Below are 72,089 nucleotides of genomic sequence, written 5' to 3' on the forward strand. Positions count from 1 at the left end.
AAATGACGAGTTAATGGGTACAGCACACCAACATGGCACATGTATACATATGTAACAAACCTGCACATTGTGCACATGTACCCTAGAACTTAAAGTATATTTAAAAAAAAAAAAAAAATCCTGGGCTAGTACTGCAGGTGACAGTAACTGTTACAAGTGTTAATCCTCTCATTTGCCTCTGCCAGTTTTAGAATGTCATAGAGGTGAATTTGAGTTCTTCCCAAGCCATATCCCCTGAGGTGGACAGTAAAGCCTCCAAATATCCATTGCTGAGTTTATTAATCCTGGTTCAACAGGGCAGGGAGATCCTCCAAGTCATTCAACAAGCAATTCCCTTACTGTCAGATACCACTTGTCTATAGATACAGCCCATGCTGTTGATGCTATTGGCACAGCCACCTAAACTTGAGTGGGATCCAGAGAAATGACTCCTGGCCTGTGAAGGAAAAAGCAAAAGAAAACAACCACTTGTTTAACAACGATTTAATTCCCTTCCTAATAGGAAAGACTGGCTTATAAATCTAGGACTTAAACTGTCAGACAAGGAGAGGTAAGTCTGTTCACCTCAGGTAGGTGGTTATTTCCATCTTCCACCTAAAGAATGTGGATGGAAATGTCAGGGGAGGAAAAGAAGCCAGGGTTTGCAGGTTGGATTAGATCACTCTGAAAACCATTTTCTGGGTTTATAGGTGATCATGCATTGTGGTTTTATTTATAGGCAAGTGGTAGCTTACCAAGAGTGACGCTAGGCACATTGCATACCCTGCCTACTTTTCCTTCCCTGACTTTTCCATCTAAACTCGCAGAGGCCTTTGAGAGGATTAACACTTGTAACTGCTACTGTCACCTGGTATACCAGCCCAGGATTTTTTTTTTAAGACAGAGAGAGAGAGAGAGAGAGAGAGAGAGAGAGCGCCGAGAGCATTCTTTTGGTTCCAATTACTCATGATTAGGGGCCAGACTCTGTAAAATCAGATGCTAACTTGAGAATATTGCTACATTGCAAATGACTCTTGTTCAGTAGAAAGGCAAATGAATTCTGTCAAATAGAAAACACAACCCCAAAGGGTCTGATCTTACTGCTATGTAGGACATGAAGCAGTTTTGCCTAGCTTTGCAGACCCACACCTACATTCTTACTTTCAATGATCATAGAAAACAGCCTCTTGCATTCTCCTTTGATTTGGATTTGTCTTCCTACTGGTTCCCTCACTAATGAGTTAGATCAATCTTCGACTATATCTGTATGAGAATCATGTTTTTAAAATTGAATAGCAACCCCCTTTTCCAAACTTCTCCGTGGGCTTCTCTGTTTATAATTATCCATCTTATTCTCTATGCATCATAATGAATTGGACTCATCTGGCTTTCATTTCTTAGCTGGCAGATTAGACAAAGTCTCTTTGTTTTACTTTTTTTAAAAAAAGAAAGTTCCTTTCATGTCTACTTTAAGCCTATTCCCTTCAGCAAGTCGCTTAGTGATCTTTTGGGCCCAGCATTGTGCTGGTTACTCCATAAATCATAGAAGAAAGGTCTTAGCCCCTGTCCTTGAGTATCTTACAGACCAAATGGAGAGATGCATCATGTCATCTTTCCATAATTTTTTAATAATAGTCATCTGTTTTGAGACATTGCCATGGCATGTGCAGAACAGTTAACTACCTTGAGCGCTAAGGCTAATCTGATTTTATTCCAGGATCCAGAAAAAAAAAAAGTAGCAAGAAGGATGACTGTAGCTGTAACAAGTTTCAGCCTCTGTTGGCTCCCACCCAAACTAATCGGCCTGGGAGATTGATTTCCCCTCCAGCCAGCATCTTGTTCAGCATTTCTGCTCATCATGCTTCTGGCATTGCTTCCTCAGAGGACTGTCCATCATTCCTAAACGATCTCTGGTCCTCTTGATAAATCAGCAGACAGATGCTGGGGATGCAGAATGGAAATTCAAAAATATACCTGATTTGCAGACTCATTCCCTCCTCCTTGTTACCCTGGCTTCTCTCACCAGAGAGAACCATCAGGCAGTCTGGCAGTGAATTGGGAAGGGTGTGTGTGTGTGGTGTTGAGGGTGGGAGTGGGAGTAAAAGGGAGAAGATTCCTGGGATGAGTTTGAGGGGAGAAAGCTTCTAAGCAGGGGTTCTCTAAACTCTCTGAATTCCTATAGGCCCATCTTTGAGGGATATTTTGGAGAATGATGTTGATTTTACTGCCTTTTCAAGGTCAGAAACAAAGGCCAGTGTGTTCAGTGTTTATACAAAGATAGAAGGAGGAAAGAGTAGGCTTTGGTGCCCACATGTTCATTTGGATACAAGGCTAAGAACTTGGGAGTGGGAGTGGACTGGGGAGGGGATGGCCATACTTGTGCTAAAGTACTTTATAAATGAAACCCAGCTGAGGGTCTCCCAGGCCCTTCAGATCCAGATAAGGTTTCTTTGAACTGTCTGGACTGTAGAAAAGCTACAGCCCTCTCCCGTATTTCTGTGAATTATTAAGGGATCTATATGATCTTATTAGCTCTGGCTCCAACTTTCTGCCCCAGCTGAGTTCTTGGTCCCTGCTCTATTGCTTGTGGCTGTTCCTTTATTTTCACTCTGGCTTTAACCCAAACATTAAAGAACTTGGCCCTCTTTCCTTGCTTTCCACAAAATAACCATTCACACATGGAAATGAAGGAGATTTCTATGCAGCAACATAAGCTATTTTAAATGGCACAGCAGATATTCCTCTTCTTAAAAGTCCTTTGGCCGCCCTGCCTTCTTGCTCTGCCATCCCCCAAATCTTCTTGTTCTTTTGTGCAAAGGCAGTGTGTTCTAACAGGAGCATGAAGGTTGCCTGCTAGAGTTCCTATCCTAGTCTAACCCTCACTCGCTGTATACCTTAGGTAAGCCACTTCACCTCTCCATGCCTCATTCTTCTCATCTGTAAAATGGATTTAATAGTCCACCTATCTCATAAAGTAGTTATGAGAATAAAAGGAGATAGATATTGCCAATAAGCTAATTGAAAGATGCTTGCCACCATTAGTTAACAGGGAAACAGAAATCAAAATCGTAGTGAGATACCACCACCATGAAGATGGCCAGAATAAAAAATTCAGATAATAACAAGTGTTGGTGAGAATGTGAAGAAATCAGAACCCTTATATGTGGTTGATGGAAATGTAAAATGGTGCAGCTGCTTTGAAAAGCAGTTTGGCAAGTTCTCAAATAGTTCAACACAGAGTTACTGTAGAACTCAGCGATTCCACTCTTAGTTGTATACCAAAGAGAAATGAAAACAATGTCCACAAAAACGTGTGCCTGAATGTTTAGAGCAGCATTATTCATTATAGCCAAAAGGTGGAAACAACCCAATGTCCATCAACTGACAAATGGATAAATAAAATGTGTTAAATTCATACAGTGGAATATTGTTCAACTACAAAAAAGACCAAAGTGCTGACATAAGCTGTAACAACATGGAAGAATCCTGAAAACATTGTGCTATGTAAAAGAAGTAACAGACCACATACTATATCACAGTCGTAACAGACCACATACTGTATCATTCTATTCATGTGAAAAAGAAAGAGAGAAATCTACAGAAAGTAGATGAGCGGTTGCTCAGGACTGAGGGGTGGGGTGTGGGGAAGAGGAGGGTAGTAGCTAAGGGACAGGGGGTTTCCTTTTGAGGTGATGAAAATGTTCTAAAATTAACTGTGGTATTGTTTGTATATATCTGCAAATACTCTGAAAGCCATCGACTGTACCCTTTACATGGGTACATTGTATGATATGTGAATTATATCTCAACAAACTGCTTTTTTAAAAGAAGAAATGTATATTGATATTGATATTGATATTGATAACAGTACCTAGCACATAGAAAAGCTCAGGGACCTGAGAGGAAACAGATGGCACATTGACATGAGTTATTAAGGAGAGATTATGAAGTATCTATTCACAGAGGTGTGGGCAGGGTCAGGGGAAACTAGCAGGAGATGCTGGAGTGTCCCAGGGCAAGGGGAGGAATCTGGAGGCTGGGCGGTAGTAGAGCAGGTGACCCAGCAGGAGCTGTGGCTTTCATAGAGACAGCAGCCACCACCCACCTGCAGCCCAGCAGGGAGAGCCAGGGGAACCAAGGCCTCCACATGATCAGACATCATTTGGTGGGGCTCCTCTTGGCTGGACCTATCTGAGAGTTTGAAGAGCCATTGAGGAGCCCACAGATGTCTCCTGGGGCGGAAGCTGTTATTATTATGTGCACCAGCTTAGCCTTCACTTGTTTTGTCACATCTTAACAGCTCCACCTTAGGGCCAATCTTCTAGGTCCATGCTTTTCCCATCAAATGGTCCAATAAGGTAGGTTCTTAACTAAGAGGTTTGCTTACTAAGAGGTTTGGGTACTTTTCCATCGGGGGAACCTGCCCCCAGTATTTCAATGTAGGTTCTTTCTATTTTCCCTAAGTGCCAGCCAGTCTGAGAAATAAAGAGAAAGAGTACAAAGAGAGGAATTTTACAGCTGGGACACCAGGGGTGACATCACGTATCAGTAGGTCTGTGATGCCCACCTGAGCCGCAAAACCAGCAGGTTTTTATTAAGGACTTCAAAAGGGGAGGGGGTGTACGAACAGGGAGTAGGTCACAAAGATCACATGCTTCAAAGGGTAAAAAGGAGAACAAAGATCACACGCTTCTGAGGCCAATAAAGATCACAAGGCAAAGGGCAAAGCAAAGATCAAAAGGCAAAAGCAAAATCAAAAACTCCTGAGAAGGGTCTATGTTCAGTTGTGCACGTATTGTCTTAATAAGCATCTTAAACAACAGAAAACAGGGTTCAAGAGCAGAAAACTGGTCTGACCACAAACTTACCAGGGAGCAGTTTTCTCCCCACCCTAACAAGCCTGAGGGTACTGCAGGAGACCAGGGCGTATTTCAGTCCTTATCTCAACTGCATGAAACAGACACTCCCAGAGCGGCCATTTATAGACCTCTCCCCAGGAATGCATTCCTTCCCCGGGGTATTAATTATTAATATTCCTTGCTGGGAAAAGAATTCAGGGTTATCTTCCCTACTTGCACGTCCATTTATAAGCTCTCTGCAAGAAGAAAAATATGGCTCTATTCTGCCCAACCCCACAGGCAGTCAGACCTTATGGTTGTCTTCCCTCATTCCAGACAATTGCTGTTATTCTGTTCATTTTCAAGGTGCACTGATTTCATATGGTTCAAACACACATGTTCTACAATCAATTTGTACAGTTAACGCATTAGTGGTCCTGAGGTGATGTACATCCTCAGCTTACAAAGATAACAGGATTAAGAGATTAAAGACAGGCATAAAAAATAATTATATAAAAGTATTAATTTTGGGAACTGATAAATGTCCGTATTAAAATGAAATCTTCACAATTTATGTTCCTCTGCCATGGCTGCAGTCGGTCCCTCCATTCGGGGTCCCTGACTTCCCGCAACACTTTTCTGTAGCAAAATATTTGCAGGCTTCTGCAAAGACACCCTACAGACTTTATCCTAGACTGGTTAGAGAAAGAAAACTAAAACATCAGAATGCTTTCTTCAGGCTATACACAGAGGGTGGGAATGGGTGAAAGGGAACAAACAGGGCTGAAGTGTGGGGTACCATCCTTTTGCAGCCCATGTGGAGGAAGTACAAAGAGTGTAGGCAGATAAGAAACAGATTTTCAGCTTCCCCTTCTAGTAACCACACCTCCACAGGCTTGTATTTATTCCTCCCTGATGTAATTTCTTCCTGGAAGTGTGGCCTCCTTTCTCAGTGGCCTTTTTTTGACAGATTGGTGAATCTATATTTGCATTAAAGTCTGGGCAGAAAGGGGACCTGAATACATGTTATGGGCTGGATTGTGTTTCCCCAAAATCCCTATCTTGAGGTCCTAACCCCCAGTAGTTCACAATGTGACTATATTTGGAGACAGGGTCTTTAAAAAGGTAATTAAGTTGGGCCAGGCACGGTGGCTTATGCCTGTAATCTCAGCACTTTGGGAGGCCAAGACAGGCAGATCACCTGAGGTCAGGAGTTCAAGACCAGCCTGGGCAACATGGTGAAATCCCCATCTCTACTAAAAATACAAAAATTAGCCAGGCATGGTGGCAGACACCTGTAATCCCAGCTACTCAGGAGACTGAGGCAAGAGAATCCCTTGATCCCAGGAAGAGGGGCTTGCAGTGAGCCGAGATCACACTATTGCACTCCAGCCTGAGCAACAGAGTGAGATTCAGTCTCAAAAAAAGAAAAAAATATATTTTATAAAAAAGGTAAATTAAGGTAAAAGGAGGTCATTAGGGTGGGCCCTAATCCAATCTGATATGCATCCTTGTAAGAAGAGAAGGAGACAGACAGACAGACAGAGGGAAGACCATGTGAAGACACAAGGAAGCCTCAGAAGAAACCACCCCAGCTAACACCTTGATCTTTGGCTTTTAGCCTCCAGAATTAAAAACTGATTTTGGTTATTTACTTATTTATTGTTTTTTTGAGACGGGGGCTCACTCTATCAACCAGGCTGGAGTACAGCCTCCATCTCCCAGGCTCACTGTAGCTTCAATCTCCCAGGCTCAAGCAATCCTCCTGCCTCAGCCTCCCACATACCTGGGACTACAGGCATGCACCACCATGCCCAACTAATTTTATAAAATTATTTTTTTGGAGAGACAGGATCTCACTGTGTTGTCCAGGCTGGTCTCAAATTCCTAGGCTCAAGTGATCCTCCTGCCTCAGCCTCCCAAAGTGCTGGGATTACAGGCATGAGCCACCATGCCCAGCCGAATTTTGGTTTTTGGAGCCACTCAGTCTGTGGTACCTTGTTATGGCAACCCCAGCAAACTAACACACTACTCCTTGCAGGATGTCAGTTGCCCACCTTTCTCCTGCAACTCGTGACTTTACAAGGTTGAGAGCAAAGTCCCTTGAATTAGGGGTTTTGCTTCCCAGCTCTGCCCTACTGTTTACTCATAAGAAGAGCATTTGGGATGCTTTGCTAATGTTTTGTTCCAAGTATATAATCTGTTTCATAAAACTTAGGGGTATAAGCAGTATTAGCTTTTCTTTGTTTCTTTCTCTCTCTCTCTCTTTCTCTCTCTCCCTTCCTTCCTTCCTTCCTTTCTCTTTTTCTTCTTCTTTCTTTCTTTTCTTTTTTTTCTTTGTTTCTTTCTTTCTTTTTTTCTTTCTCTTTCTTTCATTCTCTTTCTTTCTTTCTTAATTTTCTTTTTTTTGATGGAGTTTCACCCTTTGTTGCCCAGGCTGGAGTGTAGTGGCACGATCTCAGCCCACTGCAATTTCCACCTCCTGGGTCCAAGCGATTCTCTTGTCTCAGCCTCCTGAGTAACTGGGATTACAGGCACTCGCCAACATGCCCGGCTAATTTTTGTATTTTTAGTAGAGATGGGGTTTCACCATGTTGGCCAGGCTGGTCTCGAACTCATGATGTCAGGTGATCCACTCACCTTGATCTCCCAAAGTGCTGGGATTACAGGCATGAGTCACCATGCCTGGCCTCATTTATATCTTTAAAACAGATGCAATCTGCTCTAAACCTCATCCCTCCTAATTGACCAGAGAGTCAATTTAGTCATACTTGGGGCTCCTCCTTTCAGATTTGTGCAAAAATCCTGGAGGTCTTATAGAGGCTACAGCATTTAGGGAAGGCCTTCTGACCTGGCCTTCAGTTACTCTGGTCTCTTTTTGTTACAGTAGGTAACAAAAGGTAGGTAGCTCATGTCTGCTAGTCAGACATGAGCAGGGCAGGATAAGCACCCCTCCACCCCCACTCCCACCACCCCCACACACACCAGGAATGTTAGGCGACTATTAGGTGATGGTCAGGTGACTGTTAAATATCTCATTAAAATAATAATTGGTTTTAGCCAGAGCTAGGGGAAGGCGGTCTCCCAATAAACAGAAACACCTGAAACTGGTGATCAGCAGCTTCCTGATCCCAGGAGCTGGGTGAGTGGGTTCAAGTATGCACACTACAAGGCAAAATGGCAAAGCTTAACTGGTATATGACCTTTAGAGACATTTGACTGGCAAGGGAAGAATGTCTCAAGTGAACATGCATACAGCTCCAGTAAACAGTGTGCATGCTCCCTGCCCCAGTGCCAGCAGGCCACTGTGCATGTGGACAGCTCACTCCAAGGGAAGAATCAGGGGATTAGGGACGCAAAGCCCCAGAAGTACGCCAGCGTCTAAAACCCCAAGTCAAAAGGTCAAAACTGCACACTTGATCTCTCAAGTCGCCCTCTTGTTCCTCTTCCAAGTGTACTTTCCTTCCTTTCATTCCTGCTCTAAAGCTTTTTAATAAACTTTCACTCCTGCCCTAAAGCTTGCCTTGGTCTCCTTTTCTGCTTGATGCCCCTCAGTCGAATTCTTTCCTCTGAGGAGGCAAGAATTGAGGTTGCTGCGGATCACTATGGATTCACCGCCATCAACGTGTTTACTCGTTTATTTTCCAAACTTCTGTGAGTGCTTCAAGGGAGCAATGTCATGGCTTTTGTGCCATGCTTGGACAGGAAGGTCTTGTCAATATCCTTCCCTCCTGTTCTAGGAGAACCCTCAAAACTCTTTTCCTTTGGCTGCTTCTGTCTCCCCCTCCTCCACCCTAGCTTCAATGTCCTCTACTTACATGACACGCCAGCGAAGTTCTCTTGGCCTGGAAAATGCTGTTCACCTCTCTCCCAAAGCTCCCCCAGGCAAGGAACACAAGACCTGGTTAACTTTTTGGTGGCAATTTGCACATACATTTACAGCAATAAAAATGGAGCCAAAATTAGTATCTTCACACGTCACCCTGCTTTGTTTTGATGGAGTATAGGGAAGCCACTACACTCTCTAAGCCAGACTGCTATCGTGGAACAGCTGGAATTCTGTCACAGATGGGGCAAGAAGAACTCAGCTGGCATTTCCTCTGAGTTCAGGTTCCTGTGGGGAACAAACGCAGCTCTACAAATGATGGCTGCTGGCTTGGATTCCTTTCTGTGCCCAAGACTCTCAAGCAGCTTTTCTCGACCCGGGAGTTCAGTCAGTACCGCCAGATTTAGCTTTCTCCTCAGGTTTCATAACAGACAGAACAAAACCGGGATATCTCCCTGCCCACCCACAGGGGCTGGGAAGAACTCTGTGACAGGTGTTCCACAGCCATTCTCCTCCCATCGACACCTCCTCACCCAGCTGTGGCTGGAGTTGGAAAGGGAAACAAATCAAAAACTTGAATTCCAGGGTGCAGGGCAGCCACTGTCTGAGAAATGATTAGGACCCCAGGGAGGAGGAGTGCTCAGACTCTGAGTATCTCATTAAAAACGATGAATCTGCTACTGTGGTGCTGGAGCTGGGGTGATGTGGGTGGCCGACGGCTCACTGCAGGCAGTGAGGGGCAGGTGACCATATTCAGACTCTACATGTCTTTCATGTGCAAAATGCCTTCATTTAAGTGGCTCCCAGAAATCCAGCCTTTTGCAGGAAGGCTTCTTAAGCCTTTTGGGAAAAAACAAAAAGAACTAGTATCCCTCCTGCTAGAAAATGTAGATTTTCCCTCCTATCAGCCTTCATCCCTGCCTCTATGACAGACAGGTACACACACTACACACAGTCATGAGCACATGGGTGTGTGCACACACAAACACACACACACATCCCAGGGGAATCGTTCATTTTGTTTGGAAGTTTGTTCCTTTGTCCCCATCTACAGGGACCAGGATGCCTGTCCCCTTTCTCCCCACTCTCGGATTTGCCACTCGCAAACCAAGGTATCAGGTAGTTGTTTGGGGTTACAGTGTCTGTTTTCCTCTTCAGTATATTCAAGGAGCTTTGCTTGAGGGTGGGACAAAGGTGCGCAGAATGGAACAATGAGTAAGATATGAGCGAATGTTCTCAGCCTTGCAGGTGGATTTAGACAACCAGTGGGGAAGTCTAGAGGAGGGCACGATTAAAGTTCATAGTGAGCTGTGATGATTTCACAGAGATTATCATTTGAAGGGGGCCTTGAGAGAGGAGTAAGTTCAGCAGAGGAGGAGGAGTGATTGGGCATTCTGGGCAAAGGAAACAGGATGGTCAAAGATCTCTATTATCTGACCCTGTTTTACTCTCTTCCAACATTTAGCACCATCTGAAATTATACTTTTATCTAGCCTCTAATTCTTTTCTGTCTAAATCATGCACTCTAACTCTATGAGTGCAGGAAATATGTGTCCCTCATTCATTGCTGTGTCCTAAGTGCCTAAAATAATTCCTGGCACATCGTGGGTGCTCAGTACATTCACAGAATGGATACATCAACGCTCAGACCAAGGAAAAGGGAGAGAAGGAGACTCTTTTTCTTTTTTAATGTATGTGGTTTCATTTCATCCTTACAATACCACTCAAGAAAGACATAATCATCTCTACCTTACAAATAAGGAAACTGAGGTAAGCAAAGGTAAGTAACTTACCAAAGGTCACACTCCCAGTAAAAGGTAAAGCTGGGATTAAAAGCCTAGTTTATCAGTTTGTAAAGTGTAGATTATGCCATGAAGTCTAATGAAGGTCTGAACTAAGCAAAGCTGTGGGAAGGAAGTTAGAGAAGTGAGCTCATGTTTGAGGCAGTGGGTTGATAAAACTGACAAAACTCGGGCACAGATGGAAAGGGAGAAATCCCTTTGCAGACTCATCACCATCTGAGTGGCTGGTCCTGACCTCCCTCTCCACTGGATTCAATCACATGGGGATTCAGAAAAAACATGTGGCATTGGCCACTAGCCAGTTGTTTAACTTTGGGAGACCTGCCCAATTTCTCTGAGCATGGTTTTCCCCTGCTATATGGTGATAAGCAATCAGCTGGCTTTTGAGGGTTGTTGTGAGATGACTGATGTACATAAAGCACCCAGGACAGTGCCTGGCCCACAGTAGGTGTTCCATAAATATTAATTCACTTATCTTTCCCCACGGTTTCCTGATGTCTTTTGGCTTGGGAAGTATTGTTCCCAAGAGGAGGACCAAAGGGCAAGTGTGAGGACATCCACCCTGGCCTAGGTACGGGAGTGGATAGTCTCAAGAAGGAAGGAAGTGACAACCTAGGCCTGGGAGCAGTGGATGGAAAAGAAGTTAGGGAGGTACCCAGTAGAGAAAATCTCCCTCTCTCTGAGAGAAACTCTAACCCCTCTGGAAAAAGGTTAGACAAGAAACCACACTTCTAAAGGGATTATAGTCAATCTCTTCTCTGCAGAAAGGTGTAGCCAGAGTGTGGTTATGGGAAGCCAGGGGGCTGTTGGGCTTGGGCCTCATATATGTAAATTTGGTTCTGAATTGGGTTATGAATAACCAAATGAGGCTACTCATAGTTATTATAATTTAGGGTTTGTTAAGTCAGTTTTTAAGAAATTATTTGTGAGTTTAAATATGCAATAGCACCTATTGGAGATTTTCCATTTCTTAAAAGGTAATGTTCACTACTCCATAAAATTATTTCCTGAAATAAATACACTATTGTGAAATCATTTTAATAAGGTGTTAACTTATAAACAAATTCTACCACAGTTTTTTGTAACTCTTTCAATTTCTCAACTTCCTATGTATTGAAGTTGTAAAAAAAAAAAAAAAGAGGCCTAGGTCTCTGTCTTCTCTAGCTCTGAGAGCTGCCAGGCACAAGCAGCACAACCCAAGGCCGGCACCCGAGGGGGAAGTGCAGCTATCCTTACTGTACTTGTTTACAGCGCCACCTGGTGTTCATAACGCATAAGCGTTCCTCACCCCTAAGAGTTGGAATTTGCCAAGTAAAAAAGATCCCTACAGCTGTTTTTCTGAATTATTCTCTCTCAAAATCTCTTTTCTTTCACTTGAAGAGTATGAGGCATGTAAGTAAGAATAATCCAAAATAAGAATTAATTCTCTAAAACTTTAGTAAGCTTTGTAACGTGGAAAAGAAGGTCTAGTCCTGTTATAAGTGCCCTGCATGGATTAAGTAACTTAGTTATTATAACTCTCAAGACAGGTGTTATGATGACCATCCCCATTTTACAGATAGCAACTGAGGTACAGAGAGTTTAAGGAATTTGCCAAAAGTTACGCAGCTAGAAAATAGGAAAGATTTGAACCTAGGCAGCTTGACTTCAGTGCTCACACATTCTTATGCTGCTTCTCTGTGCATGAGTGTGTTTCAAGAAACAAAAATTTTAATTTTTATTTGAACTGATATTAAGAATTTAGTCTCTCTGGGTAAAGCTCAATGGACCAAGGATAAACGGGGCAGCAAAGGAGTGAAAAATATGCCTTAAATAATCCTGACATATGAGACGTTATGCTTTTCAGGTGCTTGAATTCTCCTTCAGAATGTCACTTGGTGGTGGCCAGTCATGGTGGCTCACGCCTGTAATCCCAATATTTTGGGAGGCCGAGGCGGGCGGATCACGAGGTCAGGAGATCGAGACCATCCTGGCTAACACAGTGAAACCCCATCTCTACAAAAAATACAAAAAAACCCCACAACAATTAGCTGGGCACGCTGGCAGGCGCCTGTAGTCTCAGCTACTCAGGAGGCTGAAGCAGGAGAATGGCATGAGCCTGGGAGGTGGGGCTTGCAGTGAGCCGAGGTCGCGCCACTGCACTCCAACCTGGGCAACAGAGCGAGACTCTGTCTCAAAAAAAAAAAAAAAAAAAAAAGAATGTCACTTGGTGGCATCCAGAAGGATGGCACACAAACATCTCAATTAATGTTTATAACAACCGTCCCCAAGAAAATATTATCATCTCCCTTCGTCTTTTTTTTTTTTTTTTTTTTTTTTTGAGACACAGTCTCCCTCTGTTGCTCAGGCTGGAGTGCAGTGGCACGGTCTCGGCTCACTGCAAATTTTGCCTCCTGGGTTCAAGAGATTCTTGTGCCTCAACCACCCGAGAAGCTGGGATTACAGGCACCTGCCACCATGCCCAGCTAATTTCAGTATTTTTAGTAGAGATGGGTTTTTGCCATGTTGGCCAGGCTGGTCTTGAGCTCCTGACCTCAAGGAATCCACCCACCTCGGCCTCCCAATGTCCTGGGATTACAGGTTTGAGCCATCCCTTAGTCCTTCTTTTAAGAGTTCAACAATTAAGAAGATTGCTCCCTTAAAAAGGGTAATAATAGGTACTATTTATTGAGGGCTTTTTTGTTTTGTTTTTAGAAAAGTAATTATCTAGTGAACAACAATGTAGGTTTCCAGGGTCATGCTACCTGTGTTCAAATGCTGGCAGTCCTGCTAAGAAAGTTATTTCATACCTCTAAATGTCAGATTCCTTCTCTATAGAATGGGGAAAAATAAGGATGCTTACCTCAAATGGGTGGGGGGATTAACTGATTTAATACATGCAAAGAGCTTGGAAGAGTTGCTGGCACTTAATAAGTACTCCAAAAAGTGTTACCTTTAAAACCACCTTTTAATGCAAATACATATATACACACACACACACATATATATACACACACACACATATATATACACACACACACATATATATACACACACACATATATATATACACATACACACACACATTGTTGGCTATTATTATCATTCATGCAGAAAAGAATCTGTGAGGAAACATAAGATATTAATAATGATCACCAAATGTAGTTTTGATTTTTGTTTTTCACCATTTTACTTGTCTTTGCTGAATGGACATAGGTTGCTTTTTAAATAAATAAGACTAAAAGAATAACCTTTCAGGAAAAAAAAAATAAGAGTTGAAGGAAGTAAGGATGATTGGCCTGGAGAAGTCTCATAGAAGACATGGTAGATGTCTTCAAATAGTTGAGGCTTAACAAGTGGGAAAAAAAAAAAAACAGATTTGTACTGTAGAACTTCAGAAACAGGACTGATGGATAAAAGTTTCACAGTGTCTCTAACAGTCAGAGATGATTAGAAAAGCCACAGTGAGCACCCCCCATCCTTGAAGGAATTCAAGCAGAAGCTGGAGGCCACCTCTCAAGGATGACGTATAGGTAATTAACGGATCGTGGCAGATTGGATCACAAGACCTGTAAGTTACTACTGAATTGGGGATTCTGACTCATTTCCTATTTGACCTAATTTAGCTTGGACATACACTAGAAGAGATGAAAAACAGGTGGTCATCAGCCTTCAGAGAGCTGAAGTCTGTTCTCTTGCTAAGTATTTTCCTGCAACGATCACTGTTTGCACAAATCCTATGAGAAGACACTTGTGTTCCCTCATTCTATGGATCCAGTGTGGAATGGACACATCAGAATTGCTAGCAGAGACTCCTGAGTGCCACTCCTGACTGCCACCAAATGGCCAGCATCAACCCTGAAGTACAGTCCCCATGTTGGTGCCTACCAAGAGCAGACGAAAGAATAGGCAGTGTCTTTGGAGGTCAGGAGTCTGTGGTGCCATTTTTGTCTTCTGTATCAGTCAGGAACGGCTAATAGAGGCCTGGCTTAGTGGCTTAAACAAATTAGGCGTTTATGTGTTCACATAAGAGTGGCGCACAGGAATACCATGCAGGACTGGTATGGCAGCTCTACAACGTCCTTGGAGAACCAGGCTCCTTCTGTCTTTCTCCACCACTATCCTATGTACGGAGCTTACAGCCTCAGGAGCTTTGGCCATCACTTCTGCGTTCCAGACAGGAAAAAGAGAAGAGCAAAAGGTAAAAGCGGTACTCCTCTGAGTTTCAAAGAACTCCCCTAGAATTCCTGCTCAGTAGTTAGTGCTTCTGTCTCACGGGCCACATCTTACTGCAAGGGGTGGGGGATGGGGGATGGAAAATGATGCAGTGTTTTTACTAGGTGCTTTGTTATCTCATTAAAATCCAGCGTTCTGGAACTAGGGAAGCAGGTGGACATAGGGCAAACAATAGCAGTCTCTTCCCTCCTCGCGCAGTCCCTCTGTAAGGAGAGTGGGGATTACTCCCTGCTTTATAAAGATGAGAAAACTGAGAAGTGGTCGTGAGGACTTGCTTAGAGCCACAGAATGTCGGTGATGATGTTGGTCCCAACACCCAGCTTTGAAAAATGAAAGAACACAAAGACAGAAACCCACGAACATCTGTGGACAAACACCAGCTGTGAGCCCAGGGGCGCCTCTCCCTGCGGAATCAAGCTGGCAGATGAGAGGGGCTGCAGAGGTCAGTGAGGACGAGGGGTGCAGGGCACTGGGGCAGATGTCACAGTGATGGCACTCCGTGCTCTGTGTCATTCCCTAGGTTGGCAAAAGGTAGACATCTTTGGCCTTGGCTCAGCTGGGAGAACAGATGGGCAGGAATTCAGCACAATTCCCAAATCAGCCAAGCGGCAGACTGCCTTTCCTTCTCTATGTCAGCTGAGAATACAGTTTCCACCTGGTCACAGCCAGCTGCAGAGGCCCAAGACTGAAGCCCATGACAGCTTGGCCAGGAGCACCTAGGAATGTGCCATCCCACACCTGACTGTGAGGGGCCATCAGGAGAACAAGCAAGGACAGCTGTTTTTCCCAGCAGAGAGGGGACATCTGCATTGAGCTGCCCAGCAGGAAAAAGATTCGATTTCTCTGTGCAAAGCAAACAGCTCCTTATGGCAGTCACATTTCTGTCCTGACTCCTTTTGAGCATAGGGCTGTAACTATTGAGAAAACCAGTTTGCTTGAAAAAGGCCTGGAGCTCTGTTCTTTTTCATCCCCTTACCTACCATAGGAATAACAGCAACATGACCAGAGGTGTAAGGGAAGCCCAGGACCTACCCTGAAATACACGTAATGCAAGTGGAGGCAACTCCTCCCCACATCTGAGGAGGGGAAGGTCCTCATAGAAGGGAAACAGAAACAAAGCAAACTTGAGTAGACAGGAATAAGTGTTTAGCTTTAGACACAGGACACAAAATGTAGTTTTGCTGCCATTCTGGTGGGAGAATGTGGTATAGGAGGAAGACGGCTGAACATCATGGGGTTCACTTGGGAGGAAACGGCCAGGCCCAGAGGGAAAGAAGCGTTCCCTCTTTCACCTTCCAATGCTTACATCAATTTTGGATTATATGTGTATTTACTCTCCATTCACTGACTCTGTAATTAAAAGTTGACTGAAATCTGTTTAGAATTCTATGTAGCCAGGCTTTCAGAAAAGCTTTTAAAAATAAGTGTGGAGTAGAAATTTGGTAATGAAGATCACCACCATGCTCCTTTGAGAGAAAACATGGGAAAGGGACTGGAAGGAGAGGATGGCTAGAGGGAGGGAGGGCTAGCTGGGGTGGCCCCACCCTCCTCAGAGGCCATGCTCTGAAAAGAGCCACTTCTGAGCATTCCACTGACATTCCTTTTCCATCAAGCTTCTGGCACCTCAGAGCCACCTGCAGTTGGACGATGAGGCTCTTCAGACAACTATAAAGAACTTCCAACTCTTGCTCCCTCACCCCAGGCCTTCTGTAATCTTGAGACCCTAGATCTACTCATGTGGCCTTGGGAAGGCTGATCAGAAGGTGGCCAACAGGGTCTGGCCCCACCTGCCTTTCCCTTTCCTCCTTCAGCAGCCTAGCTCCTGGCCCTCACGAGGGCACCATTAGGGCTGAGAGCCTTCATGAGCCCCCCTTGGTCCTCTGGGGTATGAGGAGTCAGCAGGGACACATTCCCCATCTCCGCCAGGACCATCTGCACTCAATTATAAGCCCTTTGGAAGCCAGCAGAGGGCTGTTTAGCTGCTGCTGGTTCTCTATGATTAGCTTGTTCTTGTTTTTTGAACATTGCACATGGTGCAGCCAGCTGTGAGAAGCATCCAGGATTCAAAGCTTTTTCTCTCTCAAAAAGAAAAGTGCTAAGCTGGTTGTTTTAACTATGGGGAAAGAAAAAAACATTTAAAAGTGTTACTTTCTGGGTAAGTTCCTTTCCTACCTTTCAATTCCACTCTTCCCAGGACTGGGACCACTCCTTTGTCTATATTCCACAGACCCTATATAGGCACTTGCTTCCTGCAAATGAGCCTTGTTAACATCCAGATAGTGTGTAATCCCAGCTCATGTATCTGTATTTCAGTAGCCTCTCCTCTCCCTTATTATGTGTGAGAGAGACCAGATGTTAAGGCATCCTTTTAATAAAACCATTCCAGAGTCTCCACTCTTTGCAATGCACTAAGGAGCCAGAGCCAACTGCACAGGCTTACCTTCTTTCCAGGTGCTGAGCCAGGAACAAAGCAGCACTACTTTGTTCACACTTGAAATCCTCAGTGCTCTCTGCAGGCAAGAAGCAGTTGGCTGGGTTTGGCTCTACGCCAGCAGGAAAATCACTAGGGGTGCTTAATAAAATGGTTATTTGTGGGGCTACATCATGGATTTGAAATCCAGGCTCATATGTGAGTGGAGAGCCAGAGAAGCTGGAGATTTGGGAGTCTTGTGAATAGTGATAATGGAAACCATGAGAACTACAATTCACAGGCAAAAGAATATGGCAGTAGAAAAAGATGCAGGTAATCGGCCAGGCATGGTGGCTCAGGCCTGTAACCCCAGCACTTCGGGAGGCTGAGGCGGGCGGATCAGTTGAGGTCAAGAGTTTGAGACTAGCCTGGCCAGCATGGTGAAACCCCATCTCTACTAAAAATACACAAAATTAGCTGGGCATGGTGGCATGTGCCTGTAGTCCCAGCTACTCGGGAGGCTGAGGCATGAGAATTGCTTGAACTCAGGAGGCACAGATTGCAGTAAGCCTAGATTATGCCACTGTACTCCAGCCTGGGCAACAGAACGAGACTTGATCTAAAAAAAAAAAAGAAAGATCCAGGTAATCCCAGTCCCTTTGTCTCACATTTCTGAACGAGGTAAATAAACTCATTTCTTTTCTCACAATATACCGGATCTATGATAAACAGCAGTACAATTATGCCAATAGCCACAGGACATGCCTACAGATATAAAGTTATTTGTAGCATGGGTTTGGTTGGCTTTTATCTACCAACTAAATTTTCTGAAATTTAGAAAACCATCTAAATATGGAATAAATGGTTTTATTTACCATGCTGGAGAAAAAGACAGAAGTAAAAATGTCTATTTCAATGTTTAGCAGAAATACTACTTCAAAAGTGATTTTACTTTTTTTTTTTTTGATAAGCAGTTTTAAATGTGCCCAAGGATAAAAAGTCTGTACCAATCACGGGTTATTATGTTGAGGATAATGGGAGCCACTGTCTGAGAAAGGAGTTATCAATATGGAAAGAAAATGAGAAGCAACCCTGTGCTGTTGGACTAGAATTGGAGGTACTGGTGTGATTTCATGGTTTTCAATACATGGATATGAAAGTAAATTTAGATACTAATGTGAAGCAAATTTAGATAACATGTGTACATATGTATGTGCATATGTGTACACAATTCCCAAGTTCTGACCACGGCGCCTGGGATGAGTGGCACCACAACAGTAAGCACTCCAATCTAACCTTTTAAACTAATTTCCTACTAAAAGCAAGCAGGGCTGGAGTAGAGAAACCTGCAATGTCTCATTGTCAAAAAATACAGCGGTGCCCAAGTAGAGGGGTGACATGTCAAAAGTACACAGGGGCTAACTTGAAGGTGCTCCTACCGGCCATTTTTGAGACCAGTTACACGTCTAAAGAAATAATGATGTAACAAACTGTAACCCATGAATAAAAGAAGAAACTACAAGTCCATACTAGGATGAGTTGAATATCTCTTATCTGAAACGCTTGGGACCAGATGTGTTTCGAATATTTTTGGATTTTGGAATGTTCACATGATCCTTATTGGTGGGGCATTCCTAGTCACAAACAATACTCTTAATTGTTTACAGGAAATACATACTAAAGTATTTAAAGGTGATAGGCCCATTGGGTTGGCAACTTACTCTCAAATGGTTCAGGTTCTGTACTTGTAATTTTTCTGTTTGAGAATGTTTCAAAATAAAAATGTTGTTAAAAATGTAATTTTCTTTTTATTTGCATCTGTTATGACTCAAAAAATGACCAGCTATTATGAAGACCCTACTGTTGAAGATGGATATTTTAACATGGAGTTTCAACAAAATTACTTCTTGAGACAGAGCAGATATGTTTTTTAAATAACGTGATTTTAAGCATATATTTGAACAAAACTAAAACATTTACTATTATGAACATTAAAAAAGATCAGTGAATCAATGTACTCTTCTAGGCTGAATTAAGGTAGATTATCTAAGGTTTCAAAAAAGTTTGGCTGGGGGAAAGTAAGTTTTACAAAACCCATGCCATCCAAAATTAAGATGACATGTAGCAGCAGGAAGTATTCCAATGTCTCATAACCAGTTCTCACAAGCAATGATGCGTATTCTTACTTTAAGAAAGTGTCAAACAAATAGAAAAATCTGGAAGAATTTACTAAGTGTAATAAATTAGAGGTAAATTGTAATAAAAGAATTTATGTCTCATAAAAATATTCACAAGTGGAAGTTTTCTTCTACCAACTTCTCAGAGTCCTTCTAGCCCCCTCTTCACTTCTGAAAAATGTGATTTACCAAAATCTGGTTTACATTTAACTTTTCAGGGACACATAACCTGAAAAGAAAGAAATGTCAGATAATACTGACATTGACTCATGCACTTTCTTTGTATCAATCCTTCTTCTGTAAGTAATCAGAATTGGGTCCAATTCTGGAGTGGCATAGAATCAAACATTATGTATCATGCCAAATACCACTTCCTGTCCAACAAAATTTCATTTTTCTCCAGTAATGAAGAGGTGGACATTCTTCTTGGATTGTAGCATCTGTGCCGCCCGCTCCACACCAACCACGGCAGCTAACCTCTGGGCATCATACTTGGAGTAGAGAACAGTGCAGGTCCACGTGGCCTCTTCTCCTCTGTTGGTGGCTCTCAGCATATTACAGATTTCACTGTAAAAGTGTGGATATGTCGGCAGTTCATAGAAAATCAGGTTCCTGATGCCTTTTATTGTATACCTGTTAGAATTGGAAAGAGAGAGCTATGTCAACTTGAGAAACAAGTTCTAGAAAAACTACCTAGGAGTTGTACAGAGGCATAGTTCATGCTTGTTGCTTCCTGCTAATGGAGAAAAACAGTGGCACAAATAACAGAACAAAAGTTATTCTGAGGTGGCAGCACTTACTTTTATGACAAAGTCATTTTATGACTTTTATTCAAAGTCCTAATATTTGGCTTAAGATAATGATAAAATAAATACACATTTCTTGATCCTACTCTGGGTAGGCTGAGGTATCATGGGAAAGAATAGATCAGGATTTAAAAATCTGTCACAGAAAACTTAAAAAGCAGGCACTTAAAATGGAACATTAGCCTTATTATAATCAGGCAAAAAAGAATGGAGACCAGTCAGACCCAGTACATAAAATAAGCTGTACAAATTGTAAATACACTCCTGTAAGTCTTTTCTTGCCACTCTGGAGACATGTTAACTCCATGGCAGATGTCAAAACCCTGCGCAAGGACCCACTAGGCATCCTGAGAAAGCAATTAGTTTCAACAGCGTATGCATTGCCACCTCTTTCCCGGCTGCACAGTGCTGCCCTGTGGTGGGGGGTGGTGTAGACCCAAGGGACTGACTCACAGTATGGTTCAGTCAGGCTGAGGTCAACCGTTCCCTGTGGGATTCCGTAACAAAAGATTTTATACGTTGACAAGCTTCTCATTTTTCCTGTTAAGTTTCTCTCATACACTGAAGACGTTAGACTCCCTTGGGGATTGTATTTCTTTCACAGAAGATAAGTTTTCCTTGTCTTTCTCCCTCATGGCTCATCCTGATCTCTCTGGAGATCTTCCTTTCCCAAACCATGACTGTGATCTATTATGTGGTTCACTTTTCAACATCCTTTCCGTAAAGAAGGAATTCTAATGGCTAATAAACTTGAATAAACTGTTCTACCTCACTAGTTCTCAAAATAAAAACAACACTGAGTTCTACTTCTGCTTAGAATGTATAAAACTCAAGACAATATTGCTCCTATACTAATAAGAAAAAGTCAGATAATCTATTATACAAAAATGTTCCTTTTCTTGAGCCCAGAGAGCTACCATCATGAGGCAATCAGGTAACCTGAATTAGGTGGTGAGCTGGTGTATGTTTAATAATTGGTCCTCAGTGGGAGAAAGGGAGGGTGCTAATTTGAAGGATTTGTCAGTTTCAAGCTACCAATGTCACGCTGCTGACACAGAGACGTGCAACCAGGTCTCAAGAGCCAGTGTGAGCCAGCTTCAGCCCACCATGGACTAAGTTCCAAAGAGTATAGCCCTTCTGAGGAAAAACAGGATACAGGAACTACTGCACCTTAGGAGGAGCACAGGAGAAAGACGGCCTCTGCCAAAAAAGTGGGTAGTAAGAAAATAGATACGCTTTTAACAAATTCTTAAAGGGCAAGAATAGGCTTGCCTGACTTCAGAACCCCAAGGATCCCTGGATGCTCCTTTAGTTCACATCCACTCAAGAGCTCATTCCAGAGGCCTGCACTGGGAGCCCTGGAGGAAGCAGAAGACCCGAGGGAGATCCCACTGGTGGTAGGGACATGAAAGCCCACCTACTTCCCAGGCCCATTAGAGTGAAACCCATGGCAAACACCTGAAGCAGATGGGAAAGAGGGAAGGAACCACCCTGTCCCCTACCCCTAGTTGCAAGCAGGGACAGGCAAGCCACTTCATGGCAGGAGGTGGCTGAGGAGAAGCAAAAGTTGTCTGCCCTTAATGGAAGGGCAGTAAACCCCTACCCTTCCATTTTCCCCTACACAAGACTTGCACCCAGTAAAAAGCATTCTGCTCTAGGGGAAGGGGTAAGAAACCTGTTCAGCCCAAGTTCCTGCACTGATACAAACAGAGTTCTGCCACAACTGGGGAAGAAGCTGTATACGCTTCACCACAAAGATCTCTCACAGATAAAAGGTAGAGTCTGGCTGCCACGGAGGTGGCGGGGCAGGAACCCTAAGAAAGCCTCACCCCCAAAGCGTGGAATAAAAAGGGTGGCCAAAAATTGAGCTGGACCAGGAGAACCCCCTCCTCCCGACTTGATGCCTTGCAAGGAGAAACAAGCAAGAGGCCTCCTGTGAGGAGGGGTCCGAGTGTGGAGTGAGACCCTCCTCTGGACTCAGTGTCGAGGCCTTAGTGACAGCTGAGCGATCAGGACACTGAGAAAAACCCGCCAGCACCCGAGAGCCTACACCAAGCCCACTGTTTGCTGGAGGTATTTGAAGTCTGTGGTGTTGGGAAGGTATCTATAAAAATCAAATCCTGACTAGATTGACAGCACCCACACCATTGGCCTACGGAAGGGGTGTGGCCAGACATAAGCATTATTTACCTAAGCCTCTACCTTCCATTGAAAGTTACAGAAGACATAAAAAAGCAAGAAAAAGACATCTAAACAATGAGGTATCATTTTGACTACCACATCAGTAGCAATAATTCAGTCTATGGGGTTTCGGAGAAATAGGTCAATGGAGCATAAATTACTTTGTCTATGAATTCGGGAGAAGATACGGAAAAGATGTGAAGGAGCAAATAAGTGGCAATGCATGACACATTTTTAACTGTGTACAGCCTCTGTGCTAACAAGTTTTCCTTTAAAAATCTATCCCAAGAAAATAACTAGGTAAGTAGTTCATCAAAATATATGCATAAGGATGTTTTGCATATTACTATATACAACAGCAGAAAACAGAAAAAAAAAACACTATATGCCACTAAAAGGAAGCTAGCTTAACTAACCAATGTAATACTACATAGCCATTAAATACAATGTGATGTTTACCTCACACATTACTTTTTAATTACATACGCACACTGACTAAGTGATTTTAGTGATTTGACATCACCAAAATGAGACAAAGTGACATTACGTGCCTCCTGATGAGATGAGGTAGAAAGTAAGTAATATTCCCTAAGTAGGATTCTTATCAAAAGATATTTATTCTAAATCAGTCGTCCCCAAACTGCTGCACATTGAAATCATCTGGCTGGTTTTTTTTTGTTTTTGTTTTTTTTAATTAATACTTAGGTTTTGTCCCCATCCCAGATACTGCGATTTAATTGGTACTGGGATGCCACCTGGGCATTTGGATTTTTAAAAGCTTCTATTCTAACGTACAGCAAAGTTTGGGAACCACTGATCTAAATAATAAGGGAACAATTAGGTGAATCTAGACTGTGAGACATACTACAGGAAACCAGATTGGACTCTTCAAAAAGATGTCAATGTGATGAAAAAGTAAAAAGGCAAGAGAGTTATTCTGGATGAGGGTTTCTCAGTGTTAACACTGCTGACATTCGGAGACAGTTAATTCTTTGTTGTTGGGGGCTGTCCTGTGAACGAAGGTGTTTAGCAGCATCACTGGTCTCAACCCACTAGAACCACCAGAATAATCCTCCAGTTGTCATAACCAAAAATGTCTCCAGATATTGCCAAATGTCCCTGAGGGAGCAAAATTGTCCCCCAATTGAGAACTAAACTAGATTAAAGAAACAAAAGCAATAAGTTAACCAAATGCTATGTATGATCCTTAATGAATCCTTTTTGGCCAGAAGGGAAAGGGCTATAATGGTCATTTCAGTGACAACTAGGAAAATCTGAATATAGACTAGATATCAGATGATATTGTTGTAGTAACATCAAGTAGCATGATAGTGGTGCTATGGTTAGATAAAAGAATGTTTTTAGGAGCTACATGCTAAAATATTTAGGGGTAAAGTGTCACTGAAGATTCATGCTACTTTACTTTCAAGTGGTTCAGGAAGAAAAAATAAGAGATGTGAGTGGGGATAGAGAGAAGATGGGTATGTGCAAATGTGATAAAATGAGAACAGCTGGTGGAATCTGGGGTAAAAGGGTTTATAAATAAACAGATGTTTATTGTTAGTCTCTTAACAATTTTCTTTCACAATGAAATCTTTTCAAATAAAAACCTGGGGGAAGAGAGGATGTGGTAGAGCTATATATAGTAACTTAAAAATATACACAAAAAATCCACGATATACAAATATACAGGCCAAAATGTTAACATCTTTGAATCTTTTTCAGTGAGCACATAAAACATCTCAAAGGAAAAAAATCCCTAAAAGAAAAAAAGATCCCCATTTAAGTTTTTTTTTTTTAAAAAAAACACCTGCGTGTGCATGCGTGCAGGTGCATACATGCACGCACACATTTTTCATATAAAAAAGATGGAAAAAAATACCAAAAAGAGTATTTATATCACGGCAGTGAGATTTTTAACCTAAAATTTCCAAGTTCTCTACAATAACTGTGTAATACCTTCACAATCAGGAAAAGCAAAACAATAAAACCGTTAAGAGTTATATTAAACACACACACACACACACACACACACACACACACACACACACACACACGAAAATCTGTCTCAGTCCCAATGCAACCACAATAGAGACTAAGTATCTCCTGGCAACAGAGAACATGGCCAGGGCCTTTTCCAAGGGGCAGTTAGTGCCAAGTCTCCATAGCCTGAGCACCCCTTCTCCTGCCTTCCTCCTCCCTTACATATGCTTTGTCTTCAGTGACTCCTACAAACACAGCCTAATCACCCTGACAGGACCTTCCAGATGTCTATTTCACCAGCCACTGTTAAAGACAAATGAGGCAACCACAATGAACTTGAAAGGCTGGCTCCTTCCTACGGTCCATAAAGACCAAGTCTACTACTTCTAGAACAGGGATTCTCATGGAGGGGAAGGGAGTACTCAGAAACTCCCAGCAGCCTTTCCAAACTCCACAAATCCCACCTCCAGTTTCTGACTTGCCTCCTGATTGAGATACTCCCTACCGTGGAAACCCACTGATAACACACTGGAAAAGAGCTGTGACCCATCGTTGGGAGGGCTATCACGACTAAATGTTCATCTAATTCTAAGATTCTGCTAGTTTAATCTTCCCCAAATAAAACAAATCTTCAGGTTAAAAAATTTTTGCTAACTCAAAAATGAATTCGAATCTTCCTAACACTGCCAGCTGTCATAGAGAATATAAAAACAGAGTCAGATACTACAATATGAAATACATGTACATTTTCTGGCCGGGCACAGTGGCTCATGCCTATAACCCCAACACTTCGGGAGGCTGAGGTAGACAGATCACATGAAGCCAGGAGTTCAAGACCAGCCTGGCCAACATAGCGAAACCTTGTCTACTAAAAATACAAAAATCAGCCAGGCGTGGTGATGCACTTCTGTAATCCCAGCTACTCGGGAGGCTGAGTCACGAGAATTGCTTGAACCCAGGAGGCAGAGGCTGCAGTGAGCCAAGATCACGCCACTGCGCTCCAGCCTGAACAACAGAGTGAGACTGTCTAAAAAAACAAACAACAAACAAACGCACAACCCAGCCCCCCTCCAAAAAGCGTACCTTTTCCAAGGTCAAATTAAAAAAAAACAAATCACAGAGACACTGTACACGAAAACACCCATCATCACCTTGGTGATCTCTCAAGCAAAAAATTCTATAGTTGGAAACTTTGAGATAATTAGCTGTTACAGAACTCTAAAGCACATTATTTCCATTCATCTTCTGCAAAAGAAACACCAATTAACCTGGCCCAGGGCATAAAGCAAATGGCATATGCTGAGATTTGTCCTTATCGTGACTTTGAGGGCAACACAGCTTGGTAAATAAACAGACAGTATAATACAGGGGACTGTCCTGCTTACAAAGGGCGCCATGCCCTGTCCTTGAAAAGCTGCTGAGATATTTAAGAGCAGTCCTCATCCCAGCTTAATTCACAGTTGCTATAGACAATCACACTGGGAAGTTTTCCAATCCATCCACTTCACTTAAAGGGCTTGCTTTCATTTGTCAAGACGATAGAAAGCTAAGAGCTTTTAAGACCTGATGAGTGCAACTCCCCCAGACACTTTCCAACATGAATGGAAACGACAACTTACTGGAACAGAGCAAATAATGAGGCCAACAAGCAAGCATTCATTAACACTCTTTGGCCAAGCAGCCTTCTCTGGGTAGCCAAGAATGGAGCCTGGGAAACACAAATTTAATCAATCCTCAACTCTCTAAGAGGTCATGCCATGCCAGCTTTGCTATGCCTAGGCAAGCTGCTGGGACTCCTCCCTCCCCATCCTGGTAACAAGAACATTATTTGGGGAGCACCATCCTAATCGTTTTAGCATAAATTAAAAGGTAATGCAATCCAAAGTGCATCGTCTAATGTGCTCCAAACCTTGGGAGATTTCTGGTGTATCTGTTAGGGATTCTCTGAGAAAATGCACCCATTGTAAGTTAATAAAACAGTAAAGTCAGAACTTAAATCCACTGGACATTACTGCGAAATCAGGATGAGGTAACAGAATATAATTTACATATCTCTGCAGGCAAGGGTTAAGAAAAGCCTCTTCCATACTATGTACCTATGAAAATTGAAAATAAAAATCTAAAAATAAAATAAAAAAGCTTTTTCTATTTATCAACAGAGAGAGACTCAGCAAAACAATAAAATACATGAGCTCTAGGGCCAAAAGGGCCGCCACTATCCTAATTAAAGGGTTTTTTTTTCTTTTTCGTTTTCTTTTTTTTTTGAGATGGAGTTTCGCTCTTGTTGCCCAAGCAGGAGTGCAATGGCATCATCTCAGCTAACTGCAACCTCTGTCTCCCAGGTTCAAGCGATTCTCCTGCCTCAGCCTCCCAAGTAGCTGGGATTACAGGCACACGCCACCACGCTCAACTAATTTTTTGCATTTTTAATAGAAATGGGGTTTCACCACGTTAGCCCGGATGGTCTTGAACTCCTGACCACAGGTGATCCGCCTGCCTTGGCCTCCCAAAGTGCTGGGATTATAGGCGTGAGCCACCGCACCTGGCCTGAGTTTTTAAAAAAATAACAAAAAGGCCAATCAACTTATTTTGTCAAAGTCACCTAGTAGGAAAGCTAAGCAAACACTGAAACCCTTCAACATTCAACTTGAAGCCCTTACCCTTTTACCTCCTGCGAATGTCAAGGAGCTCATGGTCCTAGTTCTCCTTGGTAGGGAGTATCTGTGCATACCTCAGGAGCACTGCAAGTGTCTGGAAACTGACATTGTACTCAGCCTCCATCTCCCCAGGAAACACAGCTCTCAATGCTTGTCTGTGCATTGGGGGAAGACAGAGGGAAAAAGTCTAGACAGGGAAAACTCAAGTGAACACGGGGAAGGTCCCTCCCCTTCCTTGTATTCATCGGAGCTGTCCTGTAATGTCCTTCCTGCAGTGTACAACCACAGCTTCACTCCAGGGTTATACACAGGGTATGCTTTGGTTTCTACGTCCTTCTTCAGCAATGCCCATTTTGGGAAAAAACCAACTAATCAACTAAGAAGAGTCTGTCCAGGCCAAAAACTCTCGCTACTTTGTAAGAGTGGGAGAGTGAGGGATGATCTCACAACACCACGAAGCCTGCCATGCATTCAGAGCAGGCCATGATTTGTCCTGCACGTCCCCTGCAGACAGGAAGCTTGAAACCTGGCACCACTTTACCTTTTGTAGAAATGGAAGCGCTCTGTGAAAAGCAGAAACTGTTTCTCTCCTTGAAGGAAGAAGTGTCTGGCCCTGGAGACACCGGACTTCTGCGTGTACTCGCAGATGTGGGTAAAATTCAGTTCCTCCTTCTTGAAGTAATTTCGAAGACGCACGAAGTCAAAGTAGGAGGGGATATAGATGAGCGTGTGAGACATGACTGCATCACGATACTGCGGCAGAATCTTGTTCACAAAAAAGTTAAACCTGATTTGGAATGGCAAAGGGCAAAGTTAATGTCTAGAGCTAAGCTTATGGTGTCTCTTAACTGTGTGGCCCTGGGCAAATCACAATCTCGTGTTAAAAGATTACCTCCCCGGAGGCCAATAGGATTTCCCTCCTCTCAAACAGATTATGTAAGGATAAAACTTGATAAGCACACTAAAAAAGTAAGTGTCAACACTATTCATTGTAAAAAACAGATGTAATACCATTATATCCCAGAGAATTATTCTAGGAAGTACACACCACACTATTCAGTCAGTAGTCAGTCCGTCAGTCAACAAATAATCACTGAACATCTACCATATACTAAGCCCAACTAAGCTTCCTTGGGGTCCCCTAACTAAACACAATGAAGAAAAAGGGGGAAATTTTCTATACAATTAGAAAAATAGTTCTTTCCCTGAGGGGCTTACAATTAACTTGCTGACATGAGACACCTTGTAGCATAAAGCTGTATAATTTTAAAATGGCACCGTCAAGAGTGAAAGAGTCCTGATTTACAGCAATAACCCCACTACTAGTCAGGAGACCTAGGCCAAGTCACTATTTCTCTCTGGGCTTCAGTGTCCTCCTCTGACAAATGACATAATTAAATTAAATTATCTCATCTGATTTGGTAAACAGTAATCAATAAAAGCAAAATGGAATCCAATTCTAGGTTTGTACACCCAAGTCAAATCTCTATGTTGTCCCCGGGGGCCTGCTGGGAGCAGTGGGTTACCTGGCATCAATCACTGAAGCTAGGTTTTCAGCTTCCATCCTCTGGAAGACATGTGGGAGCTGCACCAGGACATGACTGATAGACCCTGTCATTGGGACATTCCTCACAGCCACCTGCCAATAGTCAACGAGAGCGTTAGGTAGACAGCCATCCCCTTCTTGACCAGATGCTATCCCCTCCTTCTACTTTAGGACCCAAATAATAAACAGTGCTCATGAAGACACTGAGGAAACAAGATAAGAACCCACCTGGCCTTGCATGTTGACACAGTACTTGTTGAACACTGAGTTGATCTGGGCATCCTGAAGGGCCCCAAATAGCAGTGTCTGGCGATAGTACTTGGACCAATTATTGAGGCTCCACATCCGCACTCGAGAAAAGTCTACCCCATGTGAGTCCAGGGGTAGCAGGTTCATGTGATTCATCAAATGCTTTGAGTGGAAATAATAATACCATTAGTGTTGATTGAGCATTTACATGTTGGACATTGCTAAACATTTTCCAAGTCTATCAACTCAGTTAAGCCCATGGAGCATGTACTATCATCTCCTAAATTATAACAAGAAAACTGAGGCTCACATGGGTGAGTGACTTGCCCATGGCCAGCCAAACATGCCCAATGAGGAGATAAGCTAAAACTGGCCACCTCCTGGAATTTTAACAAAGGATCAAAATGGTACCTACAGGAATATTCCTTTAAAATGAACCTCTGAAATGCCACACTGGTCTCTCTATGGGTCCCTAAGTCCCAGGCTTGGACAAGAAGGGAAATGACATGGAAAACAAGAGTTGCTGTCCCTCAATGACCTGGTTCTCAAAACATTGGGAAGAGTCGCAGTGTCACCATACCTGCCTTCTCCTCAAATCGAAGAATATAACTCAACTATGCCAAAATGCCTTTTCCATTTTAATTATATTTTCACCTTGTAATATATATTGAAGGGTAATGAGTACAATAAATGTATTTCCTACTTTTGAAGTAAGTCCTACCCTTCATTTGTCCCAAACTTCCTGCAAGCTTCAAGGCATGGGGTTGTAGAAGGGGTGAGTTCCCATATGCCTTAGAAAAATAAACCTATAGTTCCTCAATAAGGATTGTTCCAAAGCAATTTTTCAATCCTAAAACTGATTAACACTGCAGAGTGTATGGAGAAGGAGAAAAAAATAACAGTACAAATTACATCGGGAAATAAAGACATCCTATATTTCTCTACAAAACAAAATCCCACCTTCAAAAGTCTGGAGCGGGGTTTCCCCATCTTCACTAAAGACCAAACAATAGAGCATAAGAAAAAACCACATGTGGGATTATGTTAGGTAAAGATGCTCCCGATGAGGACTCATCCATCCATCAACCCATCCCATCTACCCATTCACCCACCCTAAAGTTAGCAGAAAGAAATTTTAAAGGAAAGAAATCTTTTCTGGAGATTTGAAAATAACTGACAGGAATTATAATCTCTAGATAGTTTAATTACGGACAATCTGTGGGGAGAAAAGGGGACAAAAGACTTTTTCAAATTAGAAAATGTGGAATGTGTCCTTGCTTCCAAACAGAGTTCTAATCTGGACTTAAATAATTCTTTAGGACTTAAACCACTGGGTGTCTTATCCCTCTAAACATGAATACTGTTCCACTGAATGTGAATGGCCAGCATTACCAGGACATGTTCCCAGTTCTGCATCAGGTAAATGTCAGCTTGATCAATGATGAGAAGCTCAATAGAAGACAGAAAGTCAAAATCTCTCTTCTTCTCTCCTTCTCCACCAATGATGGTCCTCAAGCCCAGGGGGGAAGCAATGAGGATATCCGAGGAGTAAAACGGGGCATAGAGTCGGATGCTTCTCTGAAGTATTGCCACTCCTACACAAAACAGCCAAGTACACACCAATTCGTTAGTCACTACCAAGCCATTACCTTCCACCCTCTCAAAGCAGTCCACCACTTCTATTGCTTCCACATCTCTTATGTTCCTCTTAGCATGTAACTGTGCTCAACTGCTTTAATTATTAAAACAGAAGAACAAGAGAAATCTTTCCCTTGCATCTATAGTCCCTTCTAGCTTCTACCTTCTCTTCCTTTCCATCACCATCAAACTGCTCCAGAGAATTGTCTCTACTTTCAAATCTCTCCTTCACTTCTCACTCCACTGCAATCTGGCCTCTGATTCCTCAGGACTCCAGAGAAATGACTCTTGCTAAGGTCCTCACAGTCCTCAGTCACCAACAGGATGAACACTTTTGAGAGCTTCTTATGAGGAATGTACAAATGGCACAGAATGTACAAACAGTTGCCTTGCAATGTTCTTTTCCTTGCTATTCGTTTCCATGACTTCAATGCTCACTTTTGCTTCTATCACTGACCTGGCCCTTGTCTATCCTTCCAGATCCGAAGAACTCTTCTTCCACAAACTGGTGGATTCACTTGTCAGCTCTGCTCTCATGCTGCATAAAGCTTTGGGTAAACTGACTCACTGATCGTGGCTTTAACGTCACCTTCACACAAATGTGTATTTCCAGCCCTTATCTTTTTCCTGAGCTCCAGAACAATATACTAACTGCTTGCTGGACAGTCATATATGTTCCAAACAAAACATGGGCTCTCATCTCCTATGCTTTACATTCCACCACACCAAAGCCTGTGTGAATCACAGGTCATTCCAAGCTTAGTCACCCTGAGGCCTCTGCAACAGGCAGTTTCCTGTCTGAAATGTTTTCTTCCACTCAGTCACCTCCCTTTGAAACTGGCTAAATCCTGCACAGGTTTCCACCTAGTACAGATGACACCTCCACCACGACATCCTCCCTAACCACCCTGCCCCCATTTTGGGTAAGGGGTTTGCTTTAAATGCTCCGAGAACAACCATTGCACATGTATCCTGCACTGCCTGCTCCCTGTCGTAGGCTGGATTTCCTTAGCAATGGGAACTATAACTTTTATTTCTATATTTATTTGTATATTCCCAGCTTCTTAACAGTGCCTGGCACACTGTAAATACTCAGTAAGTATTTGTGAATGAGCATATGCGACTAATGAACATTTTCTCAAGAACTGTACTCTAGAAAGGTATAACCAACCAAAGTCAATGGGAGCTGAATGAGAGACAAGCAAAAACGTGAAAATGTGGGTGGAAGTCATGTGTGGAGATTATTCAGGGTAGGCATTATGTAGCAGACAGGAGAAAGTCCACCTTTATGTAGAGACAGTCAGTTTATTCAGCCTCTCCAGAATGACCCCATCAGCCCCCATCAGCCCCATCACTTCCAACATCCTACAGCACCCCTTGTAGCATCTATCTGCTACCAGCTATGGGTGTGCTTACACACTTCTGTTATACACTTGTTATAAATTTGTTATTAATGTACATGTGCCTTTCATATGTGGCCTCAGAGATCCTCCCCACTCCACTGGCCTAATATCCACCCCATTAGCCAAGAAAAGACTCTCCCAAGGCAAACAACATGTCTCAAAGGCACACTGGTTCTGTTAAGAGGCGCAGTGAGTGATCCACTGGGAAAATGTCTAATTCCAGCTTCTGGTCTCCAGCTATGCAGACCTTCACACTTTAGGTCTCAAAGTTGATAAGGAAGAATTACCAATCCTGAAGTGGTCATCAATATTGCCCACAAACACGGCTTCATAATCCTCAGGCCTCTTCAAGTTGGGTGGTCTCTCCTCGGGATCTGATCCATATTCTCCCTGAAACCTCTTTTTGTTGCTCACAATGATTTTCTTCTTGCTGTCACCCTCGAGGAGGCTGATGAAGAGCTGTACCACCCGCAAAGCAGCTTCCCGGAATGGCACCACTATCAGTACCTGTGCAGAGAGCAACAGCAGCCTTAGTAGGGGCAAGAGGAAGGAACCAGATCTTGAGGTGAACCTGCTGAGGAAGTGGAACTAAAAAGCTCCATGTAGAGCAGTGGCTCCTAGCCAGGAAACATACTTATGTTACCCTCTTTGCACAGGGCCTGGCTCAACACCAGAAACTGAGCACGTTTCATAACCCCAGCACCATGACCTGCGGACTTTAGACCCGTGAATCCATGTGTCTCTGCTTGAGACATTTCTCAAGCAGAATTTGGAAATACCTTTTACAATAAGCCAATACCTCTAACAGATACGTCTACTAGTAAAAACTCAAGGACATAAACACATGAGCTCTTTTAGGGAAAGAAGTGTTACTCCATTTCTGTGTCTCCCACAGCATTTAGTGCAATATTTTTATCCTTAAGACACAGTGAATAAATACATGCCAAATAAATAAATGGAACAAGTAGAGAAGAAATAAAGCAGGTAAGAAAAAGGATTAACACATCATTACATTTTCAGTGCATTCTCTAGTACAGTCTTTCAGAAATGACAATAAAGCATTTCTAAAAAAAAAAATGACCACAATTAATGGGAAAAACAGGACTCAGCTTTCTAAGCATATTCAAAAATATTTAAAGTTACTATTGAGAATAAAAACCAAAGATGCTTAATAAATGATTAATTTCTAATTTCCTATTGTAAACAACATAATGGACATAACCCCAGTTAAACCACATAATTCACCAAATTATAATATGTTTCATAGATAATCTGCCTCTTATTCTTCTATGTAATTCTAAAAGGAAACAAATAACCTTATAACCCTGATGTTCAAGCCCCAAGAAGTGCAGTGGACTTAGCTTGATACAGTACAGAAATGGTGGACCAGGATTTAAGAGGACCGGGTTATTGTTCCAGCGGTGACACTAAGTAAGCATCAGGGCTTTGGTTTCCCCCGCTATTAAACAAGGGAGTTTGACTAAAAAATCTCCAAAAGCCACATTAGTATCAAAATTCTAGGATTCTATTAAACTCAATGAGAAAATTATAAAAAGATGAGGCTCTTCAATACAGAGAGATGCAGTTCAGGGCAGGGGGACAAGTCCTGGTTCTATAACATCATGAATAATGTAGACATAATTGAAAGCCATTTCCTGTTAAGGCCTCAAATCCACTAGAGCTTAGACTTATGAATATAAACTCATCACTTTAAGCAGCAAAAACTTTACAGTGGCAAATACAAATTTTTGTTTTCAAAGGTTGACATATGTATGTGGCTTAATGAAGAGAATCCATGGTTCTTGTCTCATCTCTGCTACTCTTTCCCTGGTTCTCTTTAGCAAGGCCCTCTACGAACTTCTACAAATTTGGGGCTGTCCACACCTGTAATAAGGAGGGATTGGATAAAAGGCTCATTAAGGTCCCATCCAGCTCTGACAATCACAAAGAAGAGATTTATAATGGAGTTTTATTTATATACTCTGGGTTTATCTTTAAGGAAAGTGTCACCAAGTGCCTCCTTCTCACAAGTTTCCAGCTACATCCACTGTCAGAAACAGCCCACTAAACTGCTGCAGTGATGCTCTGACACTACCTGGCCTACTTACTATGCTCACATTTGGGCTCATTCATGATGCCAATTATTAAAACACCCAAGTTCCTGCTAAGTGTCAGGCACCTCTATGGCAGTGCCTTGCAGCCTCCTTCTCGAGAGCAAAGCCTTCCTGCTGCACTCACCTTGGGCCTTGTTAACCCTTGGTCTCTAAAGTCATCATCATCACCCACTCCAAACTTCTGGCTTCGGCGTCTGCTATTGTTGCCAAGCACCTGGGCATTGGCTTTGAGGACGTGATTTATCACATGCAGGCAATACACATGGCGGATCTCTTCCCCGTTCTTCAGGGCAGTGCTTTCTGGGTAGAACAGGTCCCGGTAAGAATTCATAATTAAGAAGAGTTCTTTCTGGAGGGGGGTGAATGGGCTGCTTGATTTTTGGGGACCAGATAGGAACGGGCTGTTGGTCTTAGTCCAGGTGGATTCCAGAGGCTTCTGGAGATGAAGTGACTTTAAGTCAATATCCTTTGGGGGTTTAAATGTTTCCAACTTCTGAAACTTAGAGGAAAAGACAAGCTGGCCCAGGATAGGCCACTAGGGGAGAAACAGATCAAGGGCTAAATTAGAAATGAATAACAGTAAATTACATTCACATAATAATATATTTAGCAAATGTTTTCATTATTTATAGATCATCTCATTTAATCCTCACAACAGCCCTGCAAGGTAGTTACCATGATACTCACGTTATAGTTTAGGAAACGCTGAGGTTTATACAGAGGTTGTATGATACAGACAAAGTTTACACAGAAGAAAAGAAGCTGAGGGCTAGACCCCAAGGTTTCTGACTTCAAATCTGAGCTCTTCACCCTATCAGTTGTCCCACACTGTTCTGTGGAATATATTCTGGGAAGAGTCAACATTCATTCTAGAAACAAAGGGGTTCCATAGTCAAATACCCTTGATAAACATCACAAAACTTAATTCCTCTGAGGGAGATTCACAATGTACATTAGATACTAAAGGTGTTGACAAATTCTATGACAAGAAATCTGTCCATTTTGTTTAAATCCTAAGAAATACTATTTTCTATTTTGTGGGATACAAGTGTAAGAATTTTTGCATTATAGCTAAATTGCTGATCTAAAAATAGGACAATCTCAGCAATAAAAAGAAATAAATTACTGACAGCTGAAATAACTTGGATGAATCTCCAGGGAATTATGCTGAGTGAAAAAAAAACAATCTCAAAAGGTTACATGCTGTATGAGTCATTTAACATTTTTTAAATGACAAAATTATAGAAATGGAGACCAGATTAGCGGTTATCAGGGCTTAGAAATGGGGGTGGGGTAGGGCGCAGAGGGAGGTAGATATGGTTATAAAAGGGCAGCAAGGATCCATATTTTGCGGGAAATGTTCTACATCTTGATGGCAGGGGTAGATACAGGAACCTACGCATGATACAATTGTATATAACTAAATACAGGCACAGGCATACGCAGTTGAACAGGAGTAAAACCAGATCTGAGTAAGACTGGTAGATTGTATCAATGTCAGTTTCCTGGCTGTGACATTATACTACCATTCTACAAGATTTCACCATTGAGGAAAATTGGGCCAAGGGTACAAGATGTCTTTGTATGATTTCTTACAATGGCATGTATATCTATAATTATTTCCTCAATAAAAATTTCAATTAAAAAAGGATGACCAACTCTGATGAATGGTATCAGTGGTGGGAACAAAGAAGTAAAAACTGCCCAATGTCTGGGTAATTTATTTGTGGACCTACCTCCAATAATTTCAAACAAATCAACAATAGTAGTACCTACTGTTTTAATGAACACCGTTTTGCTGAACACTATGTATTAGTAAACTATTCTATTTTTAAATAGGTATTATGATCCCCCTCTAGCAGACTAGAATAGTGAATAGCAAAAAAGCACATTAACTTGCCTTTGGTCAAAATGCGACAGCTCCTTGAAGATGTTGGTCTCCAAATCCACTCTTACCCATCATTATATTATCTGGCACCCACACTCCAGCTTCTTGGTGCTTTTTCTGGCTACACCTATGCCCCACTAGACTCTTCTAGCCTTCCTATGCCCTGCTTCCCTAGCAAGTCATCTACCACAGGTGTATATCATACATTGTGGGAGGCTACTAAAACCCAAGACCACTGTTTTATTTAGAGTTTTCTCTATTTCTGACCAGGATGACCAAGCAACACTTACTTTAAGCTCGTGGGTGGTTTTGGGATTTGTGGCAACAGCCTGAATTTCTTTTTCTTTCAGTTCTTTGTTCACATGTTGAAGAAATGGATCTAATTCAGAAATAAAAAATGTCAGCACACTATGCAACTATAGAGGGGTTTTCTGGTCTTCCCCTGTGAAAGACATGTTGATCTTCATTGTGTTAACTCATCCTTTTCTCCATTGCCTTTCCCCATCCTCTAGCCAAGTCCAGAGCTTAAAAATTTCTGAAAGGTTCATCTTCCTAAAACATTTCTCTAATTATATTACTTCCCAGCTTGAAAACCTTTGAAGAAACTTCTCAGCCCAAAATTCAGAGCACTTTAGGATATACCTCCAACCTGCATCTCCAGTGTCATTTCTGGACTATATGGCCCTCAAATTCTTCTGCCTCTGTGCATTTCCTTCTTTCAACCAAAAGTTCCAGCCTCTCCTTCACTGAGGCTGGATTTGGATAATATCCAAACGTTATCAATTTAATGTTACCCACTGAATCACAATAAATACTTCCCAGGCTTACTGTGTTAGGCACAACATTGGCTCCCTTTGTTCCCTACAGAGTCATCACTTTCTCTAGTCTCCTGCCCTGCCCAGCCCACCCATTCCAACACATATATATATATACATGTCTTATCTAGCAGATTGCAAGGTCTCTAAGAACCTTGTCTGATTGATCTTGCATTGGGACACATAGAAATGATCAATACTCCACAGAACTGAACAAATGATCCACATGATAGCATCTGCACTCCAAGTAATCTTTAGTATTCTGAGCTAGCCACCCAACCTTCTCTCCCAGTCCCACTCACAAGAAACAGAACAAAGTTAAATGATCCATTCAAGCATCCAAACAGTAAAATTTCAAACAAAAAGCATCTTGTATTAAATATCTAAGAGTGAACAACAGGACATAAGAATTCTAGATGCTAATATATCTGTACGGGCAAAACAACCACAGAAATTATGGGACAGTCAAGCTTCCTAATGTTTCCTCCAAAGTTTCTAAGTTTTAATCGTTCAGAAGGGAGTTTGTATTAAAATCTCCAAATTCTACCTGTCACTTCTCCTGCAAAATAACCAACAGAACTAAATGAGTCAAATAAGGATTAAAATTTCTGTTTCATTAAAGGTAAAGCTGGGTTGAAGAATGGCAATGAGATCAACGAAGGCAATCAGGATACAGAACAAGACCAACCTGACTTGCCCACCTAGACACTGGCTGAGAAACTGGACTTGAGACAGCAGGAACCCATCAAACCCTGACATAGGCACGTCTTGTCCACATGACTGCCATTTGGTCACAGGAGTGGTCAAGAGTCTGTGAGAGGCAGGAGACACAGGGTAGGGCTTTTTGGCTTTTGAGGGTCTCCCTGTAATAAAGACCACTCAGATTAGCCACCCCTGGGTCTTGCAAACCTGAAAAATTACTGCTCCAAAACAGAACAGCAAGTGAGGGGTAGAGGAAGTATTTTTCCTCTTTTTCTTTCTCTTTCCCTGCTTGGGGAGAAAATCAGAAATCTTCCCCTGACCCCAATAATGAAAATGTGAGCCCTGGGAAGCTGACCTTCCCTACCATCATTCTTAAGTTGTTTGTTCTCCTAAACATCCCCTCCAACCCCTAAACACTGAGTAACCCTTGAGAAACACAAAATACCTTTTAGAAGTATTTTTCCCAGCTCTAGATATAGCCACCAAACTGTTTTTATTGCTGTTCGTTCCAATAATAGATTCAATGTGTATTAGTACACAAATTCCATACTAAGCACCTGGTGAATTCAAGTAACACACACTGCACTATGACCTTGAGATGCTTTCAAAGAAGAGTTGTCTCCACTTTCCTCTTCCAGAAAATTGGTTTCCAGACTGAACAGTGACTCGTGTTTTGCGTCTGTGAACTCTTCGGGGGATGCTTGTGATGTGCCCGGTGGCCTTTCCCCATCTTCTTTTCCCTCAGGGTCAGCAGATAAAGGTACATCTGCAGTTTTGAGAAACATTTTATCAAATTATTTACTCACAAATTATACTTCTGTTGACAAAATTTATTTCCTTAGGCTATACCAACAATAATGTTCATTGATACTATTTATATTTAGGTAAATTCAGGTAGAAAACATCGATTTCAAAATTAAGCCTAATCATCAATGCATGATGTGGGATGGTGGGTTTTATGTCTCAGTTTGGCTGGGACACAGTGCCCAGATATCTCGCCAAACATTATTTTGGATGTTTCTGCGAGGATGTTTTTGGATGAGCATTTTATTTTTTATTTATATATTGAGACAGGGTCTGGCTCTGTCACCCGGGCTGGAGTGCAGTGGCGTCATCTTGGCTCACTGCAACCTCCAACTCCTGGACTCAAGTGATCGTCCCACCTCAGCCTCCCAAGTAGCTGGAACTACAGGCCCGCACCACCATTCCTGGCTAATTTTTGTATTTTTCCGTAGAGATGGGGTTTCGCTCTGTTGGCCAGGCTTGTCTCGAACTCCTAAGCTTGATCGATCTGCCTGCCTTAGCCTCCCAAAGTGCTGGGATTACAGGCGTGAGCCAGATCTCTTTCTCATATACACACATATCCTATTGGTTCTGTTTCTCTGGAGAATTCTGATTAATATACCCAGCTCTAGTTCTAGGAACTTATTCTAAAATAATAACTAGACATAGTGCACTAAGATGTACATGAGAGGATGTTCAAAGCAGTGCTGATTATGATAAATAACTGGGGGAAAAAAGGTCTATCAATGGGGTACAATCATATTTTTACAATGGAATACTATGTAATTAAGAAGCTAATGTGAATCCACAGTTACAGATATAGGAAGTTACAGAAATGTATAAGGCCATTATACAGATACACATAAATTTGTATACATACTCACATATATAATCATAAAAATATAGTCTGAAAGGTTATATACAATGCTAAAGGTGTTTATCTCTGGGTAGCAGGGATAGTGGGTAACTATGCTACCCTCTTAAATGTTTACAGTAAATATATATTATTTTTATAATGATAAAAAATATTTTCAATTTTAAAAATCCAAAAAAGCAAAGAAAAATAGAAACAAAACAAATTCCTAAGTGTAAGTCAATGAATTTTTATCTCAGTAAAACTGATTAGTTAAAATACTTGGAATGATATATAACACCAGAAGGTATAGAAAAAAATAAGTCTGTAAGAAAAATAGGCATGAAAATAATAAGATGTAAAAAGTCACCCAGATATATTCAGACAATGGAATGCTATTCCAGCAACTAAAAGTAATAAGCAACTAATACATGCACAACACAGATAAATTAGAAAAACATGAGAAGCAAAAATAGCTAGACACAAAAGGAGTCATACTGTATGATTCAATTTATATGAATTTCTAGAACAGGCAAAACTAATCTACAGTGACAGAAGGCAGGTCAGTGGCTACCTGATGCCAAGGGTGGGGAACTGATTGCAAAAGGACAAGAAAAATTTCTGGAGGTAATGGAAATGTTCTGTATCTTGATTTGGATATATACCTTTATCAAAACCCATCAGACTGCATATTTAAATTGGATACATTTTACTGTATGTAAATGATACCTCAATGAAGGTGATTTTGAAGTTGAAGAAAAAAGTCACCTTGAAGTCTGAGTGAGACAGAGTCCCTGAAGCCTTCCCTAGTTTACGCTGGCAGTGTTCAACCACTCTGCGTCTCTTCAACCCCTTACATCTAGCTGTTCCATGCAATCGCAAATCTACTGTTTGAAAATTTTTATATGTTTTTATGTCTATCTTCCATCAAACTTGGTCTCCCTAAGGGAAGAACAGTAACCTCTTCAATAAATTCAGACAGTCACAAAGAGAGAACTGTGTTCTCCTTCCTCTGTATTAGGAGGTCTTTCACTAGTACTGGTGTAGTCCCTGAAATGACAAGCAAAAAAGTTATTTCTGCATAGCTGTGCTAAGAAGGTTCTGTGTTTCCATCAGGTTCTCAAAGATATAATCAAACCTAACAAGGTTAAATCCCTGGTTTGGATTCACATCCTTTCATCCAACTCACACAGTTTACAAGGTACCATGCCCGTGAGGTGAACTGTCTATAGTTCTGGCAAAGATGATGAGCCTATATTAAAGACACTTACTCTCTGGACTTTCAGTAGCCTCTGCAGCCATCTCTTCTTCCACACTGACATCGCTACCACCACCTTCATCGTTCATTTCTGCATCATCTACAATACTGTCTTCCTCTTCCTCCTCTTCATCCTCCTCTTCTTCCTCAGAAACATTTTTTAATGTAGCAAGTAGTTTGTGGTAGCCAGAAACTTGTTCTGGCTCACTCTCTGATTCACTTTCAGAATCTGAAGAATCTGAACTCTCTGACTAAAAAGAAAAGGAGAATTTTAAGAACAAAAACTGTATTGTTCTCATTGTTACCCTAAAACTATCATCAAGCCAACATCTATTCAATGAAGCCCAAATTCAAATTTACTTAAAATTGCTAATCTAGCTATGATTCTAGAAGCTCTTCATATTCTCCAAACTGCTACTGCTCACTTTTAAAACATAAAACTTCAGGTTATGAGATTAATTTATGTCCCAGGCATCAGGCCACAGGTTTAACAGAACAACAGGACAATTACAAAACAACAAAAGAAAACAGGTTTTTCTTCTTTTTTAGTTTATTTTAATATGATAGGCCCTTTGTTCATTTTGCACTGTATTTGTGATTCCTTTATGCTAACCAAAAAAGATATTCCCTCTTAGGATTCACTAAGAACCCTCTGGTAAGCCTCTGTAACAGGGCCTAATAGGCTAGTCTCCTGGGACAATTTCAAACTGTAGCTTCTGTATTAGACATCACAATGGCATTTTTATAGACATCTTCATTTAAAATTAAGTAATATTGCCAAAATAATAGTTTGCATCTGAAATCAAAAGAAACAGAAATGTAATCAAGCTTTATTATTAGATATAATCTTAGTGGCAACAACCCAAAACCAACTATTAAAAAGAAGGTATAAAGCATTACCAGTTGACAAATCTGTGGTTTTGCTTCCTTTCTGGAAACCCTAAAAAGAAACAGGCAATGTTACACTCTAACTACTAGTATGTAGAAATTAGGAAAAGGTCAAATGAGACATTAAATGAAAAAGGCAGAATATAACATTATAAATACATTTTAGATATAGTCATGCAAAAATTACACATGCACTTGGGCAGGGCTTCCAAGAATATGGTTAATAACTGACAAATGAAAAGTTTAACGAGGTCACATGACAAACACTAGCGTTACACATGGCTCTCATCCAAAAGAAGGATACAACTTGGCTAAATAAAAGATCTCGGGGTTCATCTTTTTCTAGCAAATTTCTTAATTAGAATGTCCCTCTAAGCTGGGAGTGGTGGCTCATATCTGGAATCCCAGCACTTTAGGAGGCCAAGGTGGGAGAATCACTTGAGCCCAGGAGTTTGAGACCAACTTGGGTAACATACTGAGACCTCATCTTTACAAAAAATAAGAAAAATTAGCCCGGTGTTGTGCTGTGCACCTTTAGTCTCAGCTACCAGGAAGGCTGAGGCAGGAGGACTGCTTGAGCCCAGGAGGTGGTGGCTGCAGTGAGCCAGGATTGCAGCACTGGATTCCAGCCTAGGCAACGAAGTGAGACCCTGTCTCAAAAAAAAAAAAGGAAAAAAAATAAAAAAAGAATGTCCCTAACTGATAATAAAGCAGCCCAAAGTAGTGGGATGAGCACTGAGATCATACCTGCACCTACACATTTCTAGAGAAACCACAACTACCAATACACTTATTTCCTTATTGTAATTGCATAGATCAATGATGTCCCAACAAATTCTTTAAAAACACAGAAAACATATAATGTGACCATAACAATTTATTGTATATTTTCAAATGGCTAGAAGAGCCGATTTTCAACGTTCCCAAAGCAAAGAAATGATGTTTGAGATGATGAATATGCCAATTACCTGGATTTGATTATTACACATTGGGTACATGTATTGGTATCAAAATATCACACTGTATCCCACAAATATGTACAATCATTTTATGTAAGTTAAAAATAATTATAAAAACAGGCCAAGCGCGGTGGTTCATGCCTGTAATCCCAGCACTTTGGGAGGCCGAGGCGGGCAGATGACCTGAGGTCAATAGTTCGAGACCACCCTGGCCAACATGGTGAAACCCCGTCCGTACTGAAAATACAAAAAATTGATCGGATGTGGTGGCAGGCGCCTGTAATCCCAGCTACACAGGAAGCTGAGGCAGGAGAATCGCTTAAGCCCGGGAGACGGAGGTTGCAGTGAGCTGAGATCGCGCCACTGCACGCCAGCCTGGGCGACAAAGCGAGACTCCGTCTAAAAAAAAAAAAAAAAAAAAAAAATATATATATATATATATGTCTCTCCACAAAAAATTCCTAGAAGATCTCTGACCACACAAAAATCCGGCCTCATAGCCGGGCGCGGTGGCTCACGCCCGTAATCCCAGCACTTTGGGAAGCCGAGGTGGGTGGATCACCTGAGGTCAGGAGTTCAAGATCAGCCTGGCCAACAAGGTGAAACCCCATCCCTACTAAAAATACAAAAAACATTAGCCGGGTGTGGTGGCCGGCGCGTGTAATCCCAGCTACACGGGAGGCTGAGGCAGAAAAATCGCTTGAGCCCGGGAGGCAGAAGTTGCGTGAGCCAAGATCGCGCCACTGCACTCCAGCCTGGGCGACAGAGCGAAACACTGTCTCAAAAAAAAAAAAAAAAAAAAAAAAACATTCCGCCCCCAAACAACGGGCGTGTCTCTTAGCATGAAATTACGGGCTCAACAAAAAGGCCCGTGAAGCACTCCATCTCCCGGCGGGATGGCGCCAGAATCTCCCCGGCCGAGCACGGCGGGAGCCAGGGAAGCGTGGGAAAAGGCCGGAGCAGCACTATCCGGGAGGCCAGAGGACCAAACCCGAGGATACGACCCTGGCGACTGGGGAACCCTGTCACGCCCCTTCAGACCTGTCATAGAAGGGATGCTCCTCGCCGAAATCTCGAAAATGTTTCTTCTGCTTTTTAGTTAGGGTGTTGAGTAGCTGGCTCTGGCTCCGGCTCCCGCGTTTGCCCATAGCGACAACGTCAAGTTTGCCCACTTGGAAGAGTCGCGTTTTTCACCAGGAAGCTGTCCAGTCAACACAAGCACGTGGGCTCCCTGATGGCGCTTTACGGCGAAAGCAAGGTGCCATAAAGCAAATCCGCTTTACGTCGCGCTCGTGCGACAGGCTTAGAACACCCGGTTCCCGATTCTGCCCCCTACCGCAGCACTTTGAAAGTACGGGCGTTGGTTCCCATATGTTCTCAGAGCCCCAGAACGTGGGCAGCTGGGCTTCCCGCGTTGCTTGGGTCGGAGGCATGAGCTTTGTGCTTGTGTTTTGGTTATGGAAATCAGTCTGTGTAAATGTGTAGTACCGGAGATAGCCAAATGCAGTGACTTTACAGTATACTGCAATAAAAATATCAACCCACATTTAAAGGTGCATGAACATCTCACTTCATCACCACAACAGTGTACAGATAGGTCTTGTTAATAAGCCTGGTGTTGCAGATGAGGAAACTGATGCTTAGACAAGATAACACGCTAACGGCCGGGCGCGGTGGCTCAAGCCTGTAATCTCAGCACTTTGGGAGGCTGAGGCGAGTGATCACCTGAGGTCAGGAGTTGGAGACCAGCATGTCCAAACATGGTGAAACCCCGTCTCTACTAAATGTACAAAAATTAGCCGGGTGTGGTAGCGGGTGCATGTAATCCCAGCTACTCAGGAGGCGAGGCAGGAGAATTGCTTGAACCCGAGGCGGAGGTTGCAATGAACCGAGATCACGCCACTGCACTCCAGCCTACTCCAGCCTGGGCGACAAGAGCGAGACTCCTTCTCAAAAAATAAATAAATAAAATAAATAATAACACGCTAGCGAGAGAAGAACCTTAATTGATACAGCCACATGCTTTTACCCATTAGTATCAATCATGGGGCCCACAAGTGTGTGATTCCCACACTCACCCCACTCTCGCGTTTTCTGCAAGTATTGGAAGAGTCCCTGGAAACAAATCTGTTCCAGCATTCCTCATTTAACAGCGGCAGAAACACAGCTAGAGAGGTAAAGCGACTTTGCTGAAATCACCCCAATCAATGCTAGAAAAGGCTGTGAAACCCAATCCAGTGTCTCATAACTGAACTCGGACAAAAGGGGATGGAAAAGCCTTTGAAGGTAAAGGAACCATCTTACATTTTGATCATGCTGGTAGTTACGCCTTGTATACAATAAGAAAAGTTAAACTGTACAGTTAAAGTGAGTGAATTTTAATGTATGTAAATAACACCTAAATAAACAGGAAAAAGCAAAAATATAGAAGTAGACTCAGTATTCTAGGGATCTGCAAAGTGTGCAGGGCTGCTTGAGACCACAGGATAAAGATGGTGAGACCCTTTTCCTAATAGTAACTTATGATACCATGTTCTATAGAAACGGAGTGCTTAAATCATAAGCCGCAGAATTCACTTGAATATTTAAGGTAAAACAGGAGCATCCAACAGCTCTGCTATTGGAGTGCTACTGTGGGAAATTTGGATTTTCCCTGATACTATGTCACACCATAAAAGTTGTAATAAAACTATTAGAATGTGATTCTTGTCAGTTCTAGTGACCATCTACTATTCTTAATTAGATTCGGAGAGGCTGGGGTGCGGAAGGGAGGGCAGGGCCAGAGAATATGAGGAACACATGCAAACAGAGTGGGTGGTGCCCAGCAGCTGGGACAGCCAAGGAACCCATAAATAGCCGTTTGTCTTCTATCTAATTTCAAGATAAAAGGTACAGTCACTTAGGTCAACAAAAGCCTGTTTACAAGATGTCGTCACATATTTTAAGGTGCTGACCACAGTATAACTTGGCTGTAACAATAAAGAGCCATCCTTTTTCCCCCTCCCAATATATCCCAAGTGCCCCAGTTTCCCTCCCCAGAGGCAGCCACTTTCTTGGTGTTCTTCCAGAGATCTTCTATGAAAGCTATATTCTCCAGCAGTTGAAGTGACTCTTAATCTCCTGGTTTCCACACCCTTGTGGTCTTGTGTACAGGTCTAGACGGTTCTCAGGTTCACGCAAAAATTTACCCTAGCCCCACCCAAGCAGTCTCATCATTGGATCACTGGGTAATGCAAAAAGAAGCCCTTTTTGTCCTAAAAATATTTATATTACCCTTTGACAACATAAAAAGGGATCCTTTGTGAAAATTTAACCTAAGAGCCAAGAATGTAAGCATTTCTCTCCCCCCACTCCCCACCCCCCCCGTGAAAGTTCTTTTACTAAAACCCGCACAAAGAAGATGTATATGCCAACAAATGAAGGCCTTTGGAAAACTGTAATGAAGACAAAATTTATTCTTCTTCTTTCATCTTCCCTCCCTCTGCCCTTCTGTTTCCCTCCCCCAAAGTTTTATTTTACCTCTACTCACAGGAACTCCGTATTTTCAGTGTTAAAGGTGGTCTAGGAAATAACCCTCTATATTAGTATACAGATAGCTGTTAATGAATTAACAAGTTACTTTCCTTGGGATATTTGCAATTTCCAGAAGATTCTCTAGGATAATGATCTCAAGGAGTGGGAGAGGGATAGCTGTCCCTTAGGACAAGAATATAGGAATGTTTCGGAATCAGTTAATAATTTAAAAGAAAAAATGTTTTATATGGCACATTTTAAGTGTATGCAAAAGTAGACAAAATGGGAGAATGAACTCCCATATACCTGTTGCTCAGTTTCAACAACTATCAACTCAAGACCATCTTGTCCCACTGCTCTGTCCCTACTCTGCATTATTTTTGAAGCAAATTCCAAACGTCATATTATTTCATCTGTAAATATTTTAGTGTGCATTTCTAAAAGTTAAGGATTTTTTTTTAATGTAACCTCAATGGCATTATCCAACCTAAAAAAAAAAAGTGATAACTATTTAATATAATCATATATACTGCCAGTGTTCAAATTTTTGATTGTCTCATAAATGTTGTCTTTTAAAAATACTTTGTTGGGAGGTTGAGGTGGGTGGATCACAAGGTCAGGAGATTGAGACCATCTGGCTAACACACTGAAACCCCACCTCTACTAAAAATACAAAAAATTAGCTGGGTGTGGTGGCGGGTGCCTGTAGTTCCAGCTACTCGGGAGGCTGAGGCAGGAGAATGGTGTGAACCCAGGAGGCGGAGCTTGCAGTGAGCCAAGATAGCACTACCGCACTCCAGCCTGGGCGACAAAGCGAGACTCCATCTCAAAAAAAAAATAAATAAATAAAAAATTTGTTGGTTTAACATGTCGTTTAACATGTTATGCTGTTATGCTCTTCTCTATATTTCTTATGAATTGATTGTTGGATCAAGCCATGTATATCCAAAGGTATGACTCTCTAATGGTGAAAGTCAGACACCTCAGCTTCTGATTTGGGAAGATTCTAACGAAGGAGTGTGTGTGTGTGTGTGTGTGTGTGTGTGTGTGTGTGTGTCTGTGTGTTTGTGTTTTCCTAGTAGTTTGATCAGACTTTGTTATACTTGGTATTTTATACTTCCATCAGAAGGCATATGATGTCTGGTTGCCTTTCTTTCTGTGATGTTACCAGACATTGATGCTCAATGTGTCAATTCATTAATTCATGAATATGTTATAATTCTGTTTCAGGGAGTGATACTCTGATTCTGTCATTTATTCTTTACTTACTTGCTGAATTCTTGTTGTGAAGATAAATTTCGACCTTAATTACATTTTGGTTACCCAGTGGTACAGTTTATATAGGAAAGAATAAATGCTTGATTCTTTGCCTTCATTTGCCAATTTCAATATAAGAAGTTGATCACTAGATTTAATGGTGGCCAATTACATTTTGGTTTTTATTTTTAGTATCATTTTGAATTCATGGAGTTCTACAAATTGATATGTTTTAATTGTTTGTAAATATTATGATATATATAATTTGAAAGTACTTACTTGACATATAGCTATATATTTTTAAAGACACAAGTTAGTCACTTTCTAATGCAAAATACAGAGAGTAAGCAGAGGTCTGTCTGAGATTCTCAACAGAGCTAGGGGGAGCACTGCTTGAGGATACATCTCAGATGCTGGGGATGTCTGAGATTTAATTTTTTTGTGATAACAAGGTCACATAGTTTCAAGATATGTTGAGAGGAAGCCATGTATATCCAAAGGTATGACTCTCTAATGGTGAAAGTCAGACACCTCAGCTTCTGATTTGGGAAGATTCTAACGAAAGAGTGTGTGTGTGTGTGTGTGTGTGTGTCTGTGTGTTTTCTTAGTAGCCTTAAATTAGACAGTTTCCTACACACAAGACCAGCTCTTCTACAACATATATACACGTATGTCTGTGTACAGACCCAAAGCAATCCAGCCTCTTCCCGAGAGTGCTGGCAGAAATCAGCCTCTCACTAGCCTTATAAAATTATGGAATTAGCTCACTTATTTGTTTAAAAAAATATTTACCTAACACGTACGTGCCAGGTACCATGCTGGCAGCTGAGGCTAGGAGAAAGAATAAGATCATGCCAGTCTCCTCAGGGAGTTCACAGTCTTGTCTGGGTGTAGGTAAGTACACAGACCATTACAATTCACTGTGCTGAATGCTGAACTGAACAATGCTGGATGCTAAGGAATCTGCAAGGACATGTTTACCCAGGTCGGGGGATGCTGGTCTCAGGCTGAGAATGTGTCAGCCAGACACATTCATTGAACACTAGTATTGAACTCAAAATTGATCAGAATTATGGATATGAGGCCGTATGAGTTGTGTCTCCTGACCTCATCAACAGCAAGTGCGTGCGTTCAAGACAGGATATGATGGATATAGAACAATAGGAAATTAGGAAGCTGTGTAGTCATCGGATTCCACAGCGTTTATTATATGTGGAGCAATAAGCTTTCTAGGTGGAGCAGACTTTAGAAATGAGATTATGTCTGTGAAGAGCAAAGCTTTGTGATGCACGCTACATAACATAAAAATACAAAATATTAGTACATATGGCCCCTGCCCTTTCCATTCATCTGTACCGATAAGAAGTATCCACTGTGAAACTCAGAACCTGGAATACAGTGAACTTTTATAAATATGTTTCATCAGGTGTATCAGGGATTGATTTACATTAGGTCTAGTTTAAAATGGAAAATATTTTATCCTATTACTTTAGTTGAGAACAAGCCTTAAATGCTGTTAGAGGGCATCAAGTTTTGCATTGCTCCCCTAATGCAATGTTGGTATAACTAGATACTATTTTTCGTTTGTTCCGGCAAGGGCTCAGCTGTTCATTCATTCATTTTATCAAGCATTTTCTAAACTGTTACTGTGTTCCAGGAATAACAACACTGGGCATCAAGGATTTCAAAAACTCAAACATCAGACTTTTCCCTTGAAGATCTCAGAGTCTAGTTGGGAGACAAAGCAATTAACAAAGAATAACATTGTCATGGGCTAAAAGATGTACAAAAGGTTTAAAGGAACCAAGAAGATAAAGAAACTCATTCTGCCATGGAGAGGAGGGAAAAGTTTGTGGGGAGCTGCACAGAGGATGGACCGAGTCAGGATTTCCTGGGTGAATAAATAGGAAGAGAGAATTCCAGGTAGAGGCAATAGCATGAACAAAAGTGTAGAGACGTGTTTGGATAACTGCAAGTGGTCCACGTCACTGAGGTGGACAGGCAGGACAGGAGGGGTTAGAGACCTGGTAGGTGAGGAGCCAGTCCATGAAAGGCCTTGGATGCCTTATGGAGAGGTTGACATCCAATCCCATAAAATGTGAGGAACTGATAAGGGATTTCAAGCAAGGAAGTTATGTGATCAGATTTGGAGTTTAGAGCAATCACAAGGATGTCTGGTGTGGGTGTCAAGGCTATTAAATCTTCCTTTCTGATGCCTTACCTGAGCAATTAGTTTGCTTTGGATGCTGCCCACCACAACTTTGGAGACTTTTTCAGCTGGGCGCTGTGGCTCATGCCTGTAATCCCAGCACTTTGGGAGGCCAAGGTGGGTGGATTAATTGAGATCAAGAGTTCAAGACCAGCCTGGCTAATATGACGAAACCTCATCTCTACTAAAAATACAAAAATTAGCCGGGCGTGGTGGCATGCGCCTGTAATCCGAGCTACTTGGGAGGCTGAGGCACGAAAATCGCTTGAACCTGGGAGGTGGAGGTTGCAGTGAGCCGAGATTGTGCCACTGCATTCCAGCTGGGGCAACTTTGAAGACGTTTTCCTATGTTTACCAAGTGCTTCCTCCTACTTCTCAGCATTTATTGAAACCAGAATCTCAAGTCTCTCCTGGTATAATTATCATATTTTGAGACTGTAATGAATTCAGTTTACCAGAAACATCCGTGAAATCCACACTCTCCATGCTGGTCACTATGCAAATATGGTTATAATATGATGGAATCACACGGGTGAACCCAAGGGTCCAGCTCTTCACAGCTCTTTTTTTTTTTTTTTTTTTTTTGAGACGGAGTCTCACTCTGTTGCCCAGGCTGGAGCACAGTGGCTGGATCTCGGTTCACTGCAAGCTCCGCCTCCTGGGTTCACACCATTCTCCTGCCTCAGCCTCCCGAGTAGCTGGGACTACAGGGGCCTGTCACCACTCCCAGCTAATTTTTTGTATTTTTAGTAAAGATGGGGTTTCACCATGTTAGCCAGGATGCTCTCGATCTCCTGACTTCGTGATCCGCCCGCCTTGGCCTCCCAAAGTGCTGGGATTACAGGCGTGAGCCACTACACCCGGCCCCAGCTCTCCACAGCTCTTAACTTCTTATGTTCTCCCTTATCCCTGTGGGCTCAGAAACACTGCATCCATCTGCCCAACAAGTGCCCAGATAATTCTTCTTCTTTATTTATTTATTTATTTATTTGAAACAGGGTCTCACTCTCTTGCCCAGGCTGGAGTGCAGTTGTGTGATCTCGGCTCACTGCAGCCTCTGCCTCTCTAGTTCAAATGCTTTTCCCATCCCAGCCTCCCGAGTAGCTGGGATTACAGGCGTGCACCACCATGCCTGGCTAATTTTTTATTATTATTGTTATTTGTGTTTTTAGTAGAGACAGGTTTCACCATGTTGGCCAGGCTGGTCTCGAACTCCTGACATCAAGTGATCCACCCACCTTGGCCTCCCAAAGTGCTGGGATTACAGGCATAAGCCACCATGCCAAGCCAGTGTCCAGATAATTCAATTCACATATTAAGCTATAGATAGATTCCCTTAGACATATAAGTGGAAAGGTCCAGGTATGTGGCACATCTGGAGTTCAGAAGAGAGATCCAGGCTGCCAGAATGACCTGAGAGTGGTCAGTGTATGATTGGGACTGAATGAGATTGCTTAGTATCAATACAGAGAAGACGCCTGAAAACTGAGCCCTGGGGTAGCCGCGAATTTAAGACACAGGACAGATGAAGAAGAATGAGCAAGGTGACTAAGGAGGAGCAGCCACTGGGGGAAGAGGAAAGCTGGTGTTGTCTCCCATTTATGGACTGATTCTTCTCAGGAAAGGCAGGTTTACAAAAGAGTTAAGACTGAGGATGCTGGACTCACATCTACCTGGATTCAAAAACCAGTGACGCATTAGGGACCAAATGACTTTTACACCTCATACAGGGGACTGGGTGCAGTACAGAACCTGGGGCGTGTTTATTTATGGAGTAATCATTGATTCTGTACCACTGCACTCTGGGGATATATTAAGTGCCAAGGGAATTTATGTGAAAGAATAAAACAGTCTTTGGCCTCAGGGAGCTCACAGTCCAGAGAAAGGGAGCAGTCATAGAAGCCGATGATTCCCCACAACATCACAGTATGATAAATTCTTTTATGAAAGTGTGAGCCGTGCACTGAGGGAACAGAGAGGAGGGAGTGATTAATCCAGCCTAGGGTGGCCTGACTTACAAATGATGCATCTTTTTTTCTTTTTCGCCTGTTATGTACCATTTTGCCCAAGAAAATCACGACTCTTCTGAGCACCATGGATTAATTTATGTGATACAAGAATTTTTTCTTTTCTTTTTTCTTTTTTTTTTTTTTGGAGGGGGAGAAATAAGGATAAAAAGATCCCCAGGGTACAGATTGTGGTCCTGCTTTTTAAAACATTAAGTTAGGAATTACAATCTTGAATGAAACTGAGTCTATAATTGCCTATTAGCCCAAATCAATGTTCTCTCCCTTTTGCCTGTTACCAAATCACTCCCTGGTGTAACTTTGACATCCCAGCCTTAACCCCTGAAACTATTACATCTGGTGTGCTAGGCGTCAGCGATTTTAATGTTTTATTTGGAACTAGGGTCAGCCCTAAAGTAACTGCAACTGCAGTTACCTTCCATTTTGGGGGCAGCTTTTCTTCTTTAGATAGTGAAGACCCTAAAACACCAGCTTTTCTCATATTTACTTTAACAACCATATCCACATCTCATGAACAAGATTTTCTACCAATTTCTTGTACATTTTTGTTTCTTCTTACTTTCTTCGTTATGCATTCATTCTGGCTAGAACTAAAAGTTTTAGAAATAAAATTCATAACTAAAAATGTCCTTTCAGCTGGGTGCAGTGGCTCACGCCTATAATCCCAGCACTTTGGGATGCCGAGGCAGTCAGATCACTTAAGGTCAGGAGTTCAAGACCAACCTGGCCAACACGGCAAAACCCTGTCTCTACTAAAAATACAAAAATTAGCTGGGTGTGGTGGTGTGTGCCTGTAATCCCAATCCCAGCTACCCAGGAGGCTGAGGCAGGAGAATCACTTGAACCCAGGAGGCGGAAGTTGCAGTGAGCCACAGTCGTGCCACTGCACTGTAGCCTGGGCAACAGAGTGAGACTCTACCTCAAAAAAAAAAAAAAAAAAAAAAAAAAAGTCCTTTCATGAGTTTATTATAAATTCTTGCACTGGAAATTCCACAAAGGCAGATTGCAAAACTGGTTGTAATTTAGTGCTGAGTGCAGTGGAATAGTACTACCCATATTCTGCTAACTAATAGCTCCTCTAGCTTTGTCCCAAATTCCACAACTAGGAATTTGGGAGCCAGATAAATGTTTGGATAATTTTGTTCTCCAGCCCTAAAGTAACTGTAACTGTAGTTCCTTTGATGGCTAAGGTAGATGACGGTGAATGTATTTGGGACAGGACAGGTTCTAGTGCAAAGAGAGATGAGGGCAGCATGGGCCAGGTCTGGACATTGTCTGCTGGAATACAAAGATAAACTGTTTTCTCAACCACACAGGAATATACCCTTGAACCCATGTTGGCTCTTCAAGAAACAAAAACACTTTAAAAATCATTAAAGGAAAAGAAACCCTGAGAATTCTGTATTCCTGATTTAAAAAATGAAGACACTAGACTTTTTTCCCCAAGAAAAGATAGTTAAGGTTTATTTCCTAAATAGGGTATGCCATTGAAGAATAATCATTCTTAAAATTTGTCCCTGTGCTTCAGTCTTTAATGAAAAGGACTGAGTTTCTTTTGATATGGGATTCTCAGTGAGGCTGAGCTTCTACAGGGTTAGATTAGCAGGAAGTCCATTCTTCCCCTGGTTTGGCCAAGTATCTCAAAAATGCTAACCCAGTCCAAAGGGTCAGTCCTGATTACCCTCATCTTGAGTAGTTGCTGTTAAAATCTGATTGTGTTCTGGGGGCAAAAGCAGACATTCTCCCCCATTCTCCCCTTTCTTCTTTCCCAGCTCCCTGCAACTTGTGATACTCTGCTTCATGTCTGCCAGGCCAGGACTAGCTGTCAATGGCACACCTCTTTAGGGTCCAAACTCCTCAGTTCACAAGTGCTAGCCATTTCCCTAGCAGTCCCATAGGGTCAGGTGAATGGCTTGGGAGGAGGTGTCAGTGTCAGCTGCATGCTGTTTCTGGAACCAGCTCCCCCTCTGATGGGTTCTAGGCCCTCCGTCACCAGTCCAGAGTCTCCTCTCTCATGATGAAGCTATTTCAGAGGGCTTTTCATCACTGTCTGTCATTGAGCCTCTGTCAGAGAATCCCTAGTTCATCTGACATGTGCTGGTAACTCTGAATCTCAAAGAGGCCAGGTCATTTATGCTCAATTAGGGCTATGATTATTGTCATTGAGCACTATTTGCTGTCTAAGCCTTAGTTCCTATTAAGTTAAACTGAATGAAACAGAAGATGGGTGGGGAAGAGCTAGCTCTGCTGTTCCCAGATGAAGGTGTGTGTGCGTGCGGATGCATGGGTGTGTGTGTGTGCGCGCACGCTGTGGGGAGAGGAACAAACTTCAAAGACCAAGCCCTCAGAGTGCTTTCCTCTGCACTCTAGGACTCTTCCCTTTCATGATTTTTCAAGAGAATCTAAAGCACAACCAACATAAAGATATTAAAAAATAGATTCTAAGTGACAGAGAAATTTTATAGCCTTTTGCTAACTTGCTATGATCATAGTCTAGAATTTTTTTTTCTTTTTTTTTTTTTTTTTTTTTTTTTTTTTTTTTTTTTTTTTTTTTTTTGAGACGGAGTCTCGCTCTGTCGCCCAGGCTGGAGTGCAGTGGCCGGATCTCAGCTCACTGCAAGCTCCGCCTCCCGGGTTCCCGCCATTCTCCTGCCTCAGCCTCCCGAGTAGCTGGGACTACAGGCGCCCACAACCGCGCCCGGCTAATTTTTTGTATTTTTAGTAGAGACGAGGTTTCACCGTGGTCTCGATCTCCTGACCTTGTGATCCGCCCGCCTCGGCCTCCCAAAGTGCTGGGATTACAGGCGTGAGCCACCGCGCCCGGCCGAATTTTTTTTTTCTTTTTGAGAGAGAGAGAGTCTCACTGTGTTGCTCAGGCTGCAGTGCAGTGATGCAATCTCAGCTCACTGCAACTTCTGCCTCCTGAGTTCCAGCAATTCTCCTGCCTCAGCCTCCTGAGTAGCTGGGATTACAGGTGCCTGACACTGTGTCTAGTTAATTGTTGTATTTTTAGTAGAGACAGGATTTCACCATGTTGGCCAGGCTGGTCTTGAACTCCGACCTCAAGCGATCCACCTGACTCAGCCTCCCAAAGTGCTGGGATTACAGGCATGAGCCACCATGTCTGGCCCATTTTGACAATCACAACAGGCCAAATTCTAATCACATCGTAGGTATGCCAGGAAACCCCAGAGCTGTCTGGTAAGAACCCTGAAAACTCAGAAAGAGACAGAGATGCTTCTTTGGCCTATCAGGAATAGATTAATTTGGCCCAGCCCAATTAGTAACACAGCATCTTCTCTATGTTGGGCAACTGGGGAATGAAATGCTACGGCTTTTCCTGTGGAAGTTTATCATCTCCTTGGGGAATGCAGAAGGATGCACTCCTAGAAATAATTAAGACAACAGACTCTGTGCAGGGCTTCTGGACATTAACTTTCCTACCGTGGTTACCATTGCATGACCAAGCTGCTTTAGCAGAGTAATGCTTACATGTTCTTTGCCTGGTCACTCTGCACAGCCACAACCTGACTCTTGGAATCAAGGAAGCATTTGCTTCTAGTGGTCAGGGCATGTGGGTTGAGAGGTGAGACCACAGCAGCGGGTATCCTTTCTGTCTGGGTGCAGAACTAGGGTTGAAATGGTAAAGCCTCAGGATTTACCATTCACCAGGTGTTTTCAACCCAGGAAAGCAGACACAAACATGTCCCAGGATAGATGGGGTCCTGTGTCTAGAGATCTGGGTCTCCTGTGTGGATGAGGAATCATCTGAAAAGGTGAAACAAACAAAAAATATGAAACAACCTCTATATCTAAGTCAGAATGGGGTAGGAGCAGGGACCGGGGCTAGGGTTGGGTTAGAAGTGGTGTCCATCTCCTGGGAGAGTGTTGTCAGGATTTCATACAAGAAGGGAAGTCCCCCAGTTTCCTATGGGACTATGAGACAAATTGCTTTTAATTATGTTAATTACAACAACAGAGCACTCCACTTCTCAGGAGAGCTTTTCATCTTCAAAGGGGCTCCAGGATGGAGCATTCACAATTGTCATGAAAGTCTCTGGAGTTTGAGAACTAAAGTCAAAAGATCCCTAGCTGTGTGGGTTGCGGCCCATGTATGCCCTGAAAAGCCAATGTCTAAGGGATTCTCTGGCTTCAAGGTTAGGAGCAGGTCAGGGCAGGGGTATATGTCTGGGAATTAGCTCTACCTCTCTGAAATCAGAGAGGCAAAGGAACGGAGTGCCAGCCTCAGTCCAGTTCCCTCAAGCCCCGACTCCCTTTATTGGGATTGCCAGTAAAATCAAGGATCCCCAGTTAAATGTGAATTTCAGATAAACAACAAATAATTGTTTAGTGTATTCATGTATTAATTGTTTATCTGAGATTCACATTTAACTGGGCATCTTGTATTTTTATTTGCTAAATCTGGCCATCCTATCCTATATGTTTCTCTCCACCAGTATACACATACACACACACACACACACACACACTCTCTCTCTCTCTCTCTCACACACACACACACACACACACACACACACACACACACACACAGTGAGAGGCCCAGCTTCCTACCTGACAGACTCCTGCTTAAGAGGTCAGCAAGCCTAGGCGTGTTCCCCCTGGGGCAGGGGAACAGAACTCTCTAGACCTGCCCAGGCCCAGCCTCTTTCCCTCCTGCATGTGGGAATGTGAGAAAACTCCTCTCAGCTCTCTAGGGGGAGGATCTCAAGGGCTGGGCAGCTGGACATATAGTACATCCTTCCCAACACCTTTATTTACCTCGGAATTTAAGGGTGAAGCAGCCTCAGGAATGGACTCTCTAAAGCTTCCTGATCCTTCCCTCCCATCCTTCCTCCTCCATATGCTTATCTTACCTACACTCCATGGCTCTTGTGGCTTCAGGGGGAAACCTGTGGCCACCCATCCCCATTGCCCCACACTGCTGGCATGGAAATTCCTCTGTGACAAAAAACAGAGAGAAAGGGTCACTGGGCTGAGATGAGCTTCCTGCCTAGGCAGTGGAATCCAGGCTGCCAGGACGGGTCTGGGCCTGAACTAGAAATGCCGCCGGTTTCCCGGGCTGGGTGGGGAAGAGAGGACAAGCTGGCACTTGCCACAGCACAGAATAGTAACTGGGAGATTGTGATGCCTGCTCTGAGCCTGAGCGAAACTCTCAGGGCCTCCAGACATTGACACAGTAGAGAGGTTCCCAGGCCCCAAAGCTCCAGATTCAGCCCCTGGGCTCAATCAGGGTCAAGGATAGAGCATGCTGCCTTCTTCCCACCCCCAGGATAGGCAGATGGTCACACATGTTCATATCCTGGGATATTACTTCAGGCCTCTGGGTACGATTAACATTCCAAAGCTCCAATCCTCAGGTTCCCCTTCATGACCTAATGGAAAGGGCATGGAGTCAGACAGATTAGGCAGAATCAACTTCCTACTCACCATTTAGCAGCTTTGAGACCTTGGATAAAACTCTTAAAAATTAAATTTAAAAAAATCCCCTGATGAACCAAGCTGAGTAGCTGGCAGAGCTGTGCAGGGGATTTCCAAACAGAGAGGGGCAGAATATGCAGCCACAACTTTTCCTTCAAAGTGCAAGATTCTGGAACAATTCCAGAAAAGCTAACATAGGTAAATTACTCTTAGATTTGTACTGGGGAACAAGAACAATAACGACATTCCCCCCGTGAATAGCCATAGTTGGTAAAACATGGAAGTGTTTCCTTCCCTCCTTATCCTTTCTTAATAAATCAGAAGTGCATGAATTAAGTATAATACACTCAGCTCATGGGCACCATTTAAATCATTACCTGGTAGTAATAAAGAATGTGGAACACTGAAGTTCTTTATTAAATGTATATTGAATAACTGGCTAACTAGAGGAAGAGAGAAAGGAAAGGGGGAAGAAAGGAAGAATCTATTTTATTTCAGCTGAGTAGGACTTAGTAGAAATTACGACTCTTATTTTACTTTTAAAAATATTTATGTATTTATTTACTTTGACCATTTTCATTCAAAGGATTGACTCTTATTTTAGAAGCCTCCAGTGCTGGTATTATATTTTCTCAAATACCCCTTTGCTAGGTCTACTATTTCCCTACCACCTTCCATTTCTGTTCTGCAGCAGCTGTGCCCAGCTCTTCTCATAGTGTTTTGTAAATAGTGAACTAGAGCAGACAGAGCTTTGAAACTTCCTGGCTACCCCAGGGGATTAAGCTGGCAAGGCACCTGGCCAGCGTAGGCTTGGTGGGTCCTTCTTTGGATTCGAAAGGCCCAGGAGAAACTGCTACTGCTAGCAGCAGCTCCACAGTATGCAGATGTCATTGTGCTGGGGAGGGACAGGTGGTGTGTAGGCAGCCTTTTCTCTGATTCTTGGGCCCGAACAAAATAAGAGGGATAAAACAGTCTCAGGGGGATCGAAAGTTTCCCAGGGGATTTAAAACCGGGTGGAGTCATGCACAGGACATTGGTAACATGTGAGAACAGCCCTGGGATGGGGGGGATAGAAGGGTCTGATGAAGTGCTCTTTCTACTCTTATTCTATGTCTCTTGCAAGTCCACTTGCCTGTTTCAAAGTTCAGGGATTTGGACTTGAACTTGAGCTTGGCCACTTCTCATGTGATCCTGGGGATTATCCTTTATGGGCCTTAGTTTCCTCAAGAATAAAATAGAAATGCTATTCACTAACCCACACACATGCATTTAGCAAAGATGTGTTGAACACCTACTGTGTGAGAGGCCCTGAGAACACAGTAGCACACAAGATAGATAAAGCCTCTGTCCTCTTGGAGCTTATTCATACTCCAGGGAAGAAGCCCCCAAATAGCAGCTCCTGTGAGGTGTTTTATATGGCTCATGTAATTAAAAGTTTAAAAAAAATTGTAAATGTATAAAAAATTAGTAGATTTTACATGAAAATCTAGATTTCCCAGTGGTAACATTGGGCCTGTATTTCTGTCTGGCAGCCATCAGCCAGAGCTTAGTGGCTGCTGCTTTTAGGAAGAAATCACACTTTCCAGGTAGCCATGGTTCTCACCATTTCTAGACACTCTTACCTTGCTCAACCTAAACAATATTTTTGTGTGGTTTTTTTTACCCAAAACCTTTCAATGCCCCTCACTGTAAACAGGAGAAAGTCCAACTCTTTCATGTCACATTCCAGGCCTTCCTTCCAGTTCTGTTTCCTGCCTAATTCATCCCTGCAAATGCTACACTTCAGCAAATTGCAGTTTCCTGACTATCCCATGAGGTACTGCTGAACTATTCTAATGTTATTCTCTTTGCCTGAAATGTTTTTTTGCTTCTCCTCTTCTATCTAGAAAATGGTTACTGAACTTTAAGGACCATCTTAAACATTCCTCTCTCCCTTTGTGAAGACTTCTGCTGAGAAAATACCCAGAGGGTCTTGTGGCCTGAAGACCCTCAAAGATGGAAATGGTCCACCTGAGACCAAAAGGCCATCAATGGCTCTACATCCTATGTTTGATTGGGCACAGGGCCCTCCAGCTGGTCACAATTTGTAAAAACGCTCAGCTTTCTCAATGAATGGGGACAAAATATGAACACTAAAAAGAGTCTGTAAATGAACTTAGCTAATCATGAAAAGTGTTTGAATGGTCGTTAATGCTTATTACACAGTAGCTCTTATTCCAGCTGTTGTTATTAATATTCCAAATGGAGGCAACTTCATTAAAGATGGTAGATCAGCAGGTGAAAAGTATATCAAGGAAGACAAATTTATTATGGTTGAAGGGTAGCGAAATGGTAGAAGATATGGTTGGAAAAGTAGGCTAGGGCCAGAGAGGGGCCTTCTAACTGGTCTCTCTCTGCCTGACCTTTTTCTCCCTTCTAGCTTAAGCACAGCAGCCAGAGTAATTGTGCAAAACAAGTTACCTCTGTCACTCCTCTGCTCAAAAGCCTCCAGTGGCTCCCCCTCACTCTGAGTAAAAGTTGTTACCTCTCAAACCTCAACTCTTCAACTCTCCCCTTGCCCTGGCCACACTGGCCTCCCTGCTGGTCCTTTAGTGGGGCAAGTATACTCCTGCCCTGGGGCCTTTTACTTGCCGGGCCCTCTTTCTGGAATAATCTTCCCTCTGATACCCACTTGATGCCATCACATTCTTAGCACTCTACTCAAATGTCCACTCAAATGTCAAATCTTCCCCCTGGTTAGTCCATCTAAAATTTGGATCCACTCCACCCCCTCCTAATCTTTTTCGGTTGCCCTGTTGTCCTTCTTAGAACTTGCCATGAACTTACATACTTTACTTATTTATCTTGTTTATTGCCTGTCTCCCCAGCTAGAATATAAGCACCATGAGGGCAGAAAATTTTGTCTTTCTTGCTCACTGCTATGTCCCCAGCACCTAGAACAGAACTTTGGCACACAGTAGATAAACAGTAAGCATTTGTTGGATGAGGGAATAAGATTTCTTGATTCAGTAAGAATTAGGAAATCACAGAATGTTTTTGAGCAGGACAGTGATGGGACTGGAGCTCACAGAGGGCTGTAGAATAGATTGGGGTGGGGCTGAAAGCTGGGAGTTGGGAGGTAGTCACTATAGCAGAAGGGCACATATGTGAAAGTTTAAACAGAAGGCTTTCATAGGAACAGGAGACAATATGTTTCAAAAGGGTGGGGATTTTTCTGGTATATAGTGCTCAATAGAGATTTACTGAAGGGTGAATGAAGGAATGATATTTGTGTCTCATGTCGGGTAGACCCAGGGCCCTGGTCTTGATCTGTCTTAGAAAAACCAAAACCCTATTTACTCCTGACTTTGGGGCTCTCCCAGTCAGGGGTTACATGAGGTTGGTACTGAAAATCCCTTATATGTATATACATTTCCCCTTTCTTCTTTGACTGGGCTAACCCTCCGTGGCATCTAGCCACTTCTTAGGCCCAAGCTTAGCTTGGACAAAGCTGAGATTCAAGCTGTAGAAATTGAGGTGGGGTTTAGGCTCTCAGTGTCTGGGGCAGGGACCAGATAGAATCACCTTTTTGAATGTTATGCAACTGGAATTTTAGGCAATGTGGAGAAATTAGTGTGGCAGGTAGTCCTTAGGCCTTCCTTGGCCAGTCCAGAGCCACTCAAGAGAGTGGAACTCCCCATGGAAACCATCTTTACCTTTTTCCACAGAAGGCCAGGGTAATTGGATAGGAGGCCAGTCTAGGTTGAGGCTAATCATGTGGACTACATGAAGAGAACATTCTGACAGGGGAGGGGTGAAGGGTGGGGCTGCTACTTGGTCAAAAAACTTCTCGTTTCTACCCTGTCTTTCCTATCCCTTAGCCATATCTCCTCAAGGGAATTCTTCACTAGGCTCTGAGAGTCACACTTGGGCCTTGCTCTTGATCCAGTCAGCAGAGAAGAGATGCTTTGTATCCTCACTGTCCCAAGAATAAATACACAGTAACACATTACTGAATTCTGCAGGTTTTTGTTAAGTGAATACCAGGTGCCCTGAATTGTGCCACATCCTTGCCTAAAGACGGGGAGGGGGATGCAGCAATAAAGAAGAATGACATTTTCTAAGACATGGTATTGTTTTATTTATTTCATTGAATCCTATTGTCAATCCCATGAAACAGGCAGCATTCTCATTTAGGAGGTGAGTAAATCGAGGCTCAGACTGCCTGGACAGTTAGGAAATGAGAGATGGGAAACTGGAGACAAATTTTGACTCATTCCAAAGCACAGTTAGTTTTTCTGATGCGGCTCTGCTGTCATGGAGTGCCAGAGAAAGGTCTGACACCCAGGTCTCCTGACTCCCCAAGTGCTCGCTCTTCTTTCTTGAAAAAAAAGTAATGATAATATTTTCGTTAAATAGTATATAAATCTGCTTTAAGATTTAATCAAATAGGACTGAAAGCTTTATAACCAAAGCGTCAGCAACCACCCACATCCTATTTTTGTTGAGATAGTGTTTTGTCTCCTATTATTTTTGTTGAGCTCTCTCATCCATTCTTATCTCTACTCCCATGCTTTTTGTCAGCTCGTAACCTTATAGATTAATATGTTTTAAAAAATTCCTTCACTGTCATTGATCACCTGAGGTGATCTGGGGTGGTGGAGGGTGGGAGAGGAGAAAAGCACATTTGGTTAATCACTCATATTGAACAGGAGTCCAGCTTCTTGCCACACTGCTCCCTGAAGGTTCTGTACTCCTGGAGTCCTCATTTTCTGAAATCGACACATTGTCCAGTGCTCTGTAGCTCAAACTGAACCTGACACTGTACTAGTTCCTGTCTGGCCTGCACCTTGCTGCCCTTAGGACTTGGCTGAAGCCTGGAGAGAATTATCTACACAAAGAAAACAAAGAGCAGATAACAGCAGTGATGGTCACTCCATCTGCACAGCACTTCACCTATTTCAGAGAGCGTTCATATCCACTATCTCATTTCAAAGCAGCACAGTCACAGCATATGTTGGTTGGTGCTGACCATGAAGCCAAAATCAGGCCACTATTTTGTCCCAATGGGGAAGCAGATTTGAAATCAGAACTCTGAACTCTCACATTCATGGTGGTTGTAGTTTCTTTGGCTCTTTTGTCTGTAGAGCCAATGGAAGCTCTCAGTGCTGGGGAAGATGGAAAGTGGACCCTCAAGATTCAGAATGAATGGGCAGAAGAATGAAGGGAGGGCCCCAATGGGGAGCTTACTTCCAAATAATTTCCTGGGCTTTGTTTTTCCTCCTCCGCCTCCCATAGAGATCCAAGTTTGGAATAAAGAAAGCTGCTTCTTTGAGAACACTTTCCAGTGCTCAGCTTGCTTGAAGGATAAAAAGAGTCTTCTAACTGTGGAAGGACTCAGAAGATGTTCTGCATACTTTGGTGGAGAATTGTTCTAGAGTCCAAAGCCAAAGTCTGTGCCATTGCTTGGAATGGAAAGTGAGATTCTTTTATGCTTCCTGCCATCTTGGTGATTCTAGAATTTGGAGGCTATTACAGAGAGCAACAACCAGTGTGCATTACAGTTTAGGCTGTGGCTTAGGCAATGTGTTAGGATCATCTGTAGCCTGGGTACTTTAAGATACTTGGATGGAGACAGAGATAAACCAGAGCCAAGAGAAGAGTGAAGGTAGATGTGATGGGCTACAGAATGCCTTCCAGAAGGCAGTCTTCTGTGCTTTGAAAGCACAGAATTGGATTGTTTAGTGCAATGTCCCTACCCCACTCTTTAGCAACCCCACCAAAGGTGCACAGCTTCTTTGCTATCACCGACTCCAGTAACACTAAACTCCACCATACGGAGCCTTTGAGAGGAGTCCCAGTTGCCACGCCCTCTGCTCTGCCAAGAAGAGAGTGGGATTTGGGTTCATGGTTTTATTGTCACATGTCTGATATTGTAGAGTTTAAAGTCTCTGGGTGAAAAAAGAAACTCCTCCCTACCAAATGAGAGCTGACTGGGAACAGGAGAGGGGAATTCCCTCATTCCCTGTGGCTGTGAATCAGGGCCCCTGTACTGAAATGTACGTCCCACTACCTGAAACTCAGACTCACTAGTGAGTCAGCAATGCCGCACCTGATTATCAATGGAGGGCAAAATGATGGGACCATTGCCGGCCCAGGGCATGTTGGGAATGACTAAATCCTGAAGAGGCTCTTTTGAGAATACAGAAGAACTGATTCCTCAAGAGCCTGTGGAAAGACTCACAAGAAGTTCTTATTCCCCAGATCAAGCAGATGAGGTGTGTATCAGAATAGAAGACATCAGGGTGGCCTATTGCCAGGGCTTGTTGCCTGCAGAGCCAGGGGGTTCCTCCTGATCTCTACCTTAGTTCCACCTGTTTTACCGCCTTTCATTAATTCTTCAGTTGAGTGACATGAGAGTAGGGACTTGCTTTTGTTTATGGCAATATCAACAGTACCTAGATCCATGGGTGATTTTTTTGTTTTTTTTTTTTTGAGATGGAGTTTCGCTCTTGTTGCTCAGGCTGGAGTGCAATTGCGCAATCTCAACTCACTGCAACCTCTGCCTCCTGGGTTCAAGCAATACTCCTGCCTCAGCCTCCCGAGTAGCTGGGATTACAGGCATGTGCCACTAAGACTGGCCAATTTTGTATTTTTAGTAGAGTCAGGGTTTCTCCATGTTGGTCAGGCTGGCCTCAAGCTCCTGACCTCAGGTGATCAGCCGGCCTCAGCCTCTCAAAGTGCTGGGACTACAGGTGTGAGCCACTGCACCTGGCGATTTTTTTTTTTTTTTAATAATTAACAGCCAGTGCAGAACAGGTCAGAATAGACTCTGGCTGAGGAACTGAGTAGGATCCAAGTGGGTAGAGCCCTGGATTTGTGTTCTAGTCTTGGTTTGTGGCTAATATGCTATGTGACCTTGAGCAAATCACTTGACCTCGCTGGGCCACAGTTTTCTCGCCTATGGAAAGGGAGAATTTAGACTAGACGTTGTGATCAGATGCCTACAGGGTCAGGCAATTAAATGAGTGAGCTCAATAGAGTGAGTTTGTCCTGGCTGTAATGTGTAGACTCCCTCTAAATGGGCAACTATTGCCAGGTAGAACTGCTGGTAGAGCATCCAGAGCACTTGACTCTTTAAGAGATGCTGAGAATCTGGATGTTTATGTGAGATCTCCTGATATTTAAAATACTGTATGGGTAAAAACTGGCTAAGTCAGTTTTAGTCTTGATCTAGATAATCAAGAAGCACCCTCCCAGCTTGAGTTTTCTGATTCCAAAATATATGTCTTCTAAAGAAGGTCCTTAAGACATCCCCTTAGTCATGGGAATTTCAGCTGGTGCAAAAGTGAGTGCCTGTGTGTGGGCTCATACTTGTATGCCATTGGGGTTTTGACTCCCTCAAACGACACTCTCCCAATGGCCTTATCCCTCATCCCTCTCATACACCTGCAGTGGAGCTTGTTTGGTCCCCAGAGCCCAGCCCTGGGCCAGATGGAAGATGCTGTTTGTCTAGTGAGCTCATCAGCGGTAAACAGCTAGCTGTGCTGATGAGCTTGCCCTTCCCCCAGTGAAGGGAAGAGTGGCCACAGGGCAGTGGTTGAGACAGAGGCTGGCTGAGTCAGGCCTTGGGGCCTTGCTGGCTTCCCAGGCCTTTGCTGGCTACAGTCCAAAGCTAAATTGGGGCTTGGAATCATGCCTACATTATTATCAATCTGGGGCTCTTCAACACACTTGTATGAGTATGCTAGGGCTACCATAACAATGTACCTCAGAGTGGGTGGCTTAAACAACAGAAATTTTTTGTTTCATAGTTCTGGAGTTTAAAAGTCCAAAATCAAGGTCTGAGGGATGTGAAAAAAAGCTCTATTCCAGGTATCTCTCCTTGGCTTGCAGCTAGCTGTCTTCTCTTTGTGTCTCTTCATACCACCTTCCCTCTGTGGGTATCTGCCTCTGTGTTCAAATCTCTTCCTTTTATAAGGACACCATTCACATTGGATTCAGGCTCACCCTTATAACCACATTTTAACTTGATTACCTCCATAAGGATCCTGTCTCCCAATAAGGTTACATTCTGACATCTGGCTGGTGGTGGTGGTTGGGGGTGGGTGGTAGTCAAGACTTCAAAATACAAATTTTTTTTCTATGTGGGTGACAATTCAACTAATTGCACCACTCCTCCACAGTTTCTCACTCATTACTTTAAACACCAAAACCTAAGTGACCTGCTCATGCTCCATTTCACCTACGACAGCTCAGTGGTTGAGGGTGGGGGATTTTTAAAAGTCTCATTTAGTGTTGCACAGCCTCCTGCAAACCTGTCCTCTAGATAGATGAGGAAGGTGAGGGAAATCTCATCAAGCACCTGTTAGGGTACATGCAGGACTTGAATTTCAGGTAATAACAAGGAATGCCTTCTTGTTCTCTGACACACTGTCTATATGGTACTTTTAATCTTTACGCCAATAATAATTGCAAGTACATAAAAAGCACTTGATAAGTGCTAAATACTGTTGCAAGCAGTTTACATGTAGTTATTGAATCCCCACAGTACCCTGAGGTAGGTACTATTACTGACCTCTTTCTACAGATAAGACACCAGGGCCTAAAAAGCTTAAGAAACTTTCCCAAGTCTGTAGTAACTGATGGAGTTGGGGTCTAAACCCCAATAGTTGGCTCCAGAGGCTATGTTTTTAATCATTACACGATAGTGATCAGAGGAAGCAGGAACTCCAGCCTGGGCAACATAGTGAGACCCTGTCTCTACAAGAAAAAAAAAAAAAAAGAAATCAGCCGGGCATGGTGGCCCATGCCTGTAGTTCCAGTTACTTGGGAGGGTGCGGTGGGAGAATCGCTTGAGCCCAGGAGGTTGAGCTATGATTGTGCCACTGCATTCTAGCCTGGGTGGCAGAGCCAGACCCTGCCTTAAAAAAAAAAAAAAAAAAAAAGGAACTGAACTGGGTGCCAGTGCCTGTAATCCCAGCACTTTGGGAGGCTAAAGCGGATCCCTTGTGCCCAGGTGTTGGAGACCAGCCTGTGTAACATAGCAAGACTCCATCTCAAAAAAAAAGAAAAAGAAACAGAAAAAAGCAAACAACAACAACAACAAAAAAGAAGGCAGGAATTATTATTCTCATTGAAGAGATGAGGAAACTGAAACCAAGAAGCTAAGTACCTTACCCAGAGTCACACGGGTAAGAGGCAGAGTAAAGGTAGAATTCTAGTCCTGGAAGCATATGGCTTCCCCCAGACAGGACCAAGAGTTCTGGTTCTCTTCTTCATGTACAACTCCACTTACACAGGCCCACGAGTGGTAGGGCCAACCCAGAATCTCAAAACCCTCATTTATGCTTAACTGTCTGCATACTGCAGGGTAATTATGCGGCGTGAAGGAGGGAGGCACCCTCTCGACTTAGATCTGAACTCCCAGTCACTTCCAGTTCCCAAGACCACCAGCCCTGAGGCGTAAGGCTAGGCTGAATGTGGGACTTTCTTAGCCGGAGTTAGAAGCGGGGGAGTAGGGTGGGACAGAGGGCGGGCGCCGCTGGGCCGGGCCGTCCAGAAACGCGGAGTGTCATATTTCTTGCAACTCGCCAATCCCGAATGTCGGGGGGCGTGGCCACACCTGGGAGGCGTGGCCGGGCGGAGGCAAGGGCTGCGGCGTCCTGGGGCGAGGCGCTGACGTGAGCTCGGCGCACCTGGGCCGGGCAGGTAAGGGCTGGTGCGGGACGGGGAGAGGAACCCGCAGTCCCTACTTGGGTAGAGCCAGGCGCCCCTTGGCTGAGACGTCGAGGAGCGTGGTAGCGACGGGTGATCTTCGCTGCGGACTTGGTTCGGAGGGACGTCAGCTTCTGGTGGACAGATTGAGCAAAGGTGGGGACGCCAACTTCTGGGGACCAGCTTGAGGGAGGGGAGGCTCCCCCGTGGGTGGGGTAGGACCCGTCGCCGGAGTTTGTAGGGGGTGAGAGAACTTGCGCGGGGGCATCTGTGTGTTTGGGTGCGTACACACTGGGGCTGGGTGCCTGTCGTCCTCTTCCAGATAGCTTTGGGGGCGGCCTCAGTTCTGTAGCGCTAGGCCCCTCTCGAATCTACACTTGTGCCTACTCTCCCTACCCCCACCGCCGAAGCGGAGGGAACTGCTCTCGGTCCCCAACAACCCCACTATCCGGTAGATCTAAAGCACCGCGCCCCCTTCATTCTTACCAACTTGCGCTGGCCCCTGTGTCCCAGAGAGAGGACTTCCCAGGTCCGCAGGCCCTTGGTCCTAGTGGGCGTTTTGAGAAACTGGTGTGAGGGTGGTCAGGAGCTTTGGAGCATTGGCGGTTTGTTTTCCCTCCTGAGTCTGTTTGGCACAGTTAGGCCCTTCGCCCTGGGCCTGGGAGACACCCTTGGATTTCCAAGGAGCGGAGCTAGGTGTTGGGGAGGGTGGCGCTGGGGTGTGGTTGCTCTGGGGGTGGGCCCTCTTTGCCCGAAGGGGCTAGAGGGTTGTGTGGAGAATGGGGAAAGTCTCCCAGGCCTGACTTGGAAAGGAGGCCTGAGGTGCCACTCTTTACAGGCAGCCTGCTTTGTGGTAAAGGGGTCACCCTGTCGCTACCTGTTCTCTTGGTGGATGTCAAGAGTGGAAGTGAGGGAAAGGAGACGGATAGGGTGAGGAAGGTGCTTGGGTGGGATTGGTGAAAGCTGGTGTTGACCCAGGAGTGTGGTTTAGGATGAGACGTGTATGACGTATGACAGTGGCACTCAATACCTTGTAACTCCCATTTGTCATCCCCCAACTTCCATCCAGCAGGGGGGAAGGGTGTAGACATTTTGACTTAGACGCCCGGAGTTTACCCCTAAGCAGGGCTAAACTAAACAGGGAAACCTGAGGAACGGAACTTAGAGGATGGCATTTCACTTCCTTCAGGAGAAAGGGAAGAACTGGGACTGCTAAGACTTGTCTGCAAGAAATGGCTTGTGTTTTAACCTGAGCAAAACCACTGATGGCCAAATCTCGGCTTTGGTGTGGCAGTGCCCCTGGAAACTAGTCTGGGGAGGGGCTATGGAGGTGGCAGTGAGGGTGTTTATGGAGGACCTGCTCCCTAGAATAGGCGTATGGGAGAGGACAGTTAGTGCCCTGAGGAGGCTGAAAGTGTCCCTCCTCTATGCTCAGCGTGAGGGGAATACATAGGTTAGCATCATTGTCCTTTGGCTGGTTAAATACCTGTTAGAGACATAGGCCTTGCATTTTGCTGTGATGGCAGCTAGAGATACCAAGATGAGTTCAACTAGGCTAAGGTGGTTCTGCAGGCATTGGGATTTGGGTGGTAAGAGTGTTTAGAAAGAGAACTCTGATTTAGGTGTGTTTGAGAGTGGATGTTATGCAGTCTCTACCTCAGTCACTTTATTGGCCCTCTGTGCTGCTGGAATCTTTGCTGATGTTTTTAGTTTACTTTCTTGGTGCCTAGAAGATGAGAGGGACATAGAAGACAGGGTGCAGTGACAAGGTTTGGTACAGAACACTCTGACTTAGGAGATAAAGCATCTCAGTTAGCCCAGATGTAAAATGGGGATAGTAATACCACGTTCAGGTTCACGAGGATGAAACCAGACATGTTAGGTAAAGGTTCATGTAAAAATTGTAAAGCCTACACAGATACAAAGGATTGTTGTTACCATCCTTCATAAGCAATGTCTTACTGTCCTGAGGTTAAAAAAATATTACTTGTAGTTTTTAAAATTATAAGTTGAAACATATCATTGTAGGAAAATATGAATCATGTATAACGTATATAGGAGAATGTAAAAAGCATCCATAATTCCATCACCATTACAATTCCAATAACCATTACAAATATTTTGTTGCATTGTTGTATTTATTTCCTTTTTTCAGTTCTGTGTGTATGTGCACATGTACACAAGTATGTGCTATGTTATAAGATGGAGATAGTGCTACACAGTATACTGTGTTTCCGCCTGCCCCCACAACTTCATATTGTAAATATTTCCTTGAGTATAATAAAAATTCTGATGCCTGTTGTTAATGGCTACTTGGTATTGCAGCCTGTGGTTGTGACGTAATGAACCATTTCCGTCTCGGTCATTTGGGTTTTCAATTTTTCCATCTCTGCCTGTTTTTAGTGTTATAGTTACTGGGTGGTGGGTGGGGGAGATCTTGGCTGACTTTCAGAAGGTGGAGAGGGTTTACAGTGAGAGAGGCAGGGCATGGGCTTGGAGGAGGGCAGGCTGGGGCTCCTTCCATGGGGCTGAGGCAAGGCTGCTCATGTGTAGTTCCATCTTAGGAGAACACTGAGAACCCAGGGCTCTAGATCTTAATCACTGATCTCTATGGGTGGCTGCTTCTCCTTTCCCATCATCAGGCGCAGCTCCTGGTCTTGGCCTGATTGCCTTAATTTTTTCATGATGGGCTTTGGATCAACTACAATAAGCCCTTTTGGACTTTTCTTCAAGTCCACTATTGGTCAAGAGTTGGATTTTAATGTCTGACAGGCCCAAACACAGCACTCACCAGTATTGCAATGGAAATTCTCAAAAGCTCTTTACTAGATTGACTGGATGGTGCCTATTTCTCTATCCTCTTTTTCCTTCTCTTGCTCCATCCCCCTTTTAGTAGTGATAGGACTGGGGAGCAGAAGGTAGAACTAGCCCTTGAGAGAATATGCATTCCCTCCTCCTTATAAGGTGTGAATGCACTCCATGGTTTGATGGTTTCACATGCTGCCCTACAAAACACCGCAATTCAAGGCCAACTACGTGGGGGCACTTGAACACTGCATGCCAACTTCACCTACCCACTGTGCTCCCAGGGGGAAGGTTTCAGTTGCAGGACTTGGTAATTGGGTCAGAAAGCTCAGGTGAGAGCAGGTCTTGCCTTGCTCTTAAAGTGCCAGATGCTGAGTTAGGTTTGGGTTTTTCACATTTGTTGGGAGTCTGGCTGGGGAGAGAAGTGGTGTTATGGGCCACCCCATCAGCTAAGCTCTTCTATGTTGGAGCCTTCAGCTGACCCTTTTAACCTCTTTTCTTTCTCACCTGGCACAGTTTATTCCCATATTTAGCTTCTTTGCTGTAAGGTTGTTTGGTTTCAGAACTGTGATCTAGGTAGGGATCTTTCTGGGTATGAAGGTGACCTATTTATCTTTCACTCCTCCTCAGGCCATTTTGGGGCTTGAGAAGTTCCAATGTGGAGATTCTCAAGAAGGAACATAGAGCTTTAGTGTTTAGTAACTAACATGGTGCTTGGCACACAGTAGCTGATGAACAAATATTTGTTGAATGAGTGTTCTTTTTCCAGGCATCTCATTCTCATCTTAAGTAAAAACAAAATAAGAACACCAAAAAATCCAACAGAACATCTCAGATAAACAATTCTCCAGTGACTCTTTTTTTATCAGTCACCTAATCTGGGAAGGCTTTTATTTTCTGCCATGAGTGCCAGCTGCTCTTGAATGTTATCTGCTATGCCCATGTATTTTTACGAGAATCAATTGCAGACTTTACCCAGGCTGGCTCCTGCAACCAATCAGTTCACTCCAGGCTTCATTGGGAGATAAATAGACCCAAGGGAGGAGGCTGTCCTAGCCATGCAAAGCTTGTCTCATGACTGTTTTTGGTACTCTAAGTACTCTTAGTACTTTAGTATTTGGTTATTGTAGGACTTCTGAGCTTTACCAGAACTCATTTGCAGAGACATATTCTCAGAACCTTTGTCGCCAATGTTCCCAAGCCTTCTCCCAGACACTAGATTGTTGTATGGATAACCAGCTGAGACCCCCCTTTTCTCCATACAGAACCTTTGAGCGGTCAAGGGAAAGACAAGCCGACTCTTCAGATCCCTGTGAACACACTGCCTGCTCTTCCATGTAAGTGAAGACTCTGGAGTCCAGGATCTACCCCTCACCTACTTCTCCCTCATCATGGTGCTGTCATTTCTTTCTAAAATATTCCCATTCACCTTTAGTTGTCTTGTTTAAAAAGAGAACATGCTTCAGCTTCTCACTTATATAGTTGTTGCTGTTTCCATAACTTTTTTCTTCCCTCTCCTGAGATGAGATTGAAAAGAACAATTTCCCTTCTCTTCCAAAGTCCTTGGTGCTTCAGGAAGGACTGTGTTCCAGCAGGATGACATCATCTTTTTATTTTTCTGCTTCAGGATTTAAATAGAAGAAATGTGATCTACTTGCATGATAAGTCTGATTTGGCTAAAGCATGAAGTATAAATGGCTTTGGAATCAGAATAAAAAGGACCTTTTAACCTCTTTTCTTTCCCACCTGGCACAGTTTATTCCCATATTTAGTTTCTTTGCTGTAATCTAGTGAAACTGTAGCTCTAGTAGATGGGAACGGTGGCTGGGAAGGGTTCCCAGTGGCTGGCCTAATTCTTCTGCTCTTCCCATTTCTCCCTCTGATCCCCCAGATCATGGCCCTCCACCCCCGCAGAGTCCGACTGAAGCCCTGGCTGGTGGCCCAGGTGGATAGTGGCCTCTACCCTGGGCTCATCTGGCTACACAGGGACTCTAAACGCTTCCAGATTCCCTGGAAACATGCCACCCGGCATAGCCCTCAACAAGAAGAGGAAAATACCATTTTTAAGGTAAAGGACTTCTTCTACCATCAGACCTTTCTGGATTTTTTTTTTTTTTTTTTTTGGCCTGGGGAATATACTAGATCTAAAACTCTGGTGAAACAGAGAGAATGCTTATGATGGGGGTGCCCAAACTCTGCAGGCATGGTAATTCCTCTTTTGGAGGCATATCTGCAATGGTTGAAGCCCTTTGTTCTTTCCCACTGGTTGAAGGTACTCAATCACATCCCAAAGGATACCAGCTGGGGTTGGCCAAAACTCTCATTAGTGATTGTAGTGATGTGTTTGTTTCAAAAGCTAGCAAGGGTCAGCAGTTGACTCTTCCTCCTCAATCACTCAGAGCTCTTGCTATGCAGAGAGGTGCTTGGGCCTGGCAATGGATACTCAGACCAGGACAGAACTATCAGGTGTTAGCAGGCACACAGTATAGCCTATGTGGTTGGTATAGAGGACTCTCAGCAAGTTTTTCTTTCTTTTTCTTTTTTTGTGGGATATGGTCTTGCTCTGTCAACCAGGCTGGAGTGCAAGTGGCATGATCATAGCTCACTGCAGCCCTGACCTTCTAGGCTCAAGCGATTCTCCCACCTCAACCTCCCACGTAGCTGGAACTATAAGCACACACTGCCATGCCTGGCTAATTTTTGTATTTTTTCTGCAGAGACAGGGTTTCACCATGTTGCCCAGGCTGGTCTTGAACTCTTGGGGTCAAGTGATCCTCCCTGCTTAGCCTCCCAGAGTGTTCAGATTACAGGCATGAGCCACTGCACCTGGCAAGCTTTTCTTTTGAGTTAAAATATTTTGCCCCATCTATAACTGCTGCTTAAAAATTAAAGGTGATTTAATTATAAGTTTTAATTTTATGAATGTTTTCAAAAATAAGAAATAGCACTGATATGACAGTCATTTTATTTAACTGAAAACAAGATTTAATCACATAACATTTTACAAAATTTAAGTGAAACCAAAGCTTGACTTAAGACAGAAGTAGGTGGACAGGCTTGTTGTGGGAAAGGTTTTCACATAGTTTGAAACACTGGAGGCTGTGCCTCTGCTCCAGACCAGCTTCTTTCTTGGTCACTTCCATCTCATGAGTAGCTTTAGTTCCTGCATCCCA

The 72,089-nt window shown here is 43.2% G+C and overlaps 2 protein-coding genes across 3 annotated transcripts in view; one reads left to right on the forward strand and one right to left on the reverse strand.

Moving 5' to 3' along the window:
• Positions 1 to 18,858: 18,858 nt before the first annotated feature.
• On the reverse strand, positions 18,859 to 43,214 carry UTP25 (UTP25, small subunit processor component). Its single transcript, XM_025364504.1, has 12 exons — positions 43,012 to 43,214; positions 41,024 to 41,063; positions 40,137 to 40,374; positions 37,822 to 37,995; positions 36,003 to 36,091; positions 33,949 to 34,359; positions 31,998 to 32,217; positions 30,062 to 30,264; positions 28,649 to 28,831; positions 28,401 to 28,513; positions 27,416 to 27,661; positions 18,859 to 19,880 (listed from the first exon to the last, which is right to left on the reverse strand). The coding sequence occupies exons 1-12, from the start codon at positions 43,116 to 43,118 to the stop codon at positions 19,637 to 19,639; spliced, it is 2,268 nt and encodes a 755-aa protein (XP_025220289.1). The 5' UTR covers positions 43,119 to 43,214; the 3' UTR covers positions 18,859 to 19,636.
• A 22,824-nt stretch (positions 43,215 to 66,038) lies between these two features.
• IRF6 (interferon regulatory factor 6) overlaps positions 66,039 to 72,089 on the forward strand; it is an 18,491-nt gene continuing 12,440 nt past the window's right edge. The window contains exons 1-3 of one of the 2 annotated variants that reach the window (XM_025391515.1): positions 66,039 to 66,267; positions 70,182 to 70,253; positions 70,808 to 70,984. In XM_025391515.1, coding sequence (XP_025247300.1) covers positions 70,811 to 70,984 — 174 coding nt within the window. In that variant the 5' untranslated portion in view covers positions 66,039 to 66,267; positions 70,182 to 70,253; positions 70,808 to 70,810. The remainder of the gene's footprint in view (positions 66,268 to 70,181; positions 70,254 to 70,807; positions 70,985 to 72,089) is intronic. The other variant, XM_025391523.1, reaches the window with a different exon arrangement.

This window comes from Theropithecus gelada, chromosome 1 (genome assembly GCF_003255815.1).
Source record: "Theropithecus gelada isolate Dixy chromosome 1, Tgel_1.0, whole genome shotgun sequence".
NCBI classification, from domain to species: domain Eukaryota; kingdom Metazoa; phylum Chordata; class Mammalia; order Primates; family Cercopithecidae; genus Theropithecus; species Theropithecus gelada.

Bases quoted from the DNA above. Each gene is read 5' to 3' on its own strand.
- UTP25 (XM_025364504.1), bottom strand. From the start codon at position 43,118: ATGGGCAAACGCGGGAGCCGGAGCCAGAGCCAGCTACTCAACACCCTA. The intron at 36,092-37,821 runs GTCATAGTGCAG...TTTCTGAATTAG, and splicing joins TTCTTTGAAAGCATCTCAAG to ATCCATTTCTTCAACATGTG. The intron at 28,514-28,648 runs GTGGGTTCTTAT...GACTATTGGCAG, and splicing joins GTGTCAACATGCAAGGCCAG to GTGGCTGTGAGGAATGTCCC.